The 72,089-nt window shown below is 44.3% G+C and overlaps 2 protein-coding genes and 1 long non-coding RNA gene across 3 annotated transcripts; 1 reads left to right on the forward strand and 2 right to left on the reverse strand.

The window, feature by feature from the left end:
• The first annotated feature begins 15,231 nt into the window (after window positions 1-15,231).
• Window positions 15,232-49,127, forward strand: slc16a4 (solute carrier family 16 member 4). Its single transcript, XM_039008686.1, has 8 exons — window positions 15,232-15,327; window positions 15,610-15,742; window positions 16,318-16,461; window positions 17,001-17,162; window positions 17,338-18,027; window positions 41,381-41,592; window positions 45,320-45,413; window positions 48,901-49,127. Exons 1-8 carry the CDS (start codon window positions 15,232-15,234, stop codon window positions 49,125-49,127), a joined length of 1,758 nt encoding a protein of 585 aa, XP_038864614.1.
• Window positions 49,128-65,508: 16,381 nt separating this feature from the next.
• LOC120058783 lies at window positions 65,509-67,758 on the reverse strand. Its single transcript, XR_005478054.1, has 2 exons — window positions 67,328-67,758; window positions 65,509-67,291 (listed from the first exon to the last, which is right to left on the reverse strand). It is a non-coding gene; the product is annotated as an uncharacterized LOC120058783 (long non-coding RNA).
• Window positions 67,759-67,939: 181 nt separating this feature from the next.
• On the reverse strand, window positions 67,940-71,636 carry rbm15 (RNA binding motif protein 15). The gene has a single exon (XM_039007815.1). The coding sequence runs from the start codon at window positions 71,499-71,501 to the stop codon at window positions 68,892-68,894; it is 2,610 nt and encodes an 869-aa protein (XP_038863743.1). The 5' UTR covers window positions 71,502-71,636; the 3' UTR covers window positions 67,940-68,891.
• Between the last annotated feature and the right edge of the window lie 453 nt (window positions 71,637-72,089).

The raw sequence follows: 72,089 nt of genomic DNA on the forward strand, positions 1-72,089 counted from the left end.
ACCAAGGCGCAGCGGGATATGAGTACATCTTCTTTTAATAGAGATGATAATAGAGACGAAACACGAAAACGAACACTTTTACAAAAAAAAAAAAAAAACGACTGTGAAGCTACAAACGTTAGTGCATACACAAGCTACAAACGTTAAACATAGATAATTACCCACAAACACCTAAAGCCTATGGCTGCCTTAAATATGGCTCCCAATCAGAGACAACAATAAACAGCTGTCTCTGATTGAGAACCAAATCAGACAACCATAGACTTTCCTAAACACCTACACTGAACACAACCCCATACATACTACAAAACCCCCTAAACAATACACACACCCTAAACTAGACAAAACACAAACTTCCCCCATGTCACACCCTGACCTAACTAAAATAATAAAGAAAATCAATATAACAAAGGCCAGGGTGTGACAGTACCCCACCCCAAAACCTGACACAGAAGGGGAGGGTCCGGGTGGGCCTTCCTATGGTGGCGGCTCGGGTGCGGGACGTGGACCCCCCTCCACCATAGTCACTACCCGCTTTGGTGGCGCCTCTGGAACGGCGAGTCCCGGACTGATTACCATCCCATAGGGCGCCACTGGACGGAGGGGCAGCTCCGGACTGGCAGATGGCTCTGGCGGATCCTGGCTGGCTGGCTGCTCTGGCTGGTCATGGCTGGCTGGCGGCTCTGGCTGGTCATGGCTGGCTGACGGCTCCGGCTGGTCATGGCTGGCTGACGGCTCCGGCTGGTCATGGCTGGCGGACGGCTCCGGCTGGTCATGGCTGGCGGACGGCTCCGGCTGATCCTGTCTGGCGGACGGCTCCGGTTGATCCTGTCTGGCGGACGGCTCCGGCTGATCCTGTCTGGCGGACGGCTCCGGCTGATCCTGTCTGGCGGACGGCTCCGGCTGATCCTGTCTGGCGGGACAGACGGGCAGCTCTGACGGCTCGGGACAGACGGGCAGCTCTGACGGCTCGGGACAGACGGGCAGCTCTGACGGCTCGGGACAGACGGGCAGCTCTGACGGCTCGGGACAGACGGGCAGCTCTGACGGCTCGGGACAGACGGGCAGCTCTGACGGCTCGGGACAGACGGGCAGCTCTGACGGCTCTGGGCAGACGGACAGTGCAGGCGGCACTGGGCAGACGGCAGACTCTGGCCGGCTGAGGCGCACAGTAGGCCTGGTGCGTGGTACCGGAACTGGAGGTACCGGGCTGAGGACACGCACCTCAAGGCTAGTGCGGGGAGAAGGAACAGGGCATACTGGACCTTGGAGACGCACATTAGGCCTAGTGCGTGTTGCCGGAACTGGTGGTACCGGGCTGGGGGACACGCATCTCAGGGCTAGTGCGGGGAGCAGCAACAGGATGCACAGGACTCTGGAGACGCACAGGAGGCTTGGTGCGTGGTGTAGGCACTGGTGGTAATAGGCTGGCGACACGCACCACAGGGCTAGTGCGTGGAGGAGGAACAGGGCTCTGGAGACGCACAGGAATCTGATGCGTGGTGTAGGCACTGGTGGTACTGGGCTGGGATGAGGAGGTGGCGCCGGAAATACCGGACCGTGCAGGCGTACTGGCTCCCTTGAGCACTGAGCCTGCCCAACCTTACCTGGTTATATGCTCCCCATCGCCCGACCAGTGCGGGGAGGTGGAATAACCCGCACCGGGCTATGTAGGCGAACCGGGGACACCATGCGTAAGGCTGGTGCCATGTAAGCCGGGCCGAGGAGACGCACTGGAGACCAGACGCGTTGAGCCGGCTTCATGGCACCTGGCTCAATACTCAATCTAGCCCGGCCGATACGAGGAGCTGGTATGTACCGCACCGGGCTATGCACACGTACAGGAGACACCATGCGCTCTACTGCGTAACACGGTGTCTGCCCGTACTCTCGCTCTCCACGATAAGTACAGGGAGTAGGCGCAGGTCTCCTACCTGACTTCGCCACACTCCCTTTTAGCCCCCCCTCAAAGAAATTTTTGGGGCTGACTCACAGGCTTCCTACCGCGTCGTCGTGCTGCCTCCTCGCACTGCGCCAGAGAATCCCAGGCGGGCTCCGGCATTCGCCCTGGGTCGATCGCCCACCTGTCGATCTCCTCCCACGTAGTGTAGCCCAGATCCTGCTCCCATTGCCATAAATCCTGTGTAGGTGGGTCCTGTTGCTGTTTCACACGCTGCTTGGTCCTGTGTTGGTGGGTAATTCTGTCACGATCGTCATAATAAGCGGACCAAGGCACAGCGGGATATGAGTACATCTTCTTTTAATAGAGATGACGAAACACGAAAACGAGCACTTTTACAAAAAAAAAAAACAACAACAACAAACGACCGTGAAGCTACAAACGTTAGTGCATACACAAGCTACAAACGTTAAACATAGATCATTTCCCACAAACACCTAAAGCCTATGGCTACCTTAAATATGGCTCCCAATCAGAGACAACAATAAACAGCTGTCTCTGATTGAGAACCAAATCAGGCAACCGTAGACTTTCCTAAACACCTACACTGAACACAACCCCATACATACTACAAAACCCCCTAAACAATACACACACCCTAAACTAGACAAAACACACAAACATCCCCCATGTCACACCCTGACCTAACTAAACTAATAAAGAAAATCAATATAACAAAGGCCAGGGTGTGACACAGGTGGGGTCTACCAGGCTCAAATATAGCCTCTCCATGAGTTACCCAACCTTGAATTTAAGTAACTACAGCAACCGCAAACAGGCATTTAAATACATTTGGCCACACCTATTCTTGGCGCACAGGCCAGGTACTGTATATCTATGCGTGCTAAAGAGTGTGTTCAGACAACATTAAACAGACACATACTCCCCAAGGAAACACAATGAAGAAATTGACAGTAAACGGACAGTAATTTGACGGAAAATTTACAGTAAATTGACAGTAAACCGACAGTAATTTCACAGTAAACTGACAGTAATTTCACAGTAAACTGACAGTAATTTCACAGTAAACCGATAGCAATTTGATAGTAAAATGACAGTAAATGGACAGTAAATGGACAGTAAACCGATGGTAAACTGACAGTAAATTGACATTAAACTGGTAAATGCAATTAAATAAACCAAAAGTTGTGAGCTCTCCAAACAACATTCCCACTTGAAGAATGAGAATGGTATGAAGGTATATTATATTAAATGAATTATAAACATTTCCGTAACTAAACATTATAAATGAATGGAGGAATATGTTGCAAGAGGACAAGTACATTAGAGTGTCTAGTTTGAGAAACAAACGCCTCTTAAGTCCCTAATGAAGCTGCCAGTTGAGAACTTGTGAGGCGTCTGTTTCTCAAACTAGACACTCTAATGTACTTGTCCTCTTGCTCAGTTGTGCACTGAGTCCTCCTACACCTCTTTCTATTCTGGTTAGAGCCAGTTTGCGCTGTTCTGTGAAGGGAGTAGTACACAGAGTTGTATGAGATCTTCAGTTTCTTGGAAATTTCTCACATTGAATAGCCTTCATTTCTCAGAACAAGAATAGACTGACGAGTTTCAGAAGAAAGTCTTTGTCTCTGGCCATTTTGAGCCTGTAATCGAATCCACAAATGCTGATGCTCCAGATACTCAACTACACTTCAACTAGTCTAAAGAAGACCAATTGTATTGCTTCTTTAATCAGGACAACAGTTTTCAGCTGTGCTAACATAATTGCAAAAGGGTTTTCTAATGATCAATTAGCTTTTTAAAATGATAAACTTGGATTAGCTAACACATCGTGCCATTGGAACACAGGCGTGATAGTTGCTGATAATGGGCCTCTGTACACCTATGTAGATATTCCATTAAAAATCAGCTACAATAGTTTCCAGCTACAATAGTCATTTACAACATTAACAATGTCTACACTGTATTTCTGATCAATTTTATGTTATTTTAATGGACAAAATGTGTACTTTTCTTTCATAAACAAGGACATTTCTAAGTGACCCCAAACTTTTGAACGGTAGTGTATGTTTAGTTATAATATCCAGGATATGTATTTTCATGAATATAGAGGATACATATTTTCATATTGAGAGATTATGTACATACAGTGCCTAGTCAAAGTCGACCACTCAACATCTCTTGGAAAGCTATTCTGGTGTCTTTGGCATAAGCATTTGTGTAATTGTCTCACTGAAAAAATAAAACTATTTTCCAGGGTTCCAGGGTCAAAAGACTGAGACGTGTTTTACTTTACATTTTTACCTGGGTAAATTTTGATCCCGACAATCTCCCTAGTCTCTGCCGATGACAAGCATACCCATGACATGATGCTGCCACCACAATAATTGAAAATACAGAGGGTTTCACAGATTTGACCCAAACCTGTCGTTTTTAATTTAGGCCGAAAAGTTGGTCTTAATTATCCCAATAAGGATATTTGGTTTGCTGCTCTGTGCATACATCAAAACATATCATCAAGCATAGACAAGGACATTTACAGACAATGAACACAGATAGAAAAAGTGCAGTTCATGAGTGATTCAGTGATAATCAGTACACTATATACACTATACACATCAGTACACTATATACACTATACACATCAGTACACTATATACACTATACACATCAGTACACTATATACATCAGTACATTATATACACTATACACATCACTACACTATATAGATCAGTACATTATATACACGACATCAGTACACTATATACACTATACACATCAGTACACTATACACATCAGTACATTATATAGACTATACACATCAGTACACTATACACATCAGTACACTATTTACACTATACACATTAGTACACTATATACACTATACACATCAGTACACTATATACACTATACACATTAGTACACTATATACACGTCAGTACACTATATACACTATACATGCTATACACATCAGTACACTATACACACTATACACATCAGTACACAATACACATCAATACACAATACAGATCTGTACACAATACACATCAGTACACTATACACATCAGTACACTATACACATCTGTACACTATATACACTATACACATCAGTACACTATATACACTATACACATCAGTACACTATACACACTATACACATCCGTACACTATATATACTATACAATATATACTATACACATCAGTACACTATACACACTATAGACATCAGTATACAGTATACACTATAGTATACTATAAACACTACACACATCGGTACACAATACACATCATTACACTATGCAAATCAGTACACTATATACACTATACACTAGAGGTTGATCGATTATGATTTTTCGATACCGATTATTGGAGGCCAAAAAAAAGCCGATACCGATTAATCGGACGATTTTTATATATATATTTGTGATAATGACAATTACAACAATACTGAATGAACAATGAACACTTTTATTTTAACTTAATATAATACATCAATAAAATCAATTTAGTCTCAAATAAATCATGAAACATGTTCAATTTGGTTTAAATAACGGTTTAAATGGTTTAAATAAAAACAAAGTGTTGGAGAAGAAAGTAAAAGTGCAACATGTGCCATGTAAAAAAGCTAATGTTTAGGTTCCTTGCTCAGAACATGAGAAGATATGAAAGCTGGTGGTTCCTTTTAACATGAGTCTTCAATATTCCCAGCTAAGAAGTTTTAGGTTCTAGTTATTATAGGAATTATAGGACTATTTATCTCTATACCATTTGTATTGCATATACCTTTGACTATTGGATGTTCTAGTAGGTACTTTAGTATTCCCAGCCTAATCTCGGGAGTTGATGGGCTTGGTCATAAACAGCATTGCGAAGAGCTGCTGGCAAACGCAGTAAAGTGCTGTTTGAATGAATGCTTATGAGCCTGCTGCTGCCTACCACCGCTCAGTCAGACTGCGCCATCAAATCATAGACTTAATTATAATATAATAACACACAGAAATACGAGCCTTAGGTCATTAATATGGTAAAATCCGGAAACTATCATTTCGAACAAACAAAACGTTTATTCTTTCAGTGAAGTAAGGAACCGTTCCGCATTTTATCTAACGAGTGGCATCCATAAGTCTAAATATTGCTGTTACATTGCACAACCTTCAATGTTATATCATAATTACGTAAAATTCTGGCAAATTAGTTCACAACGAGCCAGGCAACCCAAACTGTTGCATATACCCTGACTCTGCGTGCAATGAACGCAAGAGAAGTGACACAATTTTCCTATATTGCCTGCTAACATGAATTTCTTTCAACTAAATATGCAGGTTTAAAAAAATATACTTCTGTGTATTGATTTTAAGAAAGGCATTGATGTTTATGGTTAGGTACATTCGTGCAACGATTGTGCTTTTTTCGCAAATGAGCTTTAGTTAAATCATCCCCCGTTTGGCTAAGTTGGCTGTCTTTGTTAGGAAGAAATGGTCTTCACACAGTTCGCAACGAGCCAGGCGGCCCAAACTGCTGCATATACCCTGACTCTGTTGCACAGAACGCAAGAGAAGTGACACAATTTCCCTAGTTAAAAGAAATTCATGTTAGCAGGCAATATTAACTAAATATGCAGGTTTAAAAATATATACTTGTGTATTGATTTTAAGAAAGGCGTTGATGTTTATGGTTAGGTACACATTGGTGCAACGACAGTGCTTTTTTTGCGAATGCGCTTGTTAAATCACCCGTTTGGCGAAGTAGGCTGTGATTCAATGATAAATTAACAGGCACTGCATCGATTATATGCAACGCAGGACAAGCTAGTTAAACTAGTAATATCATCAACCTTGTGTAGTTAACTAGTGATAATGTTAAGATTGATTGTTTTTTATAAGATGCGTTTAATGCTAGCTAGCACCTTACCTTGGCTCCTTGCTGCACTCACATAACAGGTAGTCAGCCTGCCACGCAGTCCCCTCGTGGAGTGCAATGTAATCGGCCATGATCGGTGTCCAAAAATGCAGATTGTAATGAACCGATTGTTATGAAAACTTGAAATCGACCCTAATTAATCGACCATTCCGATTAATCGGTCGACCTCTACTATACACATTAGTACACTATATACACTATACACTATACCTATACTATACCTATGTTGGTCCCGTGTGGCTCAGTTGGTAGAGCATGGCGCTTGCAACGCCAGGGTTGTGGGTTCAATTCCCACGGGGGGCCAGTACAAAAAAGTATGAATGTATGTACTTGTAAGTCGCTCTGGATAAGAGCGTCTGCTAAATGATTTAAATGTTAAATGTAATACCCATCAGTACACTATACACATCAGTACACTATATACACTATACCCATCAGTACACTATACACATCAGTACACTATATACACTATACACATCAGTACACTATACCCATCAGTACACTATATGCGTCAGTACACTATACACATCTGTACACTATATACATCAGTACACTATATACACTATACACATAAGTAAGTTATATACACTTTACACGTACCTCACGTTACCTCCTCATGCCATTTGCACACACTGTATATAGACTTTCTTTTTTTTCTATTGTGTTATTGACTGTACGCTTGATTATTCCATGTGTAACTCTGTGTTGTTGTTTGTGTCGCACTGCTTTGCTTTATCTTGGCCAGGTCGCAGTTGTAAATGAGAACTTGTTCTCAACTAGCCTACCTGGTTAAATAAAGGTGAAATAAAATAAAATAAATAAAAAACATCAGTACACTATACCCATCAGTACACTATATACACTATACACATCAGTACACTATACACACTATACACATCAGTACACTATATACACTATACACATCAGTACACTATACACACTATACACATCAGTACACTATATACACTATACACATCAGTACACTATACACACTATACACATCAGTACACTATATACACTATACACATCAGTACACTATATACACTATACACATCAGTACACTATATACACTATACACATCAGTACACTATATACACTATACACATCAGTACACTATATACACTATACACATCAGTACACTATATACACTATACACATCAATACACTATATACACTATACACATCAGTACACTATATACACTATACACATAAGTAAGTTATATACACTATACACATAAGTTATATACACTTCTGTACACTATACACACTATATACACTATACCCAATAGTACAATATATACACTATACACATCAGTACACTATACACATTAGTACACTATACACATCAGTACACTATATACAGTATAAACATCACTACACTGTCAACTACAATAGATAGACAGAGGTCGTGCACCTTTCCACTGAGACTCACGTCCAACTCTCACTGAATTTCTTCACAGATTAACAGATAATCCCCTCTAACTCAACTCTTGACCTGGAAGCCAGTTCCACTCCGTGTTTTCATTGTTCCCCTCTAATCAGGGACTGATTTAGACCTGGGACACAAGGTGTGTGCAAATTCATTATTAGGTAAAACCAGAAAACCAGCCCCCTCTGGAACTCGTAGGGTAATATTTGAATAACCCTGAGATAAACCATTCGTCTTTAGCACGATCTTTACCCTGCAGTACCATTCAATGCATTTAGATCCTGTTGTCATTTATGGCCTTGTATGTCTGGCTGTCCGTTCGTCTACCTTTTGTGGAATATATTTCAGTGTTGCATGATGCAAAGTATCATCCGAGGACAGCAAAGGAATTGTGGTGAGTCATAGGGGAGGGGGCAAACACTTGGGTAACTGCCCGAAAATGCACATGTTTTCCAGTATACCTCCTGGCCAAAAGGATTCTGGAGTTCCTGTACATTCCCTTGTGATTCCGGGACTCTTCCAACTGGGGTTTTGCACCCTAGTCTGTCAGCACTCAACACTTATCAGTGTACTGATTTGAATGTCCCTCTTTGACCTCTGTCCTTAGTCCTTTGCTGTATCAGCAATCAATGTAGTATGGGATATGTTGCAAACTGTCTCGGGGAAGCTCATCTGCGTGCTGGTTGTCTTCACAAGGTTCTTGACCTGACTGCAGTTTGGCGTCGTAACCGATATCAAATCAAATGAAATGTTATTGGTTACATACACATGGTTAGTAGATGTTATTGCGAGTGTAGCGAAATGCTTGTGCTTCTAGTTCCGACAGTGCAGTAATATCTAACAAGTAATATAACAATTCAACAACAACTACCTAATGCACACAAATCTAAGTAAAGGGATGGAATAAGAATATGTACATATAAATATATGGATGAGCGATGACCGAGCGGCATAGGCAAGATGCAATAGATGGTATAAAATACAGTATATACGTATGGGATGAGTAATGCAAGATGTGTTAACATTATTAAATTAATTTAAATGATTTCAAGTCTGTATGTAGGCAGCAGCCTCTCTGTGTTAGTGACGGCTGTTTAACAGTCTGATGGCCTTGAGATAGAAGTGATTTTTCAGTCTCTCAGTCCCAGCTTTGATGCACCTGTACTGACCTCACCTTTTGGATGGTAGCGGGGTGAACAGGCAATGGCTCGGGTGGTTGTTGTCATTGATGATTTTTTTGGTCCTTCCTGTGACATCGGGTGGTGTAGGTGGCCTGGAGGGAAGGTAGTTTGCCCCCGGTGATGCGTTGTGCAGACCGCACCACCCTCTGGAGAGCCCTGCGGTTGTGGGCGGTGCAGTTGCCATACCAGGCGGTGATACAGCCTGACAGGGCGCTCTCAATTGCGCATCTATAAAAGTTTGTGAGGGTTTTAGGTGACAAGCCAAATTTCTTCAGCCTCCTGAGGTTGAAGAGGCGCTGTTGCGCCTTCTTCACCACACTGTCTGTGTGGGTGGACCATTTCAGTTTGTCCGTGAAGTGTACGCCAAGGAACTTAAAACTTTCCACCTTCTCCACTGCTGTCCAGTCGATGTGGATAGGGGGGTGCTCCCTCTGCTGTTTCCTGAAGTCCACGATAATCTCCTTTGTTTTGTTGACGTTGAGTGAGAGGTTGTTTTCTTGACACCACACTCCGAGTGCCCTCACCTCCTCCCTATAGGCTGTCTCGTCGTTGTTGGTGATCAAGCCTACTACTGTTGTCATCTGCAAACTTGATGATTGAGTTGGAGACGTGCATGGCCACGCAGTCGTGGGTGAACAGGGAGAACAGGAGGAGGCTGTGCACGCATCCTTGTGGGGCCCCAGTGTTGAGGATCAGCGAAGTGGAGGTGTTGTTTCCTACCTTCACCACCTCGGGGCAGCTCGTCAGGAAGTCCAGGACCCAGTTGCACAGGGCGGGGTTGAGATCCAGGGCCTTAAGCTTAATGATGAGTTTGGAGGGTACTATGGTGTTGAATGCTGAGCTGTAGTCTATGAACAGCATTCTTACATAGGTATTCCTCTTGTCCAGATGGGATAGGGCAGTGTGCAGTGTGATGGTGATTGCATCAGTGGGCAAATGCTCACCTTCGATGGCCACTGGCACACTGGAAAAGTGTGCTCTTCACGGATGAATCCCAGTTTCAAGGCAGACAGTGTGTATGGTGTCGTGTGGGTAAGTGGTTTGCTGACGTCAACGTTGTGAACAGAGTGCCCCATGGTGGCGGTGGGGTTGTGGTATGGGCAGGCATAAGCTACGGACAATGAACACAATTGCATTTTGAATTCAAAAAGATACCGTGATGAGATCCTGAGGCCCATTGTCGTGCCATTCATCCGCCACCATCACCTCATGTTTCAGCATGGTAATGCACTGCCCCATGTCACAAGGATCTGTACACAATTCCTGTAAGCTGAAAATGTCCCAGTTCTTCCATGGCCTGCAAACTCACCAGACATGTCACCCATTGAGCATGTTTGGGATGCTCTGGATCGACGTGTACGACAGCGTGTTCTGGTTTCTGCCAATATCCAGCAACTTCGCACAGCCAGTGAAGAGGAGTGGGACAACATTCCACAGGCCACAATCAATATCCGATCAACTCCATGCGAAGGAGATGTGTCGCGCGGTATGAGGCAAATGGTGGTCACACCAGATAGACTGGTTTTCTGATCCACGCCCCTACCTTTTTTTTAAGGTGTCTATGATACATGTCTGTATTCGCAGTCATGTGAAATCCATAGATTAGGCCTCAATGAATTTATTTCAATTGACTGATTTCCTTATATGAACTGTAATTCAGTAATATCAGTGTATTATACACGTCAAAAGTCCCAATGCAAAGTTAAACCGATCAGAATGCCAAGTCATGCCGGAAAATGTTTTTGTTTGCGGGGTGTGACGTAATATAGTCGACCTGGCAAGCCAGCCTATTCCCAATCATTTAAACACCAACTGAAAAAACTTCAAATGTATAACTAGAAATTATACCAAATCGTTTGCATTTAGGATTATTGCTTTCAATTACATTTTCTGCCAACTTACAAGCAAAAACTTTACGAATGTATTGTTACGAATCAACTTACAAGGTTGCTAGCCAACTAGCCTGCTAACGTTAGCCCTACCAGCCTGCTAACGTTACCTTAGCACAACATGAGTCAGCCAGTTTCTATCAACATCTAGCTTACAGCAACATTAAAGTAAATCAATGTTTTGGAAATGCATAACGCCATCTAACCAGTTATAAAAGTATGTTAGTTATATGCAGTTATCTTAGCCAGCAAGCTAGCCAGCCATCTAGCCAATGTTAGTTATTTAGCCATTAAGCTTGCCAGCCATCTAACATGAGCTATTTAGCTAGCTATTAGCCTAGCCAGCCTAGCCAACCACCATGGTTATGGTCGGTAAGCCAGAGCCAAACAGCTGGAGACCAGCTAGAACACAACTAACACAACATAGCTAAAACATAACCGCAGATCAAAAGCAAAGAGAGAGCAGAGACTTACAGATTGATGGCTGGGACTCATCTGATAGTAAAACTTTTACAAGAGCACAGGCTGAGTTAGCTACCGAAGCGAGGGGAAGGCGGGCACCACACCGGGCGAGGGGAGAGTCAGGGAAATACAATAGCTATATAGCGCAAAAAATCAAAAATGGATACACAACATGATCAAAAGTATGTGGACACCTGCTCGTCGAACATCTCATTCCAAAATCATAGGCATTAATATGGAGTTGGTCCCCCCTTTGCTGCTATAACAACTTCCACTCTTCTGGGAAGGCTTTCCACTAGATGTTGGAACATTGTTGCGGGGACTTGCTTCCATTCAGCCACAAGCATTAGTGAGGTCAGGCACTGATGTTGGGCGATTAGGCCTGGCTTACAGTCGGCGTTCCAATTCATCTTGAAGGTGTTCGATGGGGTTGAGGTCAGGGTTCTGTGCAGACCAGTCAAGTTCTTCCACACCGATCTCGACAAATCATTTCTGTTTGGACCTTGCTTAGTGCACAGGGGCATTGTAATACTGAAACAGGAAGGGCCTTCCCCAAACTGTTGCCACAAAGTTGGAACCACAGAATCATCTAGAATATCATTATGCTGTAGTGTTAAGATTTCCCTTCACTGGAACTAAGGGGCCCGAACCATGAAAAACAGCCCCAGACCGTTATTCTTCCTCCATCACTTTACAGTTGGCACTATGCATTCAGGTAGGCAGTGCTCTCCTGGCATCCGCCAAACCCAGATTTGTCCGTTGGACTGCCAGATGGTGAAGTGTGATTCATCACTCCACTGCTCGAGAGTCCAATGGCGTCGAGCTTTACACCACTCCAGCTGACGCTTGGCAGTGCGCATGGTGATCTTAGGCTTGTGTGCGGCTGGTCGGCCATAGAAACCCATTTCATGAAGCTCCCGATTAACAGTTCTTGTGCTGACATGCTTCTAGAGGCAGTTTGGAACGCGGTAGTGAGTGTTGCAACTGAGGACAGATGATTTTTATGCGCTATGCGCTTCAGCACTCAGCGGTCCTGTTCTGTGAGCTTGTGTGGCCTGAAGTATAACATATGGATACGGTTTACTTTGACAGTGTTGCCATGTTACGGTTTACCCTGACAGTGTTGCCATGTTACGGTTTACCCTAACAGTGTTGCCATGTTACGGTTTACCCTGACAGTGTTGCCATGTTACGGTTTACTTTGACAGTGTTGCCATGTTACGGTTTACTTTGACAGTGTTGCCATGTTACGGTTTACCCTGACAGTGTTGCCATGTTACGTTTTACTTTGACAGTGTTGCCATGTTACGGTTTACCCTGACAGTGTTGCCATGTTAAGGTTTACTTTGACAGTGTTGCCATGTTACGGTTTACCCTGACAGTGTTGCCATGTTACGGTTTACCCTGACAGTGTTGCCATGTTACGGTTTACCCTGACAGTGTTGCCATGTTACGGTTTACCCTGACAGTGTTGCCATGTTACGGTTTACCCTGACAGTGTTGCCATGTTACGGTTTACTTTGACAGTGTTGCCATGTTACGGTTTACTTTGACAGTGTTGCCATGTTACGGTTTACCCTGACAGTGTTGCCATGTTACGGTTTACCCTGACAGTGTTGCCATGTTACGGTTTACTTTGACAGTGTTGCCATGTTACGGTTTACTTTGACAATGTTGCCATGTTACGGTTTACTTTGACAGTGTTGCCATGTTACGGTTTACTTTGACAGTGTTGCCATGTTACGGTTTACCCTGACAGTGTTGCCATGTTACGGTTTACCCTGACAGTGTTGCCATGTTACGGTTTACCCTGACAGTGTTGCCATGTTACGGTTTACTTTGACAGTGTTGCCATGTTACGGTTTACTTTGACAGTGTTGCCATGTTACGATTTACCCTGACAGTGTTGCCATGTTACGGTTTACCCTGACAGTGTTGCCATGTTACGGTTTACCCTGACAGTGTTGCCATGTTACGGTTTACCCTGACAGTGTTGCCATGTTACGGTTTACTTTGACAGTGTTGCCATGTTACGGTTTACTTTGACAGTGTTGCCATGTTACGGTTTACTTTGACAGTGATGCCATGTTACAGTTTACCTTGACAGTGTTGCCATGTTACGGTTTACCCTGACAGTGTTGCCATGTTACGGTTTACCCTGACAGTGTTGCCATGTTACGGTTTACTTTGACAGTGTTGCCATGTTACAGTTTACTTTGACAGTGATGCCATGTTACGGTTTACCTTGACAGTGTTGCCATGTTACGGTTTACCCTGACAGTGTTGCGTAACATGTACACAGCCAATCTGTAAATAGCACACCCAACTACCTTATCCCATATTGTTATTTATCTTCTTTCTCTTTTGCACCCCAGTATCTCTACTTGCACATCATCATCTGCACCTCTAACACTCCAGTGTTAATGCTAAATTGTAATTATTTTGCCTCTATGGCCTATTTATTGCCTTACATCCCTACTCTTCTGCATTTTCACACACTGTACATAGATTTTTCTATTGTGTTACTGACTGTACGTTTGTTTATGTGTAACTCTGTGTTGTTGTTTTTGTCGCACTGCTTTGCTTTATCTTGGCCAGGTCGCAGTTGTAAATGAGAACTTGTTCTCAACGCCTACCTGGTTAAATAAAGGTGAAATAAAAAATATAAAAAAACATGTTACAGTTTACTTTGAAAGTATTACATATGGATATGAAAGTATTACATATGGATATGAAAGTATTACATATGGATATGAAAGTATTACATATGGATATGAAACTATTACATATGGATATGGTGTACTTTGAAAGTGTTGCATATGGATATGAAAGTATTACATATGGATATGGTGTACTTTGAAAGTATTACATATGGATATGAAACTATTACATATGGATATGGTGTACTTTGAAAGTGTTGCATATGGATATGAAAGTATTACATATGGATATGGTGTACTTTGAAAGTATTACATATGGATATGAAAATATTACATATGGATATGGTGTACTTTGAAAGTATTACATATGGATATGAAAATATTACATATGGATATGGTGTACTTTGAAAGTATTACATATGGATATGAAAGTATTACATATGGATATGAAAGTATTACATATGGATATGGTGTACTTTGAAAGTATTACATGTGGATATGAAAGTATTACATATGGATATGAAAGTATTACATATGGATATGGTGTACTTTGAAAGTATTACATATGGATATGAAAGTATTACATATGGATATGATAGTATTACATATGGATATGATAGTATTACATATGGATATGATAGTATTACATATGGATATGATAGTATTACATATGGATATGGTGTACTTTGAAAGTGTTGCATTGTTGTGGTTTGTTTGCAGCGAGCCCAAGGCTGCCAAGGTTAACCTGTTCAGGAGAAGTAATACCTGTATGAAGACTGAGGATGAGAAGAAAGAGAAAGAGATCCAATATGAAGACCCCCCGGATGGTGGCTGGGGCTGGATGGTCGTACTTCACTGCTTCCTGGTACGCCTTCTTCTTTCCTCGTCTTTGGGTGTTTTTGGGAGGTTTATGTTTATCTATTAGACACGTTTCTAGCATTTCTTGAAATAATTGTTGATATGTTATGCAATTACACAGGGTTGTGGTCAATTTGGAAAGTAAACCAAATTCCAATTCCAGCATTGAAGTGAATTAGAATTGTAGTGTACTGTACTCACATGTTGGTTTGTGTGTGTGTGTTTGTGCCTGCGCGCGTCTGTCTGCCTGCCTATCTGTGTTCCTCCCTCTGTCTGTCTATGCCTCCAGGTGAATGTGCTGGTGATGGGGACCCTAAAAAGCTTTGGGATCTTCTTCGTGGCGTTCCAGGACGAGTTCGGAGGGTCAGCAGAGAGTATCAGCTGGATCGGCTCCATCATGTCTAGCCTGCGGCTCTCAGGAGGTCAGAGTTCACATGACAGGAAAACATTCAGACTACTACTGTATGTGTGTGTGTGTGTGGAAGTCATATTTGTTTGTATGCGTGTGTGTGTGTCTCGCTCAAGGTCAGAGTTCACATGAAACCAAAGTCTGACCACATCACTCGTCCCTCTGGGTCTGGTCTGGGGATCTGGGGTCTGGTCTGGGGGTCTGGGTCTGGTCTGGGGTCTGGTCTGGGGGTCTGGAGGTCTGGAGGTCTGGGGGTCTGGGGGTCTGGAGGTCTGGGGGTCTGGAGGTCTGGGGGTCTGGCGGTCTGGGGGTCTGGCGGTCTGGGGGTCTGGTCTGGGGATCTGGTCTGGGGTCTGGGTCTGGGGGTCTGGTCTGGGTCTGGTCTGGGGGTCTGGTCTGGGGTCTGGTCTGGGGTCTGGTCTGGGGTCTGGGTCGGGGGTCTGGGTCTTGTGTTGCATCGCCTTAAACACTGACAACATCTGACACCTGTATTTCTAACTAAGAACTTATTGGATGGATGGATGGATGGATGGATGAACAAATTATGGGACACATTTTCAAGTTTATCTGTTTGTTTATCCTGTGTAGGTCCCCTGGCCTCTGTAGCTTGTGCGAAGCTGGGTAACAGAGTGACCTCTATAGCCGGGTCTGTGCTGGTCAGTGTTGGCTTCCTCATGAGTATCTTTGCCACCAGTGTGGTATTCCTCTATATCAGCATGGGGCTGATTGTAGGTAAGCTAACAAGTTAAAAGCTCAAACAGTTAAGAGGTTAAAGTGCAGCCGTTAGCCGTGCCACAAAGCAAAGTAAGCCTGGGTCCTAATTCTTAATAGTATACTTGCAATTATTTGTCTTGAGATATTTGATATACTAGAACTGAGGGGTTTTTCTGTCTAACGTTTGTATTTTGGTGACAAATCACAGGTTTCTAATGAAGAATTCTGAATCATAAGTATTTGATTAAGCAATAAGGCCTGGGGGGGGGGGGTGATATATGGCCAATATACCACGGCTAAGGGCTGTTCTTAGGCAGGACCCAACGCGAAGTGTCTGGACACAGCCCTTAGCCGTGAGATATTGGCCATATATCACAAACCCCGAAGTGCCTTATTGCTATTATAAACTGTTTACCACCGTAATTAGTGCAGTAAAAATAAATGTTTTGTCATACCCGTGATATATAGTCTGATATACCACGGCTTTCAGCCAATCAGCATTCAGGGCTCGAACCACCCAGTTTATGATCATAAACATATCATGTATCCCCTCTCAGGCCTTGGTTTTGCCCTCCTGTACCAAGCCACCTCAGTTGTCACGGCAACATATTTCCGTAAGAGGTTAGCGACGGCATATTCCATCGGAAGGTCTGGGATGGGCTTGACCTTCGCCCTCGCCCCCTTCACTCAGCTGCTGCTGGAAAAGTACGCCTGGCAAGGTACTGACACACAGACACACACACTATGTCTGTTGGGGTGTGGGAAGTATTTAATGATTCATTATTTAATGATGTGAATATTATGCATATTTCTGTGTCTGTCACACGTCTACTGTATGATTATTATAGATTGACCCTGTAAAGAGCCTGTAGCACGCGTTTGTTCTTTCCACAGGAGCTCTGCTGATCCTGGGAGGCCTGATGTTGAACCTGGTGGCCTCTGGGATGCTGCTAAGACCCATCCACGTGAAGCCTGCACCACCCCCTTCCTCATCCTCATCTTCATCCATCCAAAAAAGCCCTCTGATAGTTTCAGAGAAGGACCGCCCTCATAATGGATGCTGCCTTAACGGATCCACGCCGTTAACCAATGGCATCGCCAAATCAGACTCTTCCCGTTCCATTCCTCCACCCCTCCACTGGGACGCTGAGACCCAAGAGAAGGCCACGACCCCTGGGCTGGCTCAGAGCAACCACAGCCCCCCACCTCCACCAAACCCTGAACTGATCAAACGTGTCCAGAACAGGCAGGTGAATGGGAACCTTCAGGAGCAGTCCCCCACGACGCCACTCACAGACACCTCCAGTCCGGTGGAACAGAACGGTACCATTAGCATAAACGGTTCCGCTGTGGTTGGGTTCTCCTCGCCGAACGGCACCACCACCGTGGACGACCCCATCCCACCGTTCGTGAAAGACCGAGTCCTGGACTTCTCCCTGTTAAAGAACCCCTTCTTCTGCATATATACCTGGTCCCTGGTGTTTAGCCAGCTGGCTTACTTCATCCCCTACTTCCACCTGTCTGCCCGGGCAAGGAACCTGGGCATCGACGCCATGGACGCTTCCTTCATCATCTCTGTGGCAGGTTAGTTTCACCTGGTCAAATGTATAAATCAACCAACAGGCAGAATCTTGTGTAACACTTGTATTTTGAGAGTCCCACATAGGTGTTGAGTTTTAGTAGATGAGACATGAATATTGTATTTTATTTAAACCAGACCCTCATTTGTCAATAAAATACACTGCTCAAAAAAATAAAGGGAACACTTAAACAACACAATGTAACTCCAAGTCAATCACACTTCTGTGAAATCAAACTGTCCACTTAGGAAGCAACACTGATTGACAATACATTTCACATGCTGTTGTGCAAATGGAATAGACAACAGGTGGAAATTATAGGCAATTAGCAAGACAACCCCAATAAAGGAGTGGTTCTGCAGGTGGTGACCACAGACCACTTCTCAGTTCCTATGCTTCCTGGCTGATGTTTTGGTCACTTTTGAATGCTGGCGGTGCTTTCACTCTAGTGGTAGCATGAGACGGAGTCTACAACCCACACAAGTGGCTCAGGTAGTGCAGCTCATCCAGGATGGCACATCAATGCGAGCTGTGGCAAGAAGGTTTGCTGTGTCTGTCAGCGTAGTGTCCAGAGCATGGAGGCGCTACCAGGAGACAGGCCAGTACATCAGGAGACGTGGAGGAGGCCGTAGGAGGGCAACAACCCAGCAGCAGGACCGCTACCTCCGCCTTTGTGCAAGGAGGATCAGGAGGAGCACTGCCAGAGCCCTGCAAAATGACCTCCAGCAGGCCACAAATGTGCATCTGTCTGCTCAAACGGTCAGAAACAGACTCCATGAGGGTGGTATGAGGGCCCGACGTCCACAGGTGGGGGTTGTGCTTACAGCCCAACACCGTGCAGGACGTTTGGCATTTGCCAGAGAACACCAAGATTGGCAAATTCGCTACTGGCGCCCTGTGCTCTTCACAGATGAAAGCAGGTTCACACTGAGCACGTGACAGACGTGACAGAGTCTGGAGACGCCGTGGAGAACGTTCTGCTGCCTGCAACATCTTCCAGCATGACCGGTTTGGCGGTGGGTCAGTCATGGTGTGGGGTGGCATTTCTTTGGGGGGCCGCACAGCCCTCCATGTGCTCGCCAGAGGTAGCCTGACTGCCATTAGGTACCGAGATGAGATCCTCAGACCCCTTGTGAGACCATATGCTGGTGCGGTTGGCCCTGGGTTCCTCCTAATGCAAGACAATGCTAGACCTCATGTGGCTGGAGTGTGTCAGCAGTTCCTGCAAGAGGAAGGCATTGATGCTATGGACTGGCCCGACCCGTTCCCCAGACCTGAATCCAATTGAGCACATCTGGGACATCATGTCTCGCTCCATCCACCAAAGCCACGTTGCACCACAGACTGTCCAGGAGTTGGCGGATGCTTTAGTCAAGGTCTGGGAGGAGATCCCTCAGGAGACCATCCGCCACCTCATCAGGAGCATGCCCAGGCGTTGTAGGGAGGTCATACAGGCACGTGGAGGCCACACACACTACTGAGCCTCATTTTGACTTGTTTTAAGGACATTACATCAAAGTTGGATCAGCTTGTAGTGTGGTTTTCCACTTTAATTTTGAGTGTGACTCCAAATCCAGACCTCCATGGGTTGATACATTTGATTTCCATTGATCATTTTTGTGTGATTTTGTTGTCAGCACATTCAACTATGTAAAGAAAAAAGTATTTAATAAGAATATTTCATTCATTCAGATCTAGGATGTGTTATTTTAGTGTTCCCTTTATTTTTTTGAGCAGTGTATATAAATCCAAATGAACACCATCAAGCAATCAATTGACAATCAGTCTGGAAAGCTACACTCTTAGAAAAAAGGTTCGGTTGTCCCCTTAGGAGAACCCTTTTTGTTTCCCTCTGTCTAAATGGTTCTACCTGGAACCAAAAGGGTTCTACTTGGAACCACCAAAAAGGGTTATTCAAATGCTTCTCCTAGGGCGACAGCCAAAGAACCCTTTTAAGTTATAGTTAACTCCTTTTTTTCAAAGAGTGCAGTAATAGAATCATGCAGTAATAGAATCATGCAGTAATAGAATCATGCAGTAATAGAATCATGCAGTAATAGAATCATGCAGTAATAGAATCATGCAGTAATAGAATCATGCAGTAATAGAATCATGCAGTAATAGAATCATGCAGTAATAGAATCATGCAGTAATAGAATCATGGGGGTTTGACTATTCCTCTGTTGAATGTAACCTGCTGTAGCTTAACATGCATTGTTTTCAGTCTACTTAGTCAGAGGTAGAACCAGGCAACTTACTTTTCTTTGCATGTGCTGTGGTAGGACAGATTTTGTTTTAGAAGTGATGAATAAAAGTCCTATTTTAGCCTTAGCTAGGGTATGAATTATGTATGAGTTATGTAGCAGCTCAGACCCTGCAGTAGTCTTACAGCTCAGACTCAGACCCTGCAGTAGTTTTACAGCTCAGACTCAGACCCTGCAGTAGTTTTACAGCTCAGACTCAGACCCTGCAGTAGTTTTACAGCTCAGACTCAGACCCTGCAGTAGTCTTACAGCTCAGACTCAGACCCTGCAGTAGTTTTACAGCTCAGCCTCAGACCCTGCAGTAGTTTTACAGCTCAGCCTCAGACCCTGCAGTAGTTTTACAGCTCAGACTCAGACCCTGCAGTAGTTTTACAGCTCAGACTCAGACCCTGCAGTAGTCTTACAGCTCAGCCTCAGACCCTGCAGTAGTTTTACAGCTCAGACTCAGACCCTGCAGTAGTCTTACAGCTCAGACTCAGACCCTGCAGTAGTTTTACAGCTCAGCCTCAGACCCTGCAGTAGTTTTACAGCTCAGACTCAGACCCTAGCTGCAGTGGTGTTACGTAACACATGCCCTTATATAAAACTTGAACTTTGGCCCAGTGGCCTGAGTCGTGGGGTTCAGCTCAGTAGTATTCCCATTGATGAGGCTGAGGCCACTCTGTATGAAAACCAGGCATGCATCCCAAACAGCACCCTACTCCCTATATACGGCCCTGGTAAAAAACTAGTGCACTAAATAGGTAATAGTGTACCATTTAGGGAGCACTCCAATAATAACATATCTCTCGGCCAGCCCAGACCGTCCACTGAGTTGTGGAGTGGTGAATGTGGTACTGAGTGGTGGAGTGGTGAATGTGGTACTGAGTTGTGGAGTGGTGAATGTGGTACTGAGTGGTGAATGTGGTACTGAGTGGTGGAGTGGTGAATGTGGTACTGAGTTGTAGCGTGGTGAATGTGGTACTGAGTTGTAGCGTGGTGAATGTGGTACTGAGTGGTGGAGTGGTGAATGTGGTACTGAGTTGTAGCGTGGTGAATGTGGTACTGAGTTGTGGAGTGGTGAATGTGGTACTGAGTGGTGGAGTGGTGAATGTGGTACTGAGTTGTGGAGTGGTGAATGTGGTACTGAGTGGTGAATGTGGTACTGAGTGGTGGAGTGGTGAATGTGGTACTGAGTTGTGGTACTGAGTGGTGAATGTGGTACTGAGTGGTGGAGTGGTGAATGTGGTACTAAGTTGTGGAGTGGTGAATGTGGTACTGAGTGGTGAATGTGGTACTGAGTTGTGGCGTGGTGAATGTGGTACTGAGTGGTGGAGTGGTGAATGTGGTACTGAGTGGTGGAGTGGTGAATGTGGTACTGAGTTGTGGAGTGGTGAATGTGGTACTGAGTGGTGGAGTGGTGAATGTGGTACTGAGTTGTGGAGTGGTGAATGTGGTACTGAGTTGTGGAGTGGTGAATGCGGTACTGAGTGGTGGAGTGGTGAATGCGGTACTGAGTTGTGGAGTGGTGAATGTGGTACTGAGTGGTGGAGTGGTGAATGTGGTACTGAGTTGTGGAGTGGTGAATGTGGTACTGAGTGGTGGAGTGGTGAATGTGGTACTGAGTTGTGGAGTGGTGAATGTGGTACTGAGTGGTGGAGTGGTGAATGTGGTACTGAGTTGTGGAGTGGTGAATGTGGTACTGAGTGGTGGAGTGGTGAATGTGGTACTGAGTTGTAGCGTGGTGAATGTGGTACTGAGTTGTGGAGTGGTGAATGTGGTACTGAGTGGTGGAGTGGTGAATGTGGTACTGAGTTGTGGAGTGGTGAATGTGGTACTGAGTTGTGGAGTGGTGAATGTGGTACTGAGTTGTGGAGTGGTGAACGCGGTACTGAGTTGTGGAGTGGTGAATGTGGTACTGAGTGGTGAATGTGGTACTGAGTTGTGGAGTGGTGAATGTGGTACTGAGTTGTGGAGTGGTGAATGTGGTACTGAGTTGTGGAGTGGTGAATGTGGTACTGAGTTGTGGAGTGGTGAATGTGGTACTGAGTTGTGGAGTGGTGAACGCGGTACTGAGTTGTGGAGTGGTGAATGTGGTACTGAGTTGTGGAGTGGTGAATGTGGTACTGAGTTGTGGAGTGGTGAATGTGGTACTGAGTTGTGGAGTGGTGAATGTGGTACTGAGTTGTGGAGTGGTGAATGTGGTACTGAGTGGTGAATGTGGTACTGAGTTGTGGAGTGGTGAATGTGGTACTGAGTTGTGGAGTGGTGAATGTGGTACTGAGTTGTGGAGTGGTGAATGTGGTACTGAGTTGTGGAGTGGTGAACGCGGTACTGAGTTGTGGAGTGGTGAATGTGGTACTGAGTGGTGAATGTGGTACTGAGTTATGGAGTGGTGAATGTGGTACTGAGTGGTGAATGTGGTACTGAGTTATGGAGTGGTGAATGTGGTACTGAGTTGTGGAGTGGTGAATGTGGTACTGAGTGGTGAATGTGGTACTGAGTGGTGAACGCGGTACTGAGTTGTGGAGTGGTGAATGTGGTACTGAGTTATGGAGTGGTGAATGTGGTACTGAGTGGTGAATGTGGTACTGAGTGGTGAATGTGGTACTGAGTGGTGGAGTGGTGAATGTGGTACTGAGTTGTGGAGTGGTGAATGTGGTACTGAGTTGTGGAGTGGTGAATGTGGTACTGAGTGGTGAATGTGGTACTGAGTGGTGAATGTGGTACTGAGTGGTGAATGTGGTACTGAGTTGTGGAGTGGTGAACGCGGTACTGAGTTGTGGAGTGGTGAATGTGGTACTGAGTTGTGGAGTGGTGAATGTGGTACTGAGTGGTGAATGTGGTACTGAGTGGTGAATGTGGTACTGAGTGGTGGAGTGGTGAATGTGGTACTGAGTTGTGAATGTGGTACTGAGTGGTGAATGTGGTACTGAGTTGTGGAGTGGTGAATGTGGTACTGAGTGGTGAATGTGGTACTGAGTGGTGAATGTGGTACTGAGTGGTGAATGTGGTACTGAGTTGTGGAGTGGTGAATGTGGTACTGAGTTGTGGAGTGGTGAATGTGGTACTGAGTTGTGGAGTGGTGAATGTGGTACTGAGTTGTGGAGTGGTGAATGTGGTACTGAGTTGTGGAGTGGTGAATGTGGTACTGAGTTGTGGAGTGGTGAATGTGGTACTGAGTGGTGAATGTGGTACTGAGTTGTGGAGTGGTGAATGTGGTACTGAGTGGTGAATGTGGTACTGAGTTATGGAGTGGTGAATGTGGTACTGAATTGTGGAGTGGTGAATGTGGTACTGAATTGTGGAGTGGTGAATGTGGTACTGAGTTGTGGAGTGGTGAATGTGGTACTGAGTTGTGAATGTGGTACTGAGTTGTGGAGTGGTGAATGGGGTACTGAGTTGTGGAGTGGTGAATGTGGTACTGAGTGGTGAATGTGGTACTGAGTGGTGAATGTGGTACTGAGTTGTGGAGTGGTGAATGTGGTACTGAGTTGTGGAGTGGTGAATGCGGTACTGAGTTGTGGAGTGGTGAATGTGGTACTGAGTGGTGAATGTGGTACTGAGTGGTGAATGTGGTACTGAGTGGTGAATGTGGTACTGAGTGGTGAATGTGGTACTGAGTGGTGAATGTGGTACTGAGTTGTGGAGTGGTGAATGTGGTACTGAGTTGTGAATGTGGTACTGAGTGGTGGAGTGGTGAATGTGGTACTGAGTTGTGGAGTGGTGAATGTGGTACTGAGTTGTGGAGTGGTGAATGTGGTACTGAGTGGTGGAGTGGTGAATGTGGTACTGAGTGGTGGAGTGGTGAATGTGGTACTGAGTGGTGGAGTGGTGAATGTGGTACTGAGTTGTGAAGTGGTGAATGTGGTACTGAGTTGTGGAGTGGTGAATGTGGTACTGAGTGGTGGAGTGGTGAATGTGGTACTGAGTGGTGGAGTGGTGAATGTGGTACTGAGTGGTGGAGTGGTGAATGTGGTACTGAGTGGTGGAGTGGTGAATGTGGTACTGAGTTGTGGAGTGGTGAATGTGGTACTGAGTTGTGGAGTGGTGAATGTGGTACTGAGTGGTGAATGTGGTACTGAGTGGTGAATGTGGTACTGAGTTGTGGAGTGGTGAATGTGGTACTGAGTGGTGGAGTGGTGAATGTGGTACTGAGTGGTGAATGTGGTACTGAGTGGTGGAGTGGTGAATGTGGTACTGAGTGGTGGAGTGGTGAATGTGGTACTGAGTGGTGAATGTGGTACTGAGTTGTGGAGTGGTGAACACGGTACTGAGTTGTGGAGTGGTGAATGTGGTACTGAGTGGTGAATGTGGTACTGAGTGGTGAATGTGGTACTGAGTTGTGGAGTGGTGAATGTGGTACTGAGTTGTGGAGTGGTGAATGTGGTACTGAGTGGTGAATGTGGTACTGAGTGGTGAATGTGGTACTGAGTGGTGAACGCGGTACTGAGTTGTGGAGTGGTGAATGTGGTACTGAGTGGTGAATGTGGTACTGAGTTGTGGAGTGGTGAATGTGGTACTGAGTGGTGGAGTGGTGAATGTGGTACTGAGTTGTGGAGTGGTGAATGTGGTACTGAGTGGTGAATGTGGTACTGAGTGGTGAATGTGGTACTGAGTTGTGGAGTGGTGAATGTGGTACTGAGTTGTGGAGTGGTGAATGTGGTACTGAGTTGTGGAGTGGTGAATGTGGTACTGAGTGGTGAATGTGGTACTGAGTTGTGGAGTGGTGAATGTGGTACTGAGTTGTGGAGTGGTGAATGTGGTACTGTGGGGAATGTGGTACTGTGGGGAATGTGGGGAATGTGGTACTGTGGGGAATGTGGTACTGTGGGGAATGTGGTACTGTGGTATGGAGTGGTGAATGTGGTACTGAGTTGTGGAGTGGTGAATGTGGTACTGAGTTGTGAATGTGGTACTGAGTTGTGGAGTGGTGAATGGGATACTGAGTTGTGGAGTGGTGAATGTGGTACTGAGTGGTGAATGTGGTACTGAGTGGTGAATGTGGTACTGAGTGGTGAATGTGGTACTGAGTTGTGGAGTGGTGAATTTGGTACTGAGTTGTGAATGTGGTACTGAGTTGTGGAGTGGTGAATGTGGTACTGAGTTGTGGAGTGGTGAATGTGGTACTGAGTTGTGGAGTGGTGAATGTGGTACTGAGTTGTGGAGTGGTGAATGTGGTACTGAGTTGTGGAGTGGTGAATGTGGTACTGAGTTGTGAATGTGGTACTGAGTTGTGGAGTGGTGAATGGGGTACTGAGTTGTGGAGTGGTGAATGTGGTACTGAGTTGTGGAGTGGTGAATGTGGTACTGAGTTGTGGAGTGGTGAATGTGGTACTGAGTGGTGAATGTGGTACTGAGTGGTGAATGTGGTACTGAGTTGTGGAGTGGTGAATGTGGTACTGAGTTGTGGAGTGGTGAATGTGGTACTGAGTGGTGAATGCGGTACTGAGTTGTGGAGTGGTGAATGTGGTACTGAGTGGTGAATGTGGTACTGAGTTATGGAGTGGTGAATGTGGTACTGAGTGGTGAATGTGGTACAGCGTTATGGAGTGGTGAATGGGGTTGTCTGTAACTATTTATGGTTGTCAGTAACTAGTTCTGCCAAATGATTTCCAAGATAATGTCTGTTGCCACAGTCTGCTCCGTGTGTAGTAATGGAGGGAATGTAATGATAGGAGATGTGTAGTGTGTTGTGACAGACTGTCACGTCGAGTAGCTAGCTAGCTAGTGCACAAGCTTTGAGTTCTGGGTTCTGAGATCAGGAAGGGGAGTGTTAGGATGGGTGTTGGTACGTGTATTAATGTAGGTCTAACACAGACGTTTATGTACTGGGATCCAGTAGAGTCAGTGAATGCCAGCCAGACAAAGCCAACAGTGGGTATGGATGTCTCTATTTTCATCTTGACCCCTGAGTACCCCTAAAAGAAAGCAGAGGGCTGACGATCCGGGTGCCGCAGAGATCATTAGTGGATGGCCGGTCCTCTGAGTTAACCCTGTCGGTCCTTAGATCACATCTAAAATTGGCTTTTCATTTCATCTGACTTTCATTTATCTGCACGTCCAGCCCTCATATTTAGCCTCACAATGAAGTGTTTTAACATTTTATTTTCAGGACAACCAGAACACAAAACAATTTGACATAAACAGTTGCATTCATGAGTTTTATTGATAAATGTTAATAAGAAAATAAGGTCCATATGAATTTATATGAATTCTTTAAGTACAGAACTTGTTTGCTCACTGGGAAATACATTTCCAACTAGTCAGAGTCAAATGTGTGGAGTTTGTGACAGCAACTATGTGAGCTAATTACAGTATTATAGACACTATGACCTGGGATTTACTATGATCTTCTAGGTAGAAGAACCCCTTACAGTATTATAGATACTATGTCCTGGGATTTCCTATGATCTTCTATGTAGTAGAACCCCTTACAGTACTATAGACACTATGACCTGGGATTTACTATGATCTTCTATGTAGTAGAACCCCTTACAGTATTATAGACACTATGTCCTGGGATTTACTATGATCTTCTATGTAGTAGAACCCCTTACAGTATTATAGACACTATGTCCTGGGATTTACTATGATCTTCTATGTAGTAGAACCCCTTACAGTATTATAGACACTATGTCCTGGGATTTCCTATGATCTTTTATGTAGTAGAACCCCTTACAGTATTATAGACACTATGTCCTGGGATTTCCTATGATCTTCTATGTAGTAGAACCCCTTACAGTATTATAGACACTATGTGACTCTTGTGTAGCTTGTGAATGTGTTCATGAGTCTCAGCTTTTCATAGATACATTTTCATAGTTTTTGCTCAAACCATTCAGACTCGACAGAAGTTTTTGTGAAAATACCTGGCACCAGGCCCCTTCAGGATCTGCCCTTGTCTCAGAAACACAGCTCCAGCTCAGCCCCTGTTAATCACACAGACTAGTGGTTGGTATCTACGGATGCAGAAGTATATAATGGTACAACCCAGAAGTCTGTGGCTCAAACCCACGTTTAAAGGGGGTTACAAGTCCAAAACACGCAAGCGTTATGGTGAAACTCATTGGGATAAAGGGTTTAACACAGTGAGGTGGAGAACATTAGAGGATGGTCTATGCTCCTCTTGGAGTTACAGGGTTTTAATAAGTAGGTCTGTGATTAGGGGGGATGATGGCATTGGGGTATTCTCAGCACACATTTGTTCTGTCTCACATTCTGCTGTCATGTCATTCCCAGAGACAGAGAGAGACAGAGAGAGACAGCGAGAGACTGCCAACCACTCCTGCCACAACAAACCCAACATATCCCCAATGTCTCCCAGCCTCCGCCCTCCCCCCCTCTCCTCCCCACATCAATTGAAAGAGGCCCTTTCAGCTAGCTGAGCTCAGACAGAGAGGAGGGCCACCATAGTCCAGACCATAGAAATTGAATTACTAGAACGCACATTCCCATTCCAGTCCATGTTCATTCATTCTATTATTTCTATTTCTATGCTCCAGACAAGGCCTCATGTCAGGCCATCGTCGCTGCTCCACTGGGGTTGCTAGGCAACGGCTTACTGAGTAAAAGTGGCTGCCGTGGCGACAGGAGGGCATCCCGATTATAATTTTTTTGTCCAATGTTGAAGTGGCTGGTTGATATTGTTCCCTCAGAATCGCTGAGGCGGAGATGTGTACAAATGGAGAGGCGAGATGAGCCAACAGAGCTTGTTTAGTAATGAGAAAGACTGGGGGAAACAGGAATGACTAACATGTGTTTTAAAACCCTGCCTTAACTGTGACCTCACTAGGGAAACCATGTGGTATAAAACCCTGCTTTAACTGTGACCTCACTAGGGAAACCATGTGGTTTAAAACCCTGCTTTAACTGTGACCTCACTAGGGAAACCATGTGGTATAAAACCCTGCTTTAACTGTGACCTCACTAGGGAAACCATGTGGTTTAAAACCCTGCTTTAACTGTGACCTCACTAGGGAAACCATGTGGTTTAAAACCCTGCCTTAACTGTGACCTCACTAGGGAAACCATGTGGTTTAAAACCCTGCCTTAACTGTGACCTCACTAGGGAAACCATGTGGTTTAAAACCCTGCCTTAACTGTGACCTCACTAGGGGAACCATGTGGTTTAAAACCCTGCTTTAACTGTGACCTCACTAGGGGAACCATGTGGTATAAAACCCTGCCTTAACTGTGACCTCACTAGGGAAACCATGTGGTTTAAAACCCTGCTTTAACTGTGACCTCACTAGGGAAACCATGTGGTTTAAAACCCTGCTTTAACTGTGACCTCACTAGGGAAACCATGTGGTTTAAAACCCTGCTTTAACTGTGACCTCACTAGGGAAACCATGTGGTTTAAAACCCTGCTTTAACTGTGACCTCACTAGGGAAACCATGTGGTTTAAAACCCTGCCTTAACTGTGACCTCACTAGGGAAACCATGTGGTTTAAAACCCTGCTTTAACTGTGACCTCACTAGGGAAACCATGTGGTTTAAAACCCTGCTTTAACTGTGACCTCACTAGGAAACCATGTGGTTTAAAACCCTGCCTTAACTGTGACCTCACTAGGGAAACCATGTGGTTTAAAACCCTGCCTTAACTGTGACCTCACTAGGGAAACCATGTGGTTTAAAACCCTGCTTTAACTGTGACCTCACTAGGGGAACCATGTGGTTTAAAACCCTGCTTTAACTGTGACCTCACTAGGGGAACCATGTGGTATAAAACCCTGCCTTAACTGTGACCTCACTAGGGAAACCATGTGGTTTAAAACCCTGCTTTAACTGTGACCTCACTAGGGAAACCATGTGGTTTAAAACCCTGCTTTAACTGTGACCTCACTAGGGAAACCATGTGGTTTAAAACCCTGCTTTAACTGTGACCTCACTAGGGAAACCATGTGGTTTAAAACCCTGCTTTAACTGTGACCTCACTAGGGAAACCATGTGGTTTAAAACCCTGCCTTAACTGTGACCTCACTAGGGAAACCATGTGGTTTAAAACCCTGCTTTAACTGTGACCTCACTAGGAAACCATGTGGTTTAAAACCCTGCTTTAACTGTGACCTCACTAGGGAAACCATGTGGTTTAAAACCCTGCTTTAACCGTGACCTCACTAGGGAAACCATGTGGTATAAAACCCTGCTTTAACTGTGACCTCACTAGGGAAACCATGTGGTTTAAAACCCTGCTTTAACTGTGACCTCACTAGGGAAACCATGTGGTTTAAAACCCTGCTTTAACTGTGACCTCACTAGGAAACCATGTGGTTTAAAACCCTGCTTTAACTGTGACCTCACTAGGGAAACCATGTGGTTTAAAACCCTGCTTTAACCGTGACCTCACTAGGGAAACCATGTGGTATAAAACCCTGCTTTAACTGTGACCTCACTAGGGAAACCATGTGGTTTAAAACCCTGCTTTAACCGTGACCTCACTAGGGAAACCATGTGGTTTAAAACCCTGCTTTAACTGTGACCTCACTAGGGAAACCATGTGGTTTAAAACCCTGCTTTAACTGTGACCTCACATAATGCCAAGATTGCGTAGCAGTGCAGACCTTGTTTTTCGTTCTTCCGTGTAAATTTGGTATTTTTCGTCTTTTTTGTATATATTTCAATACATTTTCAATCTCTTTTTCCATTATTAAATGAAATATACCTTCCGGCAACCCACCTCACCCAATGTGATACGGATCTGCTATTTTTAGACCTTAGCGCCAGAACCTCGATCAGCAGCTAACCAGCTAATTAGCTACTAGCTATTTAGTCATTGTTAGCCACTGCTAGCGGCCTTTACCTTTATCACAGACACCAGCCGCTTTTAGCCTGGATAAGACTTGCCAGTCAGCTCAGGGCGTTATCAACCCTGAGCATATCGGACTGTTTTTCTCCACGACAACACCGGATTTCTGCCGTAAGTCCTGGACCATTACTCCAAATCATCGCAGCTAGCTAGCTGCCACCGAGTGGCCCAGCCCCGAAGCTACAGTGGGGAGAACAAGTATTTGATACACTGCCGATTTTGCAGGTTTTCCTACTTACAAAGCATGTAGAGGTCTGTCATTTTTTTATCATAGGTACACTTCAACTGTGAGATGGAATCTAAAACAAAAATCCAGAAAATCACATTGCATGATTTTTAAGTAATTAATTTGCATTTTATTGCATATATTATAGATATAGATGAGCAGCTGTCCACATACTTTTGGTCATGTAGCGTACATGTAGCTAAATAATCTGATTCTACCCCCCCCCCCCCCCCCCCCACTTCCGTAAAGAAATCACATTCGACGTCAAAGTCCATCATAAATACCTTCCAAACACACTGCTCTGGCCTCCCAAGACCCCAAGAGTCCTTGTAATGACTTTCTCGGCACAATTTTTATGTTAACTTATTTCATTAGGCTTATATTTACCAATGTATTTTGTTATTTAATATTGAAATTCAGGAAGAAGGTTAATGTGCGCCATGATTTGGGACCTAGGTCTGGACTGCTTATCAGTATTATGAGTAATGGAAAAGGGAATTGAATCACAAAGCAAAATAAAATAAAAACAAAATAGTCAGTAGGATTATGTTACCGTTACAGTAGCAAGCCAAATACAACACAAGCAAACAAATAACATTAGAAATTACTTTGTAGTGACTACAGGTTTTAGTAATTTATTTTGCAATCTACCTCGAATGGTTGGAGCTTTCCCGTCTATGGTAGAATGACGGTGGGAATAGAAGCCGGTTTCAACCGGTCCCAAAGTGATCAAAGTGATCACTGCAAAACGGACAACCGCCGCTGGTGAATCACTTCAGGCTTTGTATCGACACCATAAATCAGGATGTCGGATGGCCTGCAGCCATGCCCGACACATAGTTCTATCGTGGACAGGAAAAGAGTGAAAATGTGCAATATATTTGTATCTGACAGGGACATTATTGCGCCCGGGTACAATGCCCCCGAATTCTGGACAGATATTCTGCCTACTTCCCTAAAGTTACTCAGCTACTCGAGTATGATTCGCCTACTACTTTACTTCAGAGATTGGAAACCACTACTAACCGCTAGCCTAGCTAGCATCTCTTTGTTAACTTCCTGTCGTCCTGACTTCCTGTCTTGAAGACCAATAGTAACATGCTCCTTCATCCTGCCTCGTGTAATTATCAATCTTAGAACTACGAAGAAGAAAATCAACGGATTACAGACGATACGCTAGCATAATGCGCTAGCATAAAGTAGGTCTTATTTTAAAAAATGACTTTTTACATATAAAACACATTTATTTGGCAAGTCAATGCCGAGTCACCAATTGTTGTTTATGTAACGGTAAATACACATTGTTTTTAATGCATATTTAGGTAATTTTGGAAATGTAGCATGTTTATATAAAAATACAGAAGTCTACGTACTCAAGTAATGTACCTAGAAACTGTCTGTGGTACTGACAAACTTCCAGGCAAGTGTTATAAAGGGCCCAGAAGTGTTTTTGGATGAACTTCCCCTTTAAGGTTTATCGTTGAGTTGCATGGTGCACTAACACCTGCCTGTCTTATCTGTCTGTGTGACTGTCAGAGGTGAGAGCCCCACAAACATCAAGGCCACAGACAAAGCCTTGTGACTTCCCATTCCCAAGCATTTGGCTTCCAGGAAGAGTGGAGTGGAGAGATCTGTTTGTGCTGTCTTAGAGTTGTCATGAGTTGGCAAGTCTGTTCTGGGTTGGCAAGACAGCACAAACAGATCTGGGACCAGGCTAGAGAGAGCGAGGCAGCTTTTTTGAAAGCCATTGTGCTGCGTTTCTACAGAAACAGCTGTTGAACAACTTCCACCAACCTGCTGCGAGTAAAACACACAAACAACCTCAGGGCTAGTCTGTTCTCCGGAGGGGGACCGTGGGGGGGGACGCTCTCTGGTCACTAGGAGAGGACAGATAAACAGGAACAGGGGAAAGACAGCTGTCTGGACTCGTGGCATGTCTTTAAGCATTACTGTGGAATATTCCACAGTCGGGATAGTAATGTTCTGTTACAAGACATAGAGCTCGCTAGCTTGTAGTCCTAAAAAACGTATATGAGTTAGCCATGGCTCGTTGGTCAAAGGTTACGGGGAAATTAATAGGGGTTTTGTTAGGTTTTTGGATAAACGCTGAACTTAAGGTCTGTTTTAAACACAGGTTTAGGAGATGTTATACGTTCTATGAGATAATATCTGTCAGTTAACATGACCTTCATGAATTATGAACCCTTTATGTGCTTTATGTGCTTGCTTTGATTACATCAATTCTTCAAAATGCACAAAAAAAGTGATGTTAACTGATGAAGATTATCTCATAGAACAAAACGTATAAGATATCCTAAGCCTGTGTTTACCACAGACCTTATTTTCGGCATTTATCCAAAACTCTTCCAAAAACAAACCTCATTTTATTTCCCCGTAGGCTCTGACCTTTGAACCATGGCGGAGCTAGCCTCAGTTAGTGCCGTCAAAAAGATGCCATTACTATTGCTCTCTAGTTTTAGTCATGTTTTTATGATGGTCTTTCTTCAGCAAGGAAAAAGACCATCATACAGCTGCAATCACATCCTGATAAAAGCTGTTGACCGTTTTCAACCAATAAGACTAGAAAGACTACCAGCTTTAAAATCTATCATTCTACTCTACTACTTTTCTAGACTCTCACACTGTACTCTAACAAAGTGATAACCTACAATGCTGCAGAGTATCTGAACTGAAGTCCATAGTAGATTCAAGTCACTAAATGTAGTGTGTCCCTGCACTGCACCTTTATCACTGCAGTACTGGATTTATAGAGGAAATCACTATGGCTGTATCCCATAGGTCACCCCATGTGTGCCCTGGTCAAAAGTAGTAATGATCTGACTGCATTTCGTTGATCAATGGGATGATGATGCTGCCTGTCTGCCCTGAGCTATTCCTGAAACCAGGATCAATACAGCCACTGCAGCAGCGGCGGCTATCACATTCACATTGACCTCAGAAAGATAGGGGAGGTCACGTACAAAATGGCACCCTTTTCCCTATATAGTGGACTACTCTTGCCCAGGGCCCATAGAGCTGTGTTCGAAAGGAGTGCACTTTATAGGAAATAGGCTGGCATTTTTGATGTACCGTCATCATCGGCCACTAGAACCAATCAATTAAAAACGTAATCAATAGATTGTGGTGTGACAGACGATTGCGAATACAGTACTCGCTGCAGATCTTATCTAATCATTAGATGTTGTCGTTATCTACTGATTGTCTCTATCGTGTTCAGCTGTTGGAGTAAGCTGTTGTCAGTCAGGGCATTATGAATGAACACACTGTTGCGTATGATAAGCCACTGCACTAATCAACCTCTGTGTTCCATTGAGTAGGCAAACGGTGTGGAACCCTGCAGATTTAAAACATCACAAATAGAACTGATGTGATGTCACAAATAGAACTGATGTGATTCCCGAATTCTACAAAAGTTTGTTTGTAACCTGTTCACAGATCTTTGTGCTCATGCCAACTCCACGGCTGTCATTGTCAAGCCAAACATTACAATGAGTGACAAGGAGTTGGGATGATAGCAGAAACAGACTGGCACTCAGGCATGATAGTGTTCCACAACGTGGTGCCCTGCTGAACGCAGCCACAGCACTGGACGTTCTCTTCAACGTGACAGGGAACACAGGACTCCAGATGAGAACTCTGTGGGAGACTGAGTGGGAGGAGACTGAGTTGGGAGGAGACTGAGTGGGAGGAGACTGAGTGGGAGGAGACTGAGTGGGAGGAGACTGAGTGGGAGGAGACTGAGTGGGAAGAGACTGAGTGGGAGGAGACTGAGTGGGAGGAGACTGAGTGGGAGGAGACTGAGTGGGAGGAGACTGAGTGGGAGGAGACTAATACATCCTCATCGTTCACCAGATGTCACACGTCATGTTTTAGCACGGTGTGAAGACTGCTGCTGCTATGTCTCTGTCTCTGTCTCTGTCTCTGTCTCTGTCTCTCTCTCTCTCTCTCTCTCTCTCTCAGATAGAGGTTGGTCTATCTCTCTTTCTATCTCTCTTAGTCTGGCTCTCGCTCGCCCACTCATGCATGCATGGGTTATTCTATACTTCAGAAAGATTAAGGCATGACGATTGATTTACTGATTGAAACCATGTCTGAATTCAGTACGTTTATTTTTTGTTCTGGAACATTCAATTGAATGGAAAGGGTTCAATTACTGAACTAACAGTTTGAAAAATGGGGAGGGGTTTGGTTGTGGGTTGGGGAACGCTGTCACCTTGGCTACTCCCCTTAAAATACATCACTCATTGCGTTAAGCCACACCCATCAAATGGGAGAGAATGTACATCAAAGTCTGTTCAAGAACGTACAATCAATCTAATGTATTTATAAAGCCCTTTTACATCAGCAGATATCACAAAGTGTTATACAAAAACCCAGCCTAAAACCCCTAAGAGCAAGCAATGCAGATGTAGAAGCATGGTGGCTAGGAACAACTCCCTAGAAAGGAACCTAGAGAGGAACCAGGCTCTAAGGGGTGGCCAGACCTCTTCTAGCTGTGCCGGGTACATTGCCATTAAAGCCAGATTGTTTTTCAAGATGTTCAAACATTTATAGATGACCAGCAGGGTCATTCAGAGGTTGAGACAGCAGGTGCGGTAGAGAGAGAGAGAGTCAAAAACAGCAGGTCCAGGACAAGGTAGCGCGTCCGGTGAACAGGTCAGGGTTCCATAGCCGCAGGCAGAACAGTTGAAACCGGAGCAGCAGCATGACCAGGTGGGCTGGGGACAGCCAGGAGTCATCAGGCCAGGTAGTCCTGAGGCATGGTCCTAGGGCTCAGATCCTCCGGGACGGGAGGGAGAGTGGGAGAGAGAGAATTAGAGGGAGCATACTTAAATTCACAGGACACCAGATAAGACAGGAGAATTACACCAGATAGAACAGACTGACCCTAGCCCCCTGAACATAGACTATTGCATCATAGATACTGGAGGCTGAGACATAGGGGGGTCAGGAGACACTGTGACCCCATCTGACGATACCCCCAGACAGGGCCAACTAGGCAGATTATAACCCCACCACCATGCCAAAGCACAGCCCCCACACCACTAGAAGGATATCAACAGATCACCAACTACCCTGAGACAAGGCTGAGTATAGCCCACGAAGATCTCCTCCACCGCACAAGCTGGAGGTGGACGCAGAACCAGACAGGAAGATCACGTCTGTGACTCAGCCCCCGTAACAATAACTTTTTGGGGAAACGTGTTGTTCAGTACAAACTGTTAAGCAACGTAGCAAATGTTCAAGCGAACTGAATGCACTTCTGGACAGATGCCAGCACACCTACCTTGTATTCCAAAGAGGTGTGCCAAAAAGTTGACAAAAATGCACCTTGGTGTCACGTTCCTGACCTGTTTTCCTTTGTCATGTATTTGTTTTAGTTGGTCAGGGCGTGAGTTGGGTGGGTTGGTCTAGGTTTGATTTTCTATGTTGGGATTTTGTGTTCGGCCTGGTATGATTCTCAATCAGAGACAGCTGTCAATCGTTGTCCCTGATTGAGAATCATACTAAGGCAGCCAGGGTTTCACTTGTGTTTTGTGGGTGTTTGTTCCTGTGTCAGTGTTTGGGCCACACAGGACTGTTTCAGGTTAGTCACGTTTGTTGGTTTTTGTATTTTGTAGTGTTTGTTGTTTTTCCATTAAATAATGAATACTTACCAATCCGCATCTTGGTCCGATCCATGCTCCTCCTCGTCTGAGGAGGAGAACGACTACGACAGCCGTTACACTTGGTTTGACATTTTGCTAGTATTGGGGAGGAGAGAACTACATGTAGTTCAACTAGTAGCTAATTAAACTACATTTTGCAGTACCTTGCTGATAGTTGAACTAAATTCAAACCTTGGTAGTGTTCCCTTTCAGTCGGTCACTCGTTATAACATATTATGAGGAGTCAAAGACCAGTCCTATTCACTTGAAGCAAACTGAAATCATGCCCAACGGGCCAATGGATGCAGAGTCCGCCCTCGGAAGCTCCGCCTTCCTGGATATAAAACATGGTCTCAGAGCATTTCATATTATTCTGTATGTACACTACATGAACAACAGTATGTGGACACCTGCTCATCGGACAGCTTATTCCAAAGTCATGGGTATTAATATGGAGTTGGTCCCCCTTTGCTGTTATAACAGCTTCCACCCTTCCGGGAAGGCTTTCCACTAGATGTTGGATCATTGCTGCGGGGACTTGCTTCCATTCAGCCACAAGAGCATTAGTGAGGTCGGGCACTGATGGTGGGCGATTAGGCCTGGCTCTCAGTCGGCGTTCCAATTCATCCCAAAGGTGTTCGATGGGGTTGAGGTCTGGGCTCTGTGCAAGCCAGTCAAGTTCTTCCACACCGATTTCGACAAACCATTTCTGTATGGACCTCGCTTTGTGCACAGGGAATTGTCATGCTGAAACAGTAAAGGGTCTGTCCCAAACTGTTGCCACAAAGTTGGAAGCACAGAATCATCTAGAAGAATGGCGCCGGAGGGGATAATTGCACCGTTTTACGGGCTCTTAACCAATTGAGCTATTTTGTGTGTTTTTTCGCATTGTTTGTAAATTATTTTGTACATAATGTTGCTGCTACCGTCTCTTATGACCGAAAAGAGCTTATGGATATCAGAAAAACGGTTACTAAACTCAAACTGAACAAAGATTTTTCTTTAATGAGTCCGACGTGAATGATATATTGTCTCTGTGAGAACCAGGCCCAAATCCCCGTCATTTGCATGAAGAGAAGACAGAAATACAGGGAGATCGGGGTGTCTTGTGAGAATTCGTCAGGGAGTGGGTAACCTGCTTCTACCATCCGTTCTATTGGCCAACGTGCAATCACTGGAAAATAAACTGGAATCTCCGCTCGAGAATATCCTAACAACAGGACATTAAAAAATATATTTTGTTTCACAGAGTCGTGGTTGAACGACGATAAGGATAATATTCAGCTGCCTGGGTTCTCTGTGTTTTGGCAGGACAGAACAGCTACGTCTGGTAAGACGAGGGGTGTTGTTGTGTGTCTATTTGTTAATATTAAGGAGGTCTTGAGGTATTGCTCGCCTGAGGTAGAGTACCTCATGATAAACTGTAGATCACACTATCTACCGAGAGAGTTTTCATCTATATTTTTCGTAGCCGTCTATAGACCACCACAAACCAATGCTGTCACTAAGCCTGCACTCAACGAGTTGTATAAGGCCATATGCAAACAAGAAAGTGCTCATCCAGAAGCGGCGCTCCTAGTGTCCGGGGACTTTATTGCAGGCAAACAAATCAGTTTTACCAAATTTTTTCCAGCATGTCACATGTACAACCAAAGGAAAGAAAATCCTAGACCACCTTTACTCCACACATAGAGATGCATACAAAGCTATCCCCCGACCTCCATTTGGCAAATGTGACGATAATTCTATCCTCCTGATTCCTGCTTACAAGCAAAAACTAAAGCAGGAAGTATCAGTGACTCGCTCAATACGGAAGTGGTCAGATGACGCGGATGCTACTCTACAGGACTCTTTTGCTAGCACAGACTGGAATATGTTCCGGGATTCATCCAATGGCATTGAGGAGTACACCACCTCAGTCATCAGCTTCATCAATAAGTGCATCGACGACGTCGTCCCCACAGTGACCGTACGTACATAACCCAACCAGTAGCAATGGATTACAGGCAACATCCGCATCGAGCTAAAGGCTTATAAGAAATCCCGTTATGCCCTCAGACAAACCATTAAACAAGCAAAGCATCAATGCAGGATTAAGATTGAATTCTTCTACACCGGCTCTGACGCTCGTCGGACTTCAAAGGGAAACTCAGACACGAGCTGCCCAGTAACGCGAGCCTACCAGATGAGCTAAATGCTTTTTATGCTCACTTCGAGGCAAGCAACACTGAAGCATGCACGAGAGCACCAGTTGTTCTGGATGACTGTGTGGTAACGTTCACGGTCGCCGATGTGAACAAAACCTTTAAAACACGTCAACATTCACAAAGCCGCTGGGCCACCCCCAGGTGGTAAGAGTAGGCAACAACACATCTGCCATGCTGATCCTTAACACTGGGGCCCCTCAGGGGTGTGTACTTTGTACCCTCCTGTACTCCCTGTTCACCGACGACTGTGTGACCAAATACGACTTCCAACACCATCATTAAGTTTGCTGACGACACAACAGTGGTAGGCCTGGTCACTGACAACAATGATACGGCCTATAGGGAGGAGGTCAGAGAACTAGCAGTGTGGTGCCAGGAGAGCAACCTCTCCCTCAATGTGAGCAAGACTAAGGAGCTGATTGTGGACTACAGGAAAAAGCGGGCCGAACAGGTCCCCATTAACATCGACGGGGCTTTAGTGGAGCGGGTCGAGAGTTTCAAGTTCCTTTGTGTCCACATTACCAATGCACTATCATGGTCCAAACATACCAAGACAGTCGTGAAGAGGGCACGACAACACCTTTTCCCCCTCAGGAGACTGAAAAGATTTGGCATGGGTCCCCAGATCCTCAAAAAGTTCTACAGCTGCACCATCGAGAGCATCCTGACCTGTTGCATTACCGTCTGGTATGGCAACTGCTCGGCATCTGACTGTAAGGCGCTACAGAGGGTAGTGCGTACGGCCTAGTACATCACTGGGGCCAAGCTTCCGGCCTAACTACTGGAACTACACACTACTGTTTTACCATGTAGCGGTGTAGCTAACTACTGGAACTGCACACTACTTTTTTACCATGTAGTGGTGTAGCTAACTACTGGAACTGCACACTACTTTTTTGCCAAAATAAAATATGTGAGAAGTATTTATAAAGAATATCTCTCACTTGAAACACATTTTTAGTGTTTAGTATGCTAGATGACACATTCTGTTAACATCTGACTCCAGAGTGTTCTATTCTTGCAATTTGTAGTCCTTTACATATAATAATTTTTCACTGAAAAAAAATTATAAACGTAACATGTAAAGTTTTGGTTCCATGTTTCATGAGCTGAAATAAAATATCCAAAGAATGATCCATTTCTCCCCCCCCAAAATTGCACACATTAGTTTACATCCCTGTTAGTGAGCATTTCTCTTTTGCCAAGATAATCCATCCACCTGACAGGTGTGGCATATCAAGAAGCGGATCAAACAGCCTGACCACTACACAGGTGCACCTTGTGCTGGGGAGAATAAAAGTCCACTCTAAAATGTGCAGTTTTGTCACACAACACAATGCCACAGATGTCTCAAGTTTTGAGGGAGCGGCAATTGGCATGCTGACTGCAGGAATATCCACCAGAACTGTTGCCAGAGCATTTAATGTTAATTTCTCTACCATAAGCTGCCTTCAATGTCATTTTAGAGAACTTGGTAGTATGTCCAAGCGGCCTCACAACCGCAGACCACGTGTAACCACGCCAGCCCAGGACCTTCACATCTGGGTTCTTCACCTGAAGGGATCATCTGAGACCAGCCACCTGGACAGCTGATGAAACTGTGGGTATGCACAACCAAAGAATTTTTGCACAAATCTCAGGGAAGATCATCTGCGTGCTCATCGTCCTAAACAGTGTTTTGACCTGACTCCAATTCGGCCTCGTAGCTGACTTCAGTGGGCAAATGCTCACCTTCGATGACCACTGGCATCCTGGATAAGTGGGCCCCTTACGGATTAATCCTGATTTCAACTATACCGGGCAGATGGCAGACAGCGTTGTATGGCGTCGTGTGGGCAAGCGGTTTGCTGATGTTAACATTGTGAACAGAGTGCCCCATGGTGGCGATGGGGTTATGGTATAGGCAGGCATAAGCTACGGACAATGAACACAATTGCATTTTATCGATGGCAATTTGAATGCACAAAGATACCGTGATGAGATGCTGAGGCCCATTGTCGTGCCATTCATCCGCCTCCATCAGCTCATGTTTCAACATGATAACGCACGGCCTCATGTTGCAAGGATCTGTACACAATTACTGGAAGCTGAAAATGTCTCAGTTCTTACATGGCCTGCATACTCACCAGACATGTCACCCATTGAGCATGTTTGGAATGCTCTGGATCAACGTGTACGACAGCGTGTTCCAGTTCCCGCTAATATCCAGCGACTTCGCACAGCCATTGAAGAGGAGTGGAACAACATTCCACAGCCCACAATCAACAGCCTGATCAACTCTATGAAAAGGAGACGTGTCACACCAGATACTGGCTGGTTTTCTGATCCACACCCCTACCTTTTTTTTTTAAAGGTATCTGTAACCAACAGATACATATCTGTATTCCCAGTCATGTGAAATCCATAGATTATTTATTTATTTATTTAACCAGGCAAGTCAGAACAAATTCTTATTTATAATGGCAGCCTACACCAGCCAAACCCTAACGACGCTGGGCCAATTGTGTGCCGCCCTATGGGACTCCCAATCACAGCCAGTTGTGATACAGCCTGGATTCGAACCAGGGTGTCTGTAGTGATGCCTCTAGCACTGAGATGCAGTGCCATATATGGCTGCGCCACTCGGGAGCTTAACGATGAATTAATTTATTTCAATGGACTGATTTCCTTATATGAACTGTAAGTAACATCTTTGAAATTGTTGCATGTTGCGTTTATATTTTTGTTCACTGTAGTTTGGATGTAGTGAACTACTTTTTCAAAGTAGCTTTAGCTCAGTAAACTATATGTTTCTTAAAGGTAGCTTTGGTGTAGCTTAACTTCTTCCAGTGAGAAGTATTTGGTAGCTTTGGTAAACTATATTTTCAGAGTAGCTTCCCCAACTCTGCATTTTGCTAAAGCGACTTGTTATGTCTGTGCCTCTCCCGCTCTCCCACCTCTCCTTCTCCCTCCCTCTCCCACCTCTCCTTCTCCCACCTCTCCTTCTCCCTCCCTCTCCCACCTCTCCTCTCCCTCCCTCTCCCACCTCTCCTCTCCCTCCCTCTCCCTCTTCTTCTCCTTCTCCCTCCCCCTCTCCCTATCTCCCACCTCTCCTTCCCGCTCTCCTTCTGCCGCCCCCTTTCTTTCTCTCTCTACCTCCCCTTTTCCCTCTCCTTCTCCCCCTCCTTTTCCCTATCCTCTCCTTCTCCTTTTCCCTCCAGGTATCACAGAGACTATAGCCCAGCTAGGCTCTGGTTGGCTAGCGGATAAGAACCTTTTCCATAAGTACCACTACCACAAGGCCTACCTGATCCTGTGTGGACTGGTCAACCTGTTTGCCCCGCTGGCTAACACCTACATCCTGCTTATGGTCTACGCTGTCTTCTTTGCCATCTTCTGCGGCGGTTACATGGCACTGCTACTGCCTGTCCTGGTAAGAATGACACACCACACAAGGCACAAGCCTGAACATATACCAGTGTTTTGTCTTGCGGCCATGTTCTGCGGCGGTTACATGGCACTGCTACTGCCTGTCCTGGTAAGAATGACACACCACACAAGGCACAAGCCTGAACATATACCAGTGTTTTGTCTTGCGGCCATGTTCTGCGGCGGTTACATGGCACTGCTACTGCGGGTCCTAGGTTGGGATCTGGTTGAAGAATTTCAGTCAGTCAATTCAGGAAGTTAACTGAAATTCCAATTCAATAATTGGAGAAAAAAGGGCATCAATTTTCTATTTCTAGCTGAGTAATTCGCTGATTTATTTTAAGAAAAGAAAACTTGCAGACTACGTGTGAGTTTACATATCAGTAGCCGAGAGACAAGGCCATACTTAATAGTCTAGTGATACTGGCGAAGCGTGCAAATTCTTATTTTCTTTCAAGGTAACTTAGATACCACTCACCAATCAATGAAGATACATAAAATAACCATTTAGGGGAGATAAGAGAGAGATTTCTTGAGAGAAATTGCTAGTAACATTTGTTCCATGGTAATAAAGTTTTCTGATTCTGATTAGAATGCAGCACTAGTGATATCTATTGAGAGAGATAACAGTCTTTTTAAAATAGCTGACCAACCATTCGGAAACAGGGTCTTTGAAGGATCTGATCACTATTTTGCTGATCTATGCCATTTCACACAATCCAGCCATTGAGCGGAGTTTGTGTGTGTGTGTGTGTGTGTGTGTGTGTGTGTGTGTGTGTGTGTGTGTGTGTGTGTGTGTGTGTGTGTGTGTGTGTGTGTGTGTGTGTGTGTGTGTGTGTGTGTGTGTGTGTGTGTGTGTGTGTGTGTGTGTGTGTGTGTGTGTGTGTGTGTGTGTGTGTGTGTGTGTGTGTGTGTGTGTGTGTGTGTGTGTGTGTGTGTGTGTGTGTGTGTGTGTGTTTCCGGCCTTGGACATGCAGAGTGATATGAGAGGGAGAATGTGTGTGTGGACTGATACCAGTCTAGGACATCTGTAGATGGGATCTGTTACCTCACCTCACCACCCAGTCAAACACCCTCAGACAAAGCTAGTGTATGAAACACACAAGTCAGCCAACAGCCATCATGCTCTTGTACGTCTTACCTACGTCCTTCAAACATGTTCAGAATAGAAGTCATGACACTTTGATGTCTCTAGTCTTTGATACATATAGTCTTTGATTCTTCTAGTCTTTAATGCCTCTAGTCTTTAATGTCTCTAGTCTTTAATGTCTCTAGTCTTTGATGCCTCTAGTCTTTAATTCCTCTAGTCTTTAATTCCTCTAGTCTTTGATGCCTCTAGTCTTTGATGCCTCTAGTCTTTGATGCCTCTAGTCTTTATTGCCTCTAGTCTTTGATTCTTCTAGTCTTTAATGCCTCTAGTCTTTGATTCTTCTAGTCTTTAATGTCTCTAGTCTTTGATGCCTCTAGTCTTTGATGCCTCTAGTCTTTAATGCCTCTAGTCTTTGATGCCTCTAGTCTTTAATTCCTCTAGTCTTTAATGCCTCTAGTCTTTAATTCCTCTAGTCTTTAATGTCTCTAGTCTTTGATGCCTCTAGTCTTTAATGCCTCTAGTCTTTGATGCCTCTAGTATTTAATTCCTCTAGTCTTTAATGCCTCTAGTCTTTAATTCCTCTAGTCTTTAATGTCTCTAGTCTTTAATTCCTCTAGTCTTTGATGCCTCTAGTCTTTGATGCCTCTAGTCTTTAATTCCTCTAGTCTTTAATGCCTCTAGTCTTTAATTCCTCTAGTCTTTAATGTCTCTAGTCTTTAATTCCTCTAGTCTTTAATGCCTCTAGTCTTTAATTCCTCTAGTCTTTGATGCCTCTAGTCTTTAATGCCTCTAGTCTTTGATTCTTCTAGTCTTTAATGTCTCTAGTCTTTGATGCCTCTAGTCTTTGATGCCTCTAGTCTTTGATACATATAGTCTTTATTGCCTCTCTTTGATTCCTCTCGTCTTTAATGTCTCTCGTCTTTGATTCTTCTAGTCTTTAATGCCTCTAGTCTTTGATGTCTCTAGTCTTTGATGCCTCTAGTCTTTAATTCCTCTAGTCTTTAATTCCTCTAGTCTTTGATGCCTCTAGTCTTTGATGCCTCTAGTCTTTAATGCCTCTAGTCTTTAATGCCTCTAGTCTTTGATGCCTCTAGTCTTTAATTCCTCTAGTCTTTAATTCCTCTAGTCTTTGATGCCTCTAGTCTTTGATGCCTCTAGTCTTTAATTCCTCTAGTCTTTAATGCCTCTAGTCTTTGATGCCTCTAGTCTTTGATGCCTCTAGTCTTTGATGCCTCTAGTCTTTAATTTCTCTAGTCTTTGATGCCTCTAGTCTTTGATGCCTCTAGTCTTTAATGCCTCTAGTCTTTAATTCCTCTAGTCTTTAATGCCTCTAGTCTTTAATTCCTCTAGTCTTTAATTCCTCTAGTCTTTAATTCCTCTAGTCTTTAATGCCTCTAGTCTTTAATGCCTCTAATCTTTAATGTCTCTAGTCTTTAATTCCTCTAGTCTTTAATTCCTCTAGTCTTTAATGTCTCTAGTCTTTAATTCCTCTAGTCTTTAATGCCTCTAGTCTTTAATGCCTCTAGTCTTTAATTCCTCTAGTCTTTAATGCCTCTAGTCTTTAATTCCTCTAGTCTTTGATTCTTCTAGTCTTTAATGCCTCTAGTCTTTAATGTCTCTAGTCTTTGATGCCTCTAGTCTTTAATTCCTCTAGTCTTTAATGTCTCTAGTCTTTGATGCCTCTAGTCTTTAATTCCTCTAGTCTTTGATGCCTCTAGTCTTTAATTCCTCTAGTCTTTAATGTCTCTAGTCTTTAATTCCTCTAGTCTTTAATGCCTCTAGTCTTTAATTCCTCTAGTCTTTGATGCCTCTAGTCTTTGATGCCTCTAGTCTTTGATGCCTCTAGTCTTTGATGCCTCTAGTCTTTAATTCCTCTAGTCTTTAATTCCTCTAGTCTTTAATTCCTCTAGTCTTTAATTCCTCTAGTCTTTAATGCCTCTAGTCTTTAATTCCTCTAGTCTTTAATGCCTCTAGTCTTTAATGTCTCTAGTCTTTAATGCCTCTAGTCTTTAATGCCTCTAGTCTTTAATGTCTCTAGTCTTTAATTCCTCTAGTCTTTAATTCCTCTAGTCTTTAATTCCTCTAGTCTTTAATGCCTCTAGTCTTTAATTCCTCTTGTCGTTAATTCCTCTTGGCGTTAATTCCTCTAGTCTTTAATGCCTCTAGTCTTTAATGTCTCTAGTCTTTAATGTCTCTAGTCTTTAATGCCTCTAGTCTTTAATGCCTCTAGTCTTTAATGCCTCTAGTCTTTAATTCCTCTTGTCTTTAATTCCTCTAGTCTTTAATTCCTCTAGTCTTTAATTCCTCTTGTCGTTAATTCCTCTTGTCGTTAATTTCTCTAGTCTTTGATGCCTCTAGTCTTTAATTCCTCTAGTCTTAAGTTGCTGCAGGGGGTGCTGAGATATTGGCCGGGGTATGTACATGTTCTGTGTTGTGTTCCTACATAGTTGGTTTAGTAACACAGACTAGTTAGTTTAGTAACACTGACTAGTTAGTTTAGTAACACAGACTAGTTAGTTTAGTAACACAGACTAGTTAGTTCAGTAACACAGACTAGTTAGTTCAGTAACACAGACTAGTTAGTTTAGTAACACAGACTAGTTAGTCAGGACTAATGTTTCTGGGTTCATTTCCTCTTCAGGTGGACCTGGTAGGACAAGAAAAACTCAACAACTCCATGGGATTCTCTATGTTCTTCGTAGGCCTCGGCTGTCTGACAGGACCTCCTCTCGCAGGTGAGGGAATCTTACGCACGCACGCACACAGTCTTGTATAACTCAATCATCTGTGTGTGTGTGTGTGTGTGTGTGTGTGTGTGTGTGTGTGTGTGTGTGTGTGTGTGTGTGTGTGTGTGTGTGTGTGTGTGTGTGTGTGTGTGTGTGTGTGTGTGTGTGTGTGTGTGTGTGTGTGTGTGTGTGTGTGTGTGTGTGTGTGTGTGTGTGTGTGTGTGTGTGTGTGTGTGTGTGTGTGTGTGTGTGTGTGTGTGTGTGTGTGTGTGTGTGTGTGTGCGTGCGTGCGTGCGTGAGAGTATGTGCGTGCGTGTGTGTTCTTGTTTCGAAAGACAGAAACAGCCAGGTGAAAAATGACCTATAGTTTAGCTGTTTGGAGGTTGATTGAAATGCTCACATTTCATCAATCAATCAAATGTATTTATAAAGCCCTTCTTACATCAGCTGATGTCACAAAGTGCTGTTCCGAAACCCTGTCACGACAGCTGATGAAACTGTGGGTTTGCACAGCTGAATAATTTCTCCACAAACTGTCAGAAACCGAGGGAAATTCATCTGCGTGCTCCTCGTCCTCACCAGGGTCTTGACTTGACTGCAGTTCGGCATCGTAACCGACTTCAGTGGGCAAATGCTCACCTTAGATGGCCACTGGCACGCTGGAGAAGTGTGCTCTTCATGGATGAATCTGTGTTTCAACTGTACCGGGCAGATGGCAGACAGCATGTATGGTGTCGTGTGGGCAAGTGGTTTGCTAATGTTAATGTTGTGAACAGAGTGCCCCATGGTGGTGGTGGGGTTATGGTATGGGCAGGCATAAGCTACGGACAACAAATACAGTTGCCTTTATCAATGGCAATTTGAATGCACAGAGATACTGTGATGAGATCCTGAGGCCCATTGTCGTGCCATTCATCCACCGCCAACGCCTCATGTTTCAACATGATATTACACAGCCCCAAGGACCTGTACACAGTTCCTGGAAGCTGAAAATTTCCTAGATCTTACATGGCCTGCATACTCACCAGACATGTCACCCATTGAGCATGTTTGGGATGCTTTGGATCGACGTGTTGGACAGCGTGTTCCAGTTCCAGCCAATATCCAGTAACTTTGCTAAGCCATTGAAGAAGAGTGGGACAACATTCCACAGGACACAATCAACAGCCTGATCAACTCCATGCGAAGGAGATGTGTCGCGCTGCATGAGGCAAATGGTGGTCACACCAGATAGACTGGTTTTCTGATCCACGCCCCTACTTTTTTTTTAAGGTGTCTATGATACATGTCTGTATTCCCAGTCATGAGAAATCCATAGATTAAGGCCTCATTTATTCATTCCCTATTGACTGATTTCCTTATATGAACTGTAACTCAGTAAACTCTTTTAAATTGTTACATGTTGCGTTTATACTTTTCTTCAGTGTAGTATAAACTAGCATAAACTAATCTACATTTGATCTAATCTAAATACAGACCTAGCTATGTAAAAAACATGTTTTTTTACAATGCATCTACTATAAAGATATACTGTATATGGTAAACACCTTCACATCTTGTAAACACCTTCACATCTTGTAAACACCTTCACATCTTGTAAACACCTTCACATCTTGTAAACACCTTCACATCTTGTAAACACCTTCACATCTTGTAAACACCTTCACATCTTGTAAACACCTTCACATCTTGTAAACACCTTCACATCTTGTAAACACCTTCACATCTTGTAAACACCTTCACATCTTGGGAACTGTGGTCTATGAACAGATGTAAGCCTATTTCCAGGAAAAAAAAACTGCATTCCCCTTCCGTCAAAACGTCAACCCCCTTGAACTCAATGACCAACTGTAGAGAGGGGGATTAGAGAGGGGTAGGAGAGTCTTGAGAGCTGAGAGGGGATCTACATTGATAAACTGGTATTTTATCACCTAGTATAAATAAGTATAAACCAGTCCAAATGTAACTCTGCAGAGACCTAGCTATATCCAGGTGTCTACTAGATATAAATGGCAAACTGAAACATCTTGTAAATACTTTCCCATTTTGGAACTGTGGTCTACGCACACTGATGTAAGCCTATTTCCAGGAAAAATAACGCTACATTCCTCTTACGGGTGACTTTTGACTTCAAAACCTGTAGAAGAGGTACCCTTGAACTTATTGACACAGAGAGGGGGGTTGGTTTTGGGGAGGGGTGGGAGGGTCTCCCAATTGGTCAGGCCGTCCTGAGAGCTGAGAGGGGATCTACATTCCAGTGTCAAAACGTGACTATTGGTGACCCCTTACGGGGTTAGGGGTCAGGAAATAGCATGCTGCTATGTTTACCGTCCATGCTGCTAGTCCTGCAGGATGAACTTAACTCACCGCAGTCCACCACGACACCGACACACACACAACCCCCCCACCCCCACAACCAGCTAGCTATAGAGGCTGTGTGTTAGTATTCCACCCAGACCCCCCCCCCCCACAACCAGCTAGCTATAGAGGCTGTGTGTTAGTATTCCACCCAGACCCCCCCCCCCACAACCAGCTAGCTATAGAGGCTGTGTGTTAGCATTCCACCCAGACCCCCCCCCCCCCCCCACAACCAGCTAGCAATACAGGCTGTGTTTTAGCATTCCACCCTGACTCCCACCTGCACAACCAGCTAGCTATAGAGACTGTGTGTTAGCATTCCACCCCCCCCCCCCCCCCCAACAACCAGCTAGCTATACAGGCTGTGTGTTAGCATTCCACCCAGACCCCCCCCCCCCTACCAGCTAGCTATACAGGCTGTGTGTTAGCGTTCCACCCAGACCCCCCCCCCCCCCCCCCCCCCCCCCCTACCAGCTAGCTATACAGGATGTGTTTTAGCGTTCCACCCAGAGAGTAGCCTTGTGCAGATTGTTTTTCAGTTCTAGACCAGAAAATTCTCGTAGTTGTATGATGTTCTGTCTAAGTATGTACGCCAGATGTTATTGTTTGTTATGTTTACCCCCCCTCCCCCCCACGTTTTGAGTACAGTTAACTCTGACATTGTGAGTGAGAAGTCCGTTGACGTTACTAACGGTCTCCCTTTGCTGTGGTGTCATTTGTCACTATAACGTGTGGTGTCCAGGGGGATGTCAGTTTCTCTCTGTTTGGTATTGCTAACGTTATTAACGGTTTCTCTGTGTGTGTGTGTGTGTCTTCAGAAAAATAGAATCTAAAATTGCAAGTAATTCTATATCTACAGTGTGTATCCATTGCTTCTCTCATTGAGTCAACAAGTGACGTTATTAGCCTGAATGGCATTACTAACGGTCTCCTCCCTTTGCAGTGGTGTCCCCTGTCATAATGTGTGGTCTCGAGGATGTCAGTTTCTTTCAGTTTGAATGACGTTATTAATGATCTCCTCCCTTTGTGGTGGTGTCTTCTGTCATTTGTGGTGTCAGGCGGGGGAGATGTCCGTTTCTCTCTTTTTAGCATCGAATGACGTCTCCCCCTTTCGCTTCCTTTGTCTTCCATCCTCTAGGTTTCCTGTATGACTATACCCAGACCTACGACTGCTCCTTCTACCTGGCGGGGGGGTGTTACCTGCTGTCCTCTGTCTCTCTCTTCCTGGAGCCCGTGGCGAGGAGGTGGCAGAGCAGGAGGAAGAGACGCGAGGCCCGGAACGCAGACACCGGCTGGAAAACCAACGGCTGCTTCTGCCCCGAACCAGAGCTCCCTGTCCTGAAGAACAGCACCGGTGTTGTCTAGATGGTGGTTTCACCACAGCTTTCACATTTGGTTCCTTGGAAGTTCTGAGAATATTGTATGCAAAATAACCATAGGGCAATCACCATGCCTTAACAATCACGACGGTCCTTAGAACGTTTTGATCTAGCTGGGACATTATCGGACTCCCCAACTCTACTTCATCAAGCCTGGAATCAAGGCTATCTAGATGGAGGGAGGGCAGGGTTGGCTTCCTGCTCTTAATAAATGCTAGACGTTTGACGATTATCCAAAGTGACTTACAGTACAGTGAGTACAGACATTTTTAGTATTTGGGATCCTAGCTGCAAATCGACCCCGCGACCTTGCTAGAGCCATTGCTCTTATTAACTGAGCCACACAGAACTGTGTAGAGGGAAGAAGGGCAGAGTTGGCTGCTTCCACCCTTTCTCTCACTCTCCTTAATAAAACAAGCATGGATCTCCATGTACCGACTGTGCCAGTTGGACCTAAGTTACCCAGCTTTTGGATGGGCTGAAATGACCTTGCTCCTTTGGATAAAGCCAAGGAATACCCAACTGGCTGACTGGCTGGATGGCTGGCTAACAGACTGACAGGCTGACTGGCTGGATGGCTGGCTAACAGACTGACAGGCTGACTGGCTGGATGGCTGGCTAACAGACTGACAGGTTGACTGGCTGGATGACTGGCTAACAGACTGACAGGCTGACTGGCTGGATGACTGGCTAACAGACTGACAGGCTGACTGGCTAACAGACTGTCAGGCTGACTGGCTGGATGACTGGCTAACAGACTGACAGGCTGACTGGCTGGATGACTGGCTAACAGACTGACAGGCTGACTGGCTGGATGACTGGCTAACATACTGACAGGCTGACTGGCTGGATGACTGGCTAACAGACTGACAGGCTGACTGGCTGGATGACTGGCTAACAGGCTGACTGGCTGGATGACTGGCTAACAGACTGACAGGCTGACTGGCTGGATGACTGGCTAACAGACTGACAGGCTGACTGGCTGGATGGCTGGCTAACAGACTGACAGGCTGACTGCTTGGATGACTGGCTAACAGACTGACAGGCTGACTGGCTGGATGACTGGCTAACAGACTGACAGGCTGGATGACTGGCTAACAGACTGACAGGCTGACTGGCTGGATGGCTGGCTAACAGACTGACAGGCTGACTGGCTGACTGGCTGGCTAACAGACTGACAGGCTGACTGTCTGGATGACTGGCTAACAGACTGACAGGCTGACTGGCTGGATGACTGGCTAACAGACTGACAGGCTGACTGGCTGGATGACTGGCTAGCTGACTGACAGGTTGACTGGCTGGATGACTGGCTAGCTGACTGACAGACGGAGGAGATGAGGACCACAGCTATATGAATAGTCTAATAATGGTTGTGGATATAATGAAGATGTTTCATTCAGTCCATAAAGAGAGACAGCAAACAGATAATCCTGTTTTGTAACTTTGAAAATAAACCAAATTTACACTTATTCTGCTAGGCCATATATGTTATCCCTCATGTTCTCATGGAATCGCCTGACGCCTGCGACACAAATGTCATTGTAGTGTCGACTAATGTGGCTGGAACACTTTTCTTTCGGTATGAGGAGGAATTGAACAAGGCAACATCCTGACACAAAACAGTTACTGTAGTCTCTACAATCACATCCATATTAATCAGAAACCATATACCCCTGTGTGTCATACAGTGCAACATACAGTACCCCATGAATATGAAGTACACCATGGATATGAAGTACACCATGAAGGAGTCTTGGGATGCGTGCCAATTGGTACCATATTCCCTATATAGTTTACTACTTTTGAGCAGGACTCCCATTGGACTCCCATAGGACTCCCATACAGCATCCATAGGGCTCCCATACAGCTTCCATAGGGCTCCCATAAGGCTCCCATACAGCTTCCATAGGGCTCCCATACAGCTTCCATAGGGCTCCCATACAGCTTCCATAGGACTCCCATACAGCATCCATAGGGCTCCCATACAGCTCCCATAGGACTCCCATACAGCATCCATAGGGCTCCCATACAGCTTCCATAGGGCTCCCATATAGCTCCCATAAGGCTCCCATACAGCTTCCATAGGGCTCCCATACAGCTTCCATAGGGCTCCCATACAGCTTCCATAGGGCTCCCATACAGCTTCCATAGGACTCCCATACAGCATCCATAGGGCTCCCATACAGCTCCCATAGGACTCCCATACAGCATCCATAGGGCTCCCATACAGCTTCCATAGGGCTTCCATACAGCTTCCATAGGGCTCCCATACAGCTTCCATAGGGCTCCCATACAGCTTCCATAGGGCTCCCATACAGCTCCCATAGGGCTTCCATACAGCTTCCATAGGGCTTCCATACAGCTTCCATAGGGCTTCCATACAGCTTCCATAGGGCTCCCATACAGCTTCCATAGGGCTCCCATACAGCTTCCATAGGGCTCCCATACAGCTTCCATAGGGCTCCCATACAGCTTCCATAGGGCTCCCATACAGCTCCCATAGGGCTTCCATACAGCTTCCATAGGGCTCCCATAAGGCCCCCATACAGCTTCCATAGGGCTTCCATACAGCTTCCATAGGGCTCCCATACAGCTTCCATAGGGCTCCCATACAGCTTCCATAAGGCTCCCATACAGCTTCCATAGGGCTTCCATACAGCTTCCATAGGGCTCCCATACAGCTCCCATACAGTTTCCATAGGGCTTCCATACAGCTTCCATAGGGCTCCCATACAGCTTCCATAGGGCTCCCATAAGGCTCCCATACAGCTTCCATAGGGCTTCCATACAGCTTCCATAGGGCTCCCATACAGCTTCCATAGGGCTCCCATACAGCTTCCATAGGGCTTCCATACAGCTTCCATAGGGCTCCCATACAGCTTCCATAGGGCTCCCATAAGGCTCCCATACAGCTTCCATAGGGCTTCCATACAGCTTCCATAGGGCTCCCATACAGCTTCCATAGGGCTCCCATACAGCTTCCATAGGGCTCCCATACAGCTCCCATAGGGCTTCCATACAGCTTCCATAGGGCTCCCATAAGGCTCCAGTCAAAAGTAGTGCACTGAATAGGGAATATAGCACGCAGTCCTGTTCAACAAATGTCTTGGTATACCTCTATATTTATACCTGTACACGGAAACATTTAGCATTTTGAGGCATTTTGAGATTGTTGTTTGTTCATGGTATAGGTTACATACCATATAGATTATATACCATATACTGTAGATTACACTGAGAGCACAAAACATGATCAACACTTGCTCTTTTCATGACATAGACTGACCAGGTGAATCCAGGTGAAAGCTATGATCCCTTACTGATGTCACTTGTTAAATCCATTTTAATCAGTGTAGATGAAGGTGGAGGAGACAGGTTAAAGAATGATTTTTAATCCTTGAGACAATTGAGACATGGATTGTGTATGTGTGCCATTCAGAGGGTAAATGGGCAAGACAACATATTGAAGTGCCTTTGAACGGGGTATGGTAGTAGGTGCCAGGCGCACCGGTTTATGTCAAGAACTACAACGCTGCTGGGTTTTTCACACTCAACACTGCCCCATGTGTGTCAAGCACAGGAGGTTGGTGGCACCTTAATTGGGGAGGACTGGTTCGAGGTAATGGCTGGAGTGGAATCAGTGGAATTGTATCAAAAACATCAAACACGTGGTTTGGTGGCGTTCCATTTGCTCCGTTCCAGCCATTATTATGAGCCGTCCTCCCCTCAGCAGCCTCCATTGGTATCAAGAATGGTCCACCACCCAAAGGACATCCAGCCAACTTCACACAACTATGGGAAGCATTGGAGTCAACATGGGCCAGCATCCCTGTGAAATGCTTTTGACACCTTGTAGAGTCCCTGACGAATTGAGGCTGTTCTGAGGGCAAAAGGGGGTGCAACTCCGTATTAGGAAGGTATTCCTAATGTTTGTCCACTCAGTGTATATACCGTATGGTATACAGTACCAGTCAAAAGTTTGCACACACCTACTCATTCAAGGGTTTTTCTTTATTTTTACTATTTTCTACATTGTAGAACAATAGTGAAGACATCAAAACTATGAAATAATACATACTGGATTGAAATGTTGTGTAAACAATGTTGATTCAACCAGTTTTTGCCAAGTGGGATTTCAGTATGTACGGTATACAACTGAGGGGAGATGACTTTGTACACAGACCCTAATTTAGGTTAGCCTGGTCCCAGATCGGTTTGTGCTGTCTTACCTGTTTGGCGTGCCAACCACACCATAGAAGTTGGCAAGGACCAAGCTACATACATGTAGGTAAATTAAATTGGATGAAATACCTGGCTTTACTTCCTATGTACTCGGTGGACAGCAGGGTACATTGGGTTGGTGCTGTTTTACTGTGTAAACTACTGACCTTTACAGACACTTTCTTTGCTTAGCCTGCGGTGCCAGTCTGTTTGTGCTGTATTGACAATAATTGAGCCACAAGGAGTTGGCAATAGAGAACAAACAGATTGGCACTCAGGCTATTATTGACTTATTATAGCCCAGATAATATATATTCTTAAGATGTTACTACCCCATATACTGTAGTAGAACTGGTAAAATGAGGAAATTAAATGCTGTTGTAGGCTACTTCAGTGTCACAACTCCAGGCAGACAGAATGACAATGCAATGTATAATGCTATTATATATGGGAGTCTTTTTTGGGGAGTTTTTTTTTTAATGTTGTCGTTTTTTTCAATGTTTTGTCAGTCTACTGGTTCACTGTTTATCACCACTATGTGCCTTTATTATAAATAACGGTATGTTTACTAACCCTTCTGTATACTGTGAGCCAAAGACACATCCATTATCTACACCTCAAACTCTCTCAGAAACACTAGGTTCAAATGTAGTAATGCACTAGCTAGCTCAATACTAGCTCAACATGTTTAATACTAGTAATACTAGCTCAACATGTTTAATACTAGTAATACTAGCTCAGCATGTGTAATACTAGTAATACTAGCTCAACATGTTTAATACTAGCAATACTAGCTCAACATGTTTAATACTAGTAATACTAGCTCAGCATGTTTAATAATAGTAATACTAGCTCAGCATGTTTAATACTAGTAATACCAGCTAGCTCAATACTAGCTCAGCATGTTTAATACTAGTAATACCAGCTAGCTCAATACTAGCTCAACATGTTTAATACTAGTAATACTAGCTCAACATGTTTAATACTAGTAATACTAGCTCAACATGTTTAATACTAGTAATACTAGCTCAACATGTTGAATACTAGTAATACTAGCTCAACATGTTTAATACTAGTAATACTAGCTCAACATGTTTAATACTAGTAATACTAGCTCAACATGTTTACTGCTAGTAATACTAGCTCAGCATGTTTAATACTAGCTCAACATGTTTACTGCTAGTAATATTAGCTCAGCATGTTGAATACTAGCTCAACATGTTTAATACTAGTAATACTAGCTCAACATGTTTAATACTAGTAATACTAGCTCAACATGTTTAATACTAGCTCAACATGTTTACTGCTAGTAATATTAGCTCAGCATGTTGAATACTAGCTCAACATGTTTAATACTAGTAATACTAGCTCAACATGTTTAATACTAGTAATACTAGCTCAACATGTTTAATACTAGTAATACTAGCTCAACATGTTTAATACTAGTAATACTAGCTCAACATGTTTAATACTAGTAATACTAGCTCAACATGTTGAATAGTAGTAATACTAGCTCAACATGTTTAATACTAGTAATACTAGCTCAGCATGTTTAATACTAGTAATACTAGCTCAGCATGTTTAATACTAGTAATACTAGCTCAGCATGTTTAATACTAGTAATACTAGCTCAACATGTTTAATACTAGTAATACTAGCTCAACATGTTTAATACTAGTAATACTAGCTAAAACATGTTGAATACTAGTAACACTATCTCAGCATGATGAATACTAGCTCAACATGTTGAATACTAGCTCAATATTAGATCAAATTGTTTGACAGTTACCACAATGATTTCCCATTATTCACTAAATGCGGCAGCGTAGCCTAGTGGTTAGAGTGTTGGACTAGTAACACCAAGGTTGCAAGTTCAAATCCCTGGGCTGACAAGGTACAAATCTGTCGTTCTGCCCCTGAACAAGGCAGTTAACCCACTGTTCCTAGGCTGTCATTGAAAATAAGAATTTGTTCTTAACTGACTTGCCTAGTTAAATAATAATAAAATATTCCTAAGTACTGTATGTACATAGTTCAGTGTTTTTCAACCCCTGGACATGTGCCGGTCCGTGAGATACTGCTGACCAGTCCCCGGTCCTTGGTACAAAAAAGTTTGAGGAACACTGACCAGTTTGGTTCAAAATTAAGTGATGAACATTTAATTTTTGTTTTCTACCGCCCTCTAGTGGCGCTAAAAAGCTTAAACTCAAAGAACGCTGCATCATTAAAACTACTTCCAAATCTCTCTTCCCCCTCAGCTCACTCTCACAAAGCTCATCAGCGTCCTGCCTGCACAGCTCTTTGTATTGTTTTAAAACATTCTCCCATTAACCGTGATGCACACGCAGCAGCTCTGTTGCTCCTAAAATGGATGCCAAGAGAGCTCAGTGTTGTAAGTCCGAAATGCCACCCTGTTCTCTATATAATGCACTTTTAACCAGAGCCCTATAGGTTCTGGTTAAACATAGTGCTCCTATATAGGGAATAGGGTGCCATTTGGGACGTAGATGTTTTGTTCACTTCCAGTGTGATTTCCAAGAAGTGATTGTGGGCCCACTGAATGTTAATGTTAAATCGTGTGTAAGAAGGACATTTTGATGCTTTAAAAGTAGATGTGTTTAATGTATTATTATATTATTTACTGTCTGAACCCAGTGTGGTGTATTATAAAGAAACCATGGTTTAAGCAATATCCTGAAAAAATGTATTTTTTTTTGTTTTTTTTCCAATTGTTTTCAAGAAAAGGGTTGCATTTGTTCCTGTTAAGTCACGTTCTTAAATGTATATTGGTAACACCTAGAAATGTATTTGATGTTGATATTTTATTCAGATTGCAAGAAAACATGCTTTAACCAATCATATTCCTAATAGTTACTATTGCAATAAAATGACAGGTGACATGGAGGGTGAGGTTTGTTAGGGTCATTTCTGCGTCTATTCAGACACCTGGAGAAAATCACTCTCACACACACACACACAAAGAAATTGCACCAAAATCACTTTTTATTAAGAGAATGAAAAATACAAAACAATGTATATCAGACCAGATATGATGAGTCAAATTTAAACAATCATCTTATAAGCAAATTAAATCGCTTCAAAATATAACAACAAAAATATATTTGGAAAATGTTATGAGAAGTAAAGAGGTGAACAGAATGTGGATTGTTCATTTCAACAGCACTGAGTTTGTAATAGTACAGATGCAATTATATAGAAAGTAACATATTGTATGAATGGGTAGTACTTACAGTCTGAGGTGTCTGACAGTGTCTTGGATGTTCCAGAGTTCAGTATATCCTCTAGAAGTGACGATACTCTATAGGGAACAGAGAAATCGACTAGAACAGAATAGATATTTTGTTATCCATTTTGTGAGAAACATAAATTAATCTTCTGACATTCAGATCCCTCCCAGACAGACACGTAGCGAGGCTCAAGGTCAGCCACAGTGCAGCGCCTTGCACAAGGGAACAACGGCAGGTGATGGTCTGGGGTCTTCACCAGGAGCCATTTTGTTGCCAGCAACCCTCCATCTGCCTTATTGATATGCCTTACACACGATGTATCTTTATCCGGTACTTACCATCTCAGCCTTGGGGCAATCCGTTGTCACATCTGTTTTGATCTAAAACTAACTGGAAACACTGTCAGACGCTAGTGAGTGATAATACCATGGTGGTCATCTCCAAGTATAATATAATATACTGCTACAACTGGAGGACAGTTTGATGGAGCCTGCCTGGAGTGTTATATGGGTGGGGTTTGAACTTTGGGGACTATTACATTGGTTCCATTGTGCCAGGCTAAATAAAGTGCACCTAAAGTATTACATAATAGGATGTCCTTTCAGCCACAGAGTACTACAATACAGTTACTGTTAGCAGGTGGTAATACAACACAGCTACTGTTAACAGGTGGTAATACAACACAGTTACTGGTAGCAGGTGGTAATACAACACAGTTACTGGTAGCAGGTGGTAATACAACACAGTTACTGTTAACAGGTGGTAATACAACACAGTTACTGGTAGCAGGTGGTATTACAACACAGTTACTGTTAACAGGTGGTATTACAATACAGTTACTGTTAGCAGGTGGTAATACAACACAGTTACTGGTAGCAGGTGGTAATACAACACAGTTACTGTTAGCAGGTGGTAATACAACACAGTTACTGTTAGCAGGTGGTACTACAACACAGTTACTGTTAGCAGGTGGTACTACAACACAGTTACTTACTGTTAGCAGGTGGTAATACAACACAGTTACTGTTAGCAGGTGGTAATACAACACAGTTACTGTTAGCAGGTGGTACTACAACACAGTTACTGTTAGCAGGTGGTAATACAACACAGTTACTGTTAACAGGTGGTACTACAACACAGTTACTGTTAGCAGGTGGTAATACAACACAGTTACTTACTGTTAGCAGGTGGTAATACAACACAGTTACTGTTAGCAGGTGGTAATACAACACAGCTACTGTTAACAGGTGGTAATACAACACAGTTACTGTTAACAGGTGGTAATACAACACAGTTACTGTTAGCATGTGGTAATACAACACAGTTACTGTTAGCAGGTGGTAATACAACACAGTTACTGTTAGCAGGTGGTACTACAACACAGTTACTGTTAGCATGTGGTAATACAACACAGTTACTGTTAGCAGGTGGTAATACAACACAGTTACTGTTAACAGGTGGTACTACAACACAGTTACTGTTAGCATGTGGTAATACAACACAGTTACTGTTAGCATGTGGTAATACAACACAGTTACTGTTAGCAGGTGGTACTACAACACAGTTACTGTTAGCAGGTGGTACTACAACACAGTTACTGTTAGCAGGTGGTACTACAACACAGTTACTGTTAGCAGGTGGTAATACAACACAGTTACTGTTAACAGGTGGTACTACAACACAGTTACTGTTAACAGGTGGTAATACAACACAGTTACTTACTGGTAGCAGGTGGTAATACAACACAGCTACTGTTAGCAGGTGGTAATACAACACAGCTACTGTTAGCAGGTGGTAATACAACACAGTTACTGTTAGCAGGTGGTATTACAACACAGTTACTGTTAGCAGGTGGTAATACAACACAGTTACTGTTAGCAGGTGGTACTACAACACAGTTACTGTTAGCAGGTGGTAATACAACACAGTTACTGTTAGCAGGTGGTACTACAACACAGTTACTTACTGGTAGCAGGTGGTAATACAACACAGTTACTGTTAGCAGGTGGTAATACAACACAGTTACTGTTAGCAGGTGGTAATACAACACAGTTACTGTTAGCAGGTGGTAATACAACACAGTTACTGTTAACAGGTGGTACTACAACACAGTTACTTACTGGTAGCAGGTGGTAATACAACACAGTTACTGTTAGCAGGTGGTAATACAACACAGCTACTGTTAGCAGGTGGTACTACAACACAGTTACTGTTAGCAGGTGGTAATACAACACAGTTACTGTTAGCAGGTGGTACTACAACACAGTTACTGTTAGCAGGTGGTAATACAACACAGTTACTGTTAGCAGGTGGTACTACAACACAGTTACTGTTAGCAGGTGGTACTACAACACAGTTACTGTTAGCAGGTGGTAATACAACACAGTTACTGTTAGCAGGTGGTAATACAACACAGTTACTTACTGTTAACAGGTGGTAATACAACACAGTTACTGTTAGCAGGTGGTACTACAACACAGTTACTGTTAGCAGGTGGTAATACAACACAGTTACTGTTAACAGGTGGTAATACAACACAGTTACTGTTAGCAGGTGGTAATACAACACAGTTACTGTTAGCAGGTGGTAATACAACACAGTTACTGTTAACAGGTGGTAATACAACACAGTTACTGTTAGCAGGTGGTACTACAACACAGTTACTGTTAGCAGGTGGTAATACAACACAGTTACTGTTAACAGGTGGTAATACAACACAGTTACTGTTAGCAGGTGGTAATACAACACAGCTACTGTTAGCAGGTGGTAATACAACACAGCTACTGTTAGCAGGTGGTACTACAACACAGTTACTTACTGGTAGCAGGTGGTAATACAACACAGTTACTTACTGGTAGCAGGTGGTAATACAACACAGTTACTGTTAACAGGTGGTAATACAACACAGTTACTGTTAGCAGGTGGTAATACAACACAGTTACTGGTAGCAGGTGGTAATACAACACAGTTACTGTTAGCAGGTGGTAATACAACACAGCTACTGTTAGCAGGTGGTAATACAACACAGTTACTGTTAACAGGTGGTAATACAACACAGTTACTGTTAACAGGTGGTAATACAACACAGTTACTGTTAACAGGTGGTAATACAACACAGTTACTGTCAGCAGGTGGTAATACAACACAGTTACTGTTAGCAGGTGGTAATACAACACAGTTACTGTTAACAGGTGGTAATACAACACAGTTACTTACTGGTAGCAGGTGGTAATACAACACAGCTACTGTTAACAGGTGGTAATACAACACAGCTACTGTTAACAGGTGGTAATACAACACAGTTACTTACTGGTAGCAGGTGGTAATACAACACAGTTACTTACTGTTAGCAGGTGGTAATACAACACAGTTACTGTTAACAGGTGGTAATACAACACAGTTACTTACTGGTAGCAGGTGGTAATACAACACAGTTACTTACTGGTAGCAGGTGGTAATACAACACAGTTACTGTTAACAGGTGGTAATACAACACAGTTACTTACTGGTAGCAGGTGGTAATACAACACAGTTACTTACTGGTAGCAGGTGGTAATACAACACAGTTACTGTTAACAGGTGGTAATACAACACAGTTACTGTTAACAGGTGGTACTACAACACAGTTACTGTTAGCAGGTGGTAATACAACACAGTTACTGTTAACAGGTGGTAATACAACACAGTTACTGTTAACAGGTGGTACTACAACACAGTTACTGTCAGCAGGTGGTAATACAACACAGTTACTGTTAACAGGTGGTAATACAACACAGTTACTGTTAGCATGTGGTAATACAACACAGTTACTTACTGGTAGCAGGTGGTAATACAACACAGTTACTTACTGTTAACAGGTGGTAATACAACACAGTTACTGTTAACAGATGGTACTACAACACAGTTACTGTCAGCAGGTGGTACTACAACACAGTTACTGTTAGCAGGTGGTAATACAACACAGTTACTTACTGGTAGCAGGTGGTAATACAACACAGTTACTTACTGTTAACAGGTGGTAATACAACACAGTTACTGTTAACAGATGGTACTACAACACAGTTACTGTTAGCAGGTGGTAATACAACACAGTTACTTACTGTTAACAGATGGTACTACAACACAGTTACTGTTAGCAGGTGGTAATACAACACAGCTACTGTTAGCAGGTGGTAATACAACACAGTTACTGTTAGCAGGTGGTAATACAACACAGTTACTGTTAGCAGGTGGTAATACAACACAGTTACTGTTAGCATGTGGTACTACAACACAGTTACTGTTAGCAGGTGGTAATACAACACAGTTACTGTTAGCAGGTGGTACTACAACACAGTTACTGTTAGCAGGTGGTAATACAACACAGTTACTGTTAGCATGTGGTACTACAACACAGTTACTGTTAGCAGGTGGTAATACAACACAGTTACTGTTAGCAGGTGGTAATACAACACAGTTACTGTTAGCAGGTGGTAATACAACACAGTTACTGTTAGCATGTGGTACTACAACACAGTTACTGTTAGCAGGTGGTAATACAACACAGTTACTGTTAGCATGTGGTACTACAACACAGTTACTGTTAGCAGGTGGTACTACAACACAGTTACTGTTAGCATGTGGTAATACAACACAGCTACTGTTAACAGGTGGTAATACAACACAGTTACTTACTGTTAGCAGGTGGTAATACAACACAGTTACTGTTAGCAGGTGGTAATACAACACAGTTACTGTTAGCAGGTGGTAATACAACACAGTTACTGTTAACAGGTGGTACTACAACACAGTTACTTACTGTTAGCAGGTGGTAATACAACACAGTTACTGTTAGCAGGTGGTAATACAACACAGTTACTGTTAGCAGGTGGTACTACAACACAGTTACTTACTGTTAGCAGGTGGTACTACAACACAGCTACTGTTAGCAGGTGGTAATACAACACAGTTACTGTTAGCAGGTGGTAATACAACACAGTTACTGTTAGCATGTGGTACTACAACACAGTTACTGTTAGCAGGTGGTAATACAACACAGTTACTGTTAGCAGGTGGTACTACAACACAGTTACTTACTGTTAGCAGGTGGTAATACAACACAGCTACTGTCAGCAGGTGGTAATACAACACAGTTACTGTCAGCATGTGGTACTACAACACAGTTACTTACTGGTAGCAGGTGGTAATACAACACAGTTACTGTTAGCAGGTGGTAATACAACACATTATTTTTTATGCGCATGTATTAAGGATCCCCATTAGTCCCTGCCAAGGCAGCAGCTACTCTTCCTGGGGTTTATTATGGATCCCCATTAGTCCCTGCCAAGGCAGCAGCTACTCTTCCTGGGGTTTATTAAGGATCCCCATTAGTTCCTGCCAAGGCAGCAGCTACTCTTCCTGGGGTTTATTATGGATCCCCATTAGTTCCTGCCAAGGCAGCAGCTACTCTTCCTGGGGTTTATTAAGGATCCCCATTAGTCCCTGCCAAGGCAGCAGCTACTCTTCCTGGGGTTTATTAAGGATCCCCATTAGTCCCTGCCAAGGCAGCAGCTACTCTTCCTGGGGTTTATTAAGGATCCCCATTAGTTCCTGCCAAGGCAGCAGCTACTCTTCCTGGGGTTTATTATGGATCCCCATTAGTCCCTGCCAAGGCAGCAGCTACTCTTCCTGGGGTTTATTAAGGATCCCCATTAGTTCCTGCCAAGGCAGCAGCTACTCTTCCTGGGGTTTATTATGGATCCCCATTAGTTCCTGCCAAGGCAGCAGCTACTCATCCTGGGGTTTATTATGGATCCCCATTAGTTCCTGCCAAGGCAGCAGCTACTCTTCCTGGGGTTTATTATGGATCCCCATTAGTCCCTGCCAAAGCAGCAGCTACTCTTCCTGGGGTTTATTAAGGATCCCCATTAGTCCCTGCCAAGGCAGCAGCTACTCTTCCTGGGGTTTATTATGGATCCCCATTAGTCCCTGCCAAGGCAGCAGCTACTCTTCCTGGGGTTTATTAAGGATCCCCATTAGTCCCTGCCAAGGCAGCAGCTACTCTTCCTGGGGTTTATTAAGGATCCCCATTACTTCCTGCCAAGGCAGCAGCTACTCTTCCTGGGGTTTATTATGGATCCCCATTAGTTCCTGCCAAGGCAGCAGCTACTCTTCCTGGGGTTTATTATGGATCCCCATTAGTTCCTGCCAAGGCAGCAGCTACTCATCCTGGGGTTTATTATGGATCCCCATTAGTTCCTGCCAAGGCAGCAGCTACTCTTCCTGGGGTTTATTATGGATCCCCATTAGTCCCTGCCAAGGCAGCAGCTACTCTTCCTGGGGTTTATTAAGGATCCCCATTAGTCCATGCCAAGGCAGCAGCTACTCTTCCTGGGGTTTATTATGGATCCCCATTAGTTCCTGCCAAGGCAGCAGCTACTCTTCCTGGGGTTTATTATGGATCCCCATTAGTTCCTGCCAAGGCAGCAGCTACTCTTCCTGGGGTTTATTAAGGATCCCCATTAGTCCCTGCCAAGGCAGCAGCTACTCTTCCTGGGGTTTATTAAGGATCCCCATTAGTTCCTGCCAAGGCAGCAGCTACTCTTCCTAGGGTTTATTAAGGATATCCATTAGTCCCTGCCAAGGCAGCAGCTACTCTTCCTCGGGTCCAAACAGGATTAAGGCAACTAAATACAAAAAAAATCTAAATAAAACAGTACATGATACAACACATTATTACACCACTACATATCTACAATACAACATTTATAACACCACAATATTACAACCTTACAATGTACGTGTAGTGTGTGTGTGTGTGTCTCTTCAGTCCCCGCTGGTCCATAAGGTATAGTTTTAGGTGTTTTATAAATCTGATTCTACTGCTTGCTTGAGTTACTTGATTTTGGAATAGAGTTCCATGTAGTCATGGCTCTGTGTAATACTGTGCGTTTCCCAGTCTGTTCTGGACTTGGGGACTGTGAAGAGACGCCTGGTGGACTGTGTTGTAGGGTATACATGGGTGTCTGAGCTGTGTTGCTAGTCACTTACTTCACAAACGTTGATATTAATGACTGTTTCCTGACGTCAATGTAGACCTATGGCTGTAATGAATAACAGGTTACAGCCAAGGGAGGTTGGAAAATCATGTTAGGTTGTATTTTGAGTGGACTACCAAACTAGACTGACTGGACTGTAGGTGCTAGGTAAAAAAAGAGAGGAACCCCTTATATGGTACCGTACTTACTGTAGCATAATATTGGTAATATACGTACCTCTGCTTCTTCCACACTTCTGAAGGTCAGACAGCAGCAGCCTCCCTCCTCCTAACTCACGAACAGGCTCTGCAGTGACAGCAACAAGCTGTCTCTCTATGGCATCAGTGTAGTGTAGTGACTCCCTATGGCACTACAGTAGTGATAGCGGCTGCCCTGGTCCTGTCTGTCAGCAGGTGCAAAACATGGGGGCGTGCAGAATGCAGATCCTTCATGATCCTCTAGAGGGCAGCATTTCTCCAGTGGCGGTTTCTTTTTTCAGCACCAGGAGCAGGCGGGATTTAAGCTCTGCTATTGCTGCACTTGTACTGGGAGGAGCTATATGTGATAAATATAAGGAAGAATTTCTTCATTAGATAAGGGGACTTTAAAACGAAGGGGGCTCTTGGTTGAACTGTCACAAAATGAAACAATACGGATCCTTTCACAACCTGTGAAAATGTTGAAGTGAAATTGAGTTTCAAATGGCTCATTTTGCCTTTTCTGCTTACGTTCCCTTGTTCGAGTGGCTTACGTTCCCTTGTTCGAGTGAAATGTGAGGTAGATGATGTTGTTCTGCGGTTGTCAGGGGAAACCTGAGCAGAACAAACATGTGACTCCTGATCCTTTCTTTCAGGAAAAGCTTCAATCAAACCGCAGGAAACAATAAACAATATTCCTATTCATGAAAAGGGTTGATCCTCCATCCATTCACTGCATACACATGGAGTCAAATCATAAACTGAAGACGTCAAAATTATGACGGCAACAAATAATCATTCTTCTGGGAAAACAGGGAAATGTTGTAAGGTCACTTTGAGAAGGTCACAGGTCAAGGTGACTCCCTCAGCAGTGCAACAGCTTGTGGTGGTCAAGTAGAGTTGCTATGCGGGTTAAGAAACTGAAAACCCACAAGAGGTGCATCATGCGTGGCAGCCGGTGACAGGGCCTCTGCTTGTGTAGGGAACCGTGGACATGGCACAGCCCACAGCCCACAGTGGACATGGCACAGCCCACAGCCCACAGCTCAACTCAAACAGAGAAAGACCTTATCGAAGACAACAGTGAGAGCAAAGGGGGGGGGGGGGGGGGGCGCTGCAAATCCAACCTTGTTCTCCCACATTCTGCACTAGCCTGCTACTGTGTTTCACACTGCAGAGCAGGACATGGGCTGGAGGTTGCAGACAAACAGGAGCCATAGTATACACAGTGGGGTTTGGTCACAGCAGGGACTCCTCCATGGATCCTGTGATTCACCTGCTAGAGCAGTAGGCCTCACACAGGGGGCCAGCCCTGGAGGGGAGGGGCAAAAGTTACTGGGGTCAAAAGGTATGCTATTAATCAGCAACAACTTCTGAACAGCTCCTGTCAGGTCAACAGGTCATCAATAGCTCCTGTTAGCTCAACAGGTCATCAACAGCTCCTGAAAAGTGTGTGTTTGTGTGTGTATGTGTGTGTGTGTGTGTGTGAGAGAAAACACACACACAGGTGATCATCACGCAGACGTCTCTCCTAGTCTCCTCGGCGCTAACAATCGGCAAAGAGATGTTTGGTTCCCTTTTCTTGTGTCACAATTCAAAGTGATAAACACAATTCCTTTTTGGAAACACAACAGACGAGATAGTCACAACAGTTCTCGCTCTTCAATTCATTTCCACGGCAGAAACAGGTTTCCAACAAATGAACATTTATTGATATTCGGAGGACAAATAAGTGCATAAATGCACTTTGTCTCTGTGTGTGTTAAACAGCTTGGCAGTAAGCGCAGTGTGGGAAGAGGATTTTCCCTTTTCTTGTCTTCCCAATGAAACCAGGTACACAGCACAAAGCAAGAGGGTCATATTACTCCACTTAAAACAGAACACAAAAGAAGACAACTTAAAAGCTGCTTTCTCAGTGAAAACACACAAATACTAAGTAGTTTCCTTCTCTTCAGAGTTTCCTGTGAGGTTTGAGCCATAGGAAGTCCACAGTTGAGGCGGTGAACTTTTGAGACAAATACAGATTTTTTTTCTCATACAGTTTTTCAAACAGATAAACCAGACCAACCTCATCTTAAAACATCTTAAAACTACAACTCAGTTTAGTTAAAAAAAAATATTAAAAAACAGCCATAAAATGTTACCAACAGTAGGCTATTAAGTCTGACAAATCTAGCTGTTTTCTGCTGACCGCAAACGGGGAAAACATTGTGGTTTAAAAATACTGCAAAATAATAGCACTACAACTTATCAAACGTACAATTTAAGTTTTCCTCAAAAAAAAAACTAAAATGATCAGTTTCTCCAAATGTTGAATAGCCTTTTAACTTATTGATTATTAGGATTACCGTAAATCATTTGTTAGCAATGATTACCAATAAAATACTGTCATATTCAGACAAACTTGGCAACAAACATTGGTATATTAATTGAATGAAACCGGACCAACAAATGTCAACAACAACAAAAACTTACGTTTGTTTTTATCTCTAGTGTAATTTTACCACACATTATAGGTCAAAGGTTATAGGTCACAAGTTACTACCAAGGGTCAGGTGGTGCTAAAGAAAATATACACAATAAAATCTACCCTTAGCATCTCTCTTAGTGGGCTATGTGTTTGTTGCATCATTGCATTGATGGGCCCATCCTACAGTATATTAGCTGGGCAAAAATCACCTCTATATTTCTCATTCAGCTTCTCAATACGCCCAAGTATTACTGGTGAGTAGCTTAAACATTAAAACACATTTGGAAACCAATTGAATACACTATATTCACACCACAGACAAGTTAGGTTGAGTTTACACTCAGCAACTAAACCCCATTGTCTCTACCCATTTTGTAGTGTCATGAACCATTCCTTAACCATAGAGGTGTGGGCTAACCTAACAACAGTTGTACAGGCTGAAACACCAGGTGTAACCTAACCAGTTGTACAGGGTAAAACACCAGGTGTAACCTAACCAGTCATACAGGCTGAAACACCAGGTGTAACCTAACCACAGTTATACAGGCTGAAACACCAGGTGTAACCTAACCAGTTATACAGGCTGAAACACCAGGTGTAACCTAACCAGTTATACAGGCTGAAACACCAGGTGTAACCTAACCAGTTGTACAGGGTAAAACACCAGGTGTAACCTAACTAGTTATACAGGGTAAAACACCAGGTGTAACCTAACCAGTTGTACAGGGTAAAACACCAGGTGTAACCTAACCAGTTATACAGGCTGAAACACCAGGTGTAACCTAACCAGTTGTACAGGCTGAAACACCAGGTGTAACCTAACCAGTTGTATAGGGTAAAACACCAGGTGTAACCTAACCAGTTGTACAGGCTGAAACACCAGGTGTAACCTAACCAGTTATACAGGGTAAAACACCAGGTGTAACCTAACCAGTTGTACAGGCTGAAACACCAGGTGTAACCTAACCAGTTATACAGGGTAAAACACCAGGTGTAACCTAACCAGTTGTACAGGGTAAAACACCAGGTGTAACCTAACCACAGATAGCCTACTGTGCATAGGGACATTCGATTCCTAGGTTTGAACCATTTCCATGTATTACAGAAAGACAGGAAGTCAATTTTGTCAAGTAATGACATATCCCAACATAATTGTCCCCAATACTTTTTTGTGAGAAATTGAAATATGATTTATATCCTCACCATACCAAAGTTGTCAAACAGATCTGATGGTATCTTTCTCAAAATGTGACATTTAAAATAAAGGCTTCATAATTCAGGATTTTTAGAAAGGGCCTTGAGGTGAAAAATATATAATTAACTGTAAATGACACGAAATGATTGTAATGAAGCAAAAAGCAGCCTAATCTACAGAGCCTTCAAAAAGTATTCACATTCATTGACTTTTTCCACATGTTGTTGTGTTACAGCCTGAATTTAAAATGGATTACATTGAAATGTGTCACTGGCCTACACACAATACCACATAACAGCAAAGTGGAATTATGTTTTTTAAATAAAATAAAAAAAACATTTTTACAAATTAATTAAAAATGAAAATCTGAAATGTCGTTATTCAAAATGGTATGTTATGGCAAGCCTAAATATGTTCATGAGTAAAAATGTGCTTAACAAGTCACATAATAAGTTGCATGGACTCACTCTGTGTGCAATAATATTGTTTAACATGATGTTTTAATGACAGAGGATGGATCAACAACATAGTAGTTACTCCACAATACTAACCTATACAGCGAGAAAAGAAGGAAGCATTATAAATGGAGTGGAAAGCTCTTAGAGACTAACCCCAGAAAGACTCACAGCTAGAACTGCTGCCAAAGGTACTTAGAAACAAAGTATTGACTAAGGGGTACTTATGTAAATGAGATCATTCTGTATTTAATTTTCAATACATTTGGGAACATTTCTAAAAACATGTTTTCACTTCGTCGGGTATTGTCGGGTAATCCATTTTAAATTCAGGCTGTAACACAAGAAAATGTGGAATAAGTCAAGGGGTGTGAATACTTTCTGAAGGCACTGTATATAATACGATCAGTGGAACACTAACAGTGGACCAAATGTTGGAATGGAGTCTTCTCACACACAGCGGTTGATTCAAGTTTTCCTAAATGAAAAAGGGTGCCATTTTACCTCATTTCAAGTTAGATTGTATTTCTAGAATGTCCCCCTTTTATAATACTGGCTGGAAATGAACACACCCTTAATTAATAAAACAGGGTAGCACAATTTGCCTACACATTTGTTGACTTTCAAGAGGGCACTTCATAATTATTTTGGTGGAACAAATAGTGACATAGCCTACGCCCCCATCATACCCCTACTCTAGTAGTACCCCATCATATCCCTACTCTAGTAGTACCCCATCATACCCCTACTCTAGTAGTACCCCATCATACCCCTACTCTATAGTAGTACCCCATCATACCCCTACTCTAGTAGTACCCCATCATACCCCTACTCTATAGTAGTACCCCATGGAGCAGAACTCAACACACAGCATGCAATAGTAGTTACTGACATCTTTTTTTTCTTTTGTACAATATCACTGATGTTCTGCTTCGTCTCTTATTGTAGTTATGATGGCCCTCGCACCACGACCATCACCAGATAGTCCTCGTCCGTTTTGGCCAGAGCTTTAGCCGAGGCATCAATGAACTGCTGTGAGAACTCACAGGGAGGGAACGCGTGGAGAACACCCTGGTGGTCCTTATCCCGGCTGCCTCCAACCGGCAGGCTGATGACTCCGGCTGCCTGCTTCTGTTTCAGGTAGGACACCAGATTGCGGAGAGGACGCTGGGTGGAAGCTGCAGGGTCCGTCGACGATACCTCCTCGCCACCGGAACCCGGAACCGCCAGGAGGACAGCGTAGCCGCCGGGGCCGGCCGCTTTGATGCGTCTGGAGACCTCGTCCAGCTTGGGCTGGTCGAGGCGGAGACGCTGGGTGATCTTGAGCTCCCCCACCTGTCTCCCCGTGGGGCCGTCGACGAGGAGGTCCTTGGCCACGCCCTGGTGACCCTCCAGGAGGTGCATGTTGGCGGGGAAGTTGCTGTTCTTCAGGAGGAGCATGCCGTGCCAGGCCAGGCTAAGCTTAGATGACTGACTGCCTTTAGAGCCGCCCTGGTCTGAGGAGCGATCCCTCTTAGCTCCGGGTCCTCTGCTGCTGCTGTCGCCGGCTTTACGTTTCCGCTCCCCTGTTGAAGATGCGAGGCCACTGCTGGAGGCCCCTCTCTCGGCGAGATTCCCCTGGTTCTTCAATCTCCTGTCCCCTCCGCTAGGACGCTCCAGACTGGGGCGGCGGTCTCGTCCAGGGGAGGGTCTGTCGTCGCCGCGAGGGGGGCGCTCTGAGTCACTGAAGCGGCCTCCGTCAGGGCTACCGTCTGGGGATGGGCCACCTCTGCGCCGGCGTGCCGTGCGGTCAGTGCTGTCAGGAGAGACATCAAGATGGCGACCGTCGTCCATGAGGCGTCGTTTCCGTCCTGGGTCGCCGCCGCGCCCCACCAGCTCACGCTCCAGAGACCAGGGCTCCCTCCCCCCCGGCCGCCGGTCCCGCTGCAGGTGGTCTGGCAGCTCAAAGACCCCGGGACGTACTCGTTCACGCATAGCCGGGTTAGGGGGCCACTCAGCCCCGGGGAAGCCCAGATCTCTCTCTCTGAAGTGGAGCAGCGGTGGAGTCCTTTCCCTGTCCCTCAGGGGCTCAGCTGTGGCTCGGTGGATGAAAGCCTCTGCCACCATGTCGAAGGGGGGTAGAGGAAGAGGCTGAAGGAACTGCTGCTGGTAGTGGTGCTCTGTGTCTGCAAAGTCCACCCTGAGTCTCCTCTCGGGCCCCCCCAGAGGGAAGCCACGCATGTGAGTGCACGCAGCCTGAGCAGCGTCAAGGCTCTCGTACTGTATATAAGCCCAGGTGTCCCCCTTTCTGTAGTCAATGGTCCTTATTGTACCAAAGCGGTCAAACTCTCTGGCCAATGCTGCTAGGGGGACCCAGGGTCCGAGCCCGCCCACCCATAGGCGTGTGGTGGGGGTGGCCTTACCATAGCCAATCTTTATGGGGTTACGGCCCACTATCTTCCCAGACATGGTGAGTTTGGCGCGATGGGCCATGTCTAGGTTCTCAAACTTCAGAAATCCGTATGTGCTGGTCTGTCCCCGTGTGGGCTTTATATCCACCTCTGTTATCACCCCAAATCTGTCAAACGCCCTCCTCAGGTCCGTCTCTGTGACTGTGATGTCCAAGTTGCCCAGAAACAGCGTTCTGTTAGCTCTTTGGTCATCCTCGGGAGAGATAAAATCCTCCTCGCGGAAAGCAGCAGCTCTCTCTGCAATGAAAGCTGGACCTGGGCGCGACCTGGCTTCAAACAGGGCAAACTCCCTCTCCCGTTCTAGGTCTCTGGGCAAAGGGGGAAGTGGGGGAGGAGGGAGGCGCCCAAGGGCCAGCTGCTGTAGTCTGTAGTCTCTGTATCCAAGCCCTGATGGGGAGAGGGGTCTCTGGGTGTGAAGGTGTCTGTGCCCTGGGGCTCCAACATAGGGGTCTCTGTCAACTCTCTCAACTGGAGAGCGACTTCTCCGTCTGTTGATGTACACTGCGTCGATTTTCAGAGGACGGTCGTAAAGTACTAACCTGCCCCGGGCGTGTTTAGCTGCTCTGGCATCCTCGGGCTTTCTGAAGTTGACAAAAGCGATTCTCTCGTCGTTGCTGCGGCTTATTTTGACACTCACGTCCCCGAATTTTTTGAATTCGTGGAAAAGTCCGTCTTCGATGTCTTCATCGCTCAACTGGGTTCCCAACTCACTGATTTTAAGAGTTTTGTACTCACTTTCGTTGTTGTTGGGGGGAGGCAGAGCACGCTCGCCACGAGAATTACTAGTCCTTGCAGTGGCTAAATCGAGAGTCAAGCCCAAGTTGTGGTTCTTACCGATAGCGCTAGCAACAGCACCGGGATAACTATGGTTACTCACGCCGGATCGACTGGAAACATGCCCGTCAAAATCCCTGTCTCTCTTTTCGCCCAACAAACTCCTTCTTGTAGATCCTGCGTCACTTTTAGTCGAGCTATTTCCATTATTGCTCCCACTGGAAACTGAGATAGCCCCCATTTTCTTGCTGGGCGGATGGCCTCCTCCCCTGTCTCGGATATCATCCAAAGCCCGAGAGCGCTTTTTAATCGGCGACCTTTCTTTGCCTTTCATTACAGTCCACCTCGCAAACCCTTACAATGATGAAGGTTGTCGCCAACGATATTATTTATGTATTTTCTTGCAGTAAATCAGTGAAAAGGCGAACTCCGATTAGCACTGACCCTGCGGCAAAACAACAACATCCGCCATTTTGTCTGGAATACTGTCAGAGCCCGCCCCTTCGAGCTGATTGGACGAAATAGTGGGTGGAAGAAACAACTACAAATGTACAGTATATGTCAGTCAAATCGTAAATTACAGAAACTGGGGCATTATTTATTTTGGGTTTATATACGATGTTTCATACAGCCTTACGTTTTATATTTTGTTATCCACTTTATTCAAATAACTGATTCCTCATATGAAATGAACAACAAATTATTTGCCCTGAACCTTAGGGTGTTTTCACACTTGGTCCATTTCAGCCAATTTCTGTGAACTCAGTGCTGCTCGCTTAATTTTTTTTTGTGCAGTGTGAACATTCCAAAGGAACTCAGACCCCTCAAAAGAACCCCGGAAGCGAACCTGACTGAGACCATCTCAAGAGGTGTTCTGAGTTCGGTTCGCTTGAATTCCGCGGTCCGGTTACCTTTTATAGGA

Source organism: Salvelinus namaycush, chromosome 14 (assembly GCF_016432855.1).
Source record: "Salvelinus namaycush isolate Seneca chromosome 14, SaNama_1.0, whole genome shotgun sequence".
Classification (NCBI taxonomy): domain Eukaryota; kingdom Metazoa; phylum Chordata; class Actinopteri; order Salmoniformes; family Salmonidae; genus Salvelinus; species Salvelinus namaycush.

Bases quoted from the DNA above. Each gene is read 5' to 3' on its own strand.
- rbm15 (XM_039007815.1), bottom strand. From the start codon at position 71,501: ATGAAAGGCAAAGAAAGGTCGCCGATTAAAAAGCGCTCTCGGGCTTTG.
- slc16a4 (XM_039008686.1), top strand. From the start codon at position 15,232: ATGAAGACTGAGGATGAGAAGAAAGAGAAAGAGATCCAATATGAAGAC. The intron at 15,328-15,609 runs GTACGCCTTCTT...CTATGCCTCCAG, and splicing joins TCGTACTTCACTGCTTCCTG to GTGAATGTGCTGGTGATGGG. The intron at 45,414-48,900 runs GTGAGGGAATCT...TCCATCCTCTAG, and splicing joins GACAGGACCTCCTCTCGCAG to GTTTCCTGTATGACTATACC.